The following is a 64,355-nucleotide window of genomic DNA, read 5'->3' as shown; positions in this document are numbered from 1 at the left end:
CCTTTCAGACAGCCTTGGACTCACAATCCCTCCTAACCCATTTACAGCTGTGTTTGGTGGGCTTACAGAGGGGTTTAAAGTGGGGAAAGACAAACAAATTGTGATTGCATTCACTACACTTTTGGCACGCAGACTTATTCTGATAAACTGGAAGAACCCAAACTCTCCTTTTTTAAGTCAGTGGGAAACCGATATGTTATATTATTTGAAATTGGAAAAAATCAAATACTCAAAATAAGCTCTTAAAGCACCGAGGAAGCAATTATTTCTGTATTTCTTTGTCTTCTCAATTCATCTCTATTGGTTTATCAAACTTATTAATTTAGGTATGTTTACAAGCCTTAAGTTTTACTCCATTGGCCATGCGCTCTCTCTCAGGGGTGGGGGGTCGACTTGTTCTCAATCCTACTTTTTGTAAAAATTGATTGATTTGCATGGAATGATTACAATAAAATTAATTTAAAAAATGCTTTATTTTCATTTTAGTTATAATGCATTTGTTGTGATTATATGCTTGCAAATTTAAATTTGAAATAAAAATGTACAAAAATTATTTTTGATGTCTTGTTCATTTATTCAATGCCCCCTTGTACAGCTTCAGCGCCCCGTGCCCCACAATTTGAGAAACGCTGACTTTTCTTCAGCACTGCTGACACCTGTTGTTCTGTACACTTGGGTTGCAAGGTACTGACATTCCTTCAGTTCTAGGTGCAAAAATGAGTAAAATGAATCAGCTTCCTCAATAAACATGTCAGTCAGTTTTTTGTCTTTTTTTCTTTTCTTTACTTTTTTCTTCTTTTTTTCAGAATGAAGGTTAATCCATGTAACAGACTTCCAAGAAACACAAGATGTCATTCCAAGGTGTCCATTATTATCTTGAGAGAAGAGAGCAAACTGGACCTAACCAGGATAGAAAAAGAAGAGGACGCCCCAGAAGAACAACTACATAAGACAAAACTGACATCAGTGTATGTGGTGTGAGAACACCTTACAGGTCCTCAGATGGCTTCTTCCTTAAGTCAACATCCAATCTTGCTGCCATCCACAACAGAAAAAAAAAAAGACCACTCTGGGGTGCTAGCTTTAGAGGCAGAGTTTAAAGGAAAATCCATTGCTGAAACTGACAAATAGAAAAAAGGAGAGAGAGAAAAGATGAAAATGGGCAAAAGAGCACAAGGCATTCGACAGAAGATGACTAGAAAAGCATGTTATGGTCTGCATCCAGGAGAGATTAACGTGTAAAATCTTGATCAGAAATAAAGCCATCTCATTTCAGACCTAAATGTTACAATTTTAGAAATAGTTGAGCCCCATCCTCATGGTCGGAATAATGATAATAATAATAATAATAATAATAATAATAATAATAATAATAATAATAATAATAATAATAATAATATTTTTTTTTATATAGCACCTTTCCAAGGCTCATGGCACTTAATTGATAACATGCATTTAAGGAGCAAAGTTTTTCTAGATTTTTTTTTTTTAATTGAAATACTCTGGCAGCAGTTGGTTTGAATGAATCACATGACTGTCTGTGTTTTATTTAAAATTTTCATTATTTCCATTTGGGCCTGTCTGTTTGTACACTAGTGTGGTATGGGAAATACTTATTAGCAAGCAATAGTTTGTTTTATGTACATTTCTATCTTTTGTGTATATTTCTTCTATTTTAAGATAACTGTGTTGTATCTTTTAAAGAATGTATTGCTGGGTATTTTTTATTTCAGGCATCACAATGTTGAAGGTGTTTTATTTTGATCCTGAGAAAGGGACTAAGATGGATTGATCATGTGTTGGACAGGACAATTGATCCTGCTGCAGCTATGATATTTTCTTCTTTCTTTGGGACAGATATACACATCCAGGGGCCTCATGTATAACACCTTCCTGCTCTGGTCCTGGTCTTCCTGCTTCTATAAGAGATGCCCGTTTGGTCTCAGCCTTTAAATCCCGGCTGAAGACTCACAACTTTAGTTTAGCACACCCTGACTAGAGCTGCTGATTAACTGTACATACTGCATCTCTGTTGTTAGTCATTAGCACTATAACATAAGTAACATGATAATTATATTTGAATACTAACCCTCACCTATTCTGTTTCTGTTCTCGGTACTCAAATGTGACAATTGGTGCCACGGCCCACCTGCCAAGTTGTTTGCCTGCCTGTGGTAAAGTCATCCCTGATGGAGGATCACAGGAATCATGGGAAAGAGGGGTCCTTTCATTGGATTGGCTGGCCGAGCAACGTTTCAGCCGTGGCATGGCCAAATGGGGGAGGCAGCTTGATGGCTGAGGTCTCCAGGACTCTAAAAATATCCAAATCTTATTATGTGATATCATCTACTGTTAAATTCTGCTCCGTACTTCTAAAATTTTTATTATTATGCTGTATTAAGGATTTGTTCTGTGTATTGTATTGTATTTGACCCCCTTTTGTTTTGACACTCACTGCACACTCAGCCTACCTGGAAAGGGGCCTTTCCCGAGGTTTCTTCCATTTTCTTCCCTACAAGGTTTTTCCTTGTCTTCTCAGAGAGTCAAGGCTGGGAGGCTGTCAAGATGCAGGGCCTGTTAAAGCCCATTGCGGCACTTCCTGTGTGATTTTGGGCTATACAAAAATAAACTGTATTGTATTGTATTGTATTGTACCTTGTATAGAATTCACACTAAAACGTGGCACACAGATAAAATTAAAAATGTACATATACACTGTGGCATGACGCCCAGGAGGACTGGAGGAGGGCTTGTACCTCCTCCAGACCATGAAGGGGCGACCGCCCTGGTTACATTGGGGGTCACAGCCCAGCCCTGTAGGGACCCGTGGCCACCGCCAGGCGGCGCCCCGGTACCTGAACAACCCTGGAGCCCAGCACTTCCGCCACACCAGGAATTGCTGGGGGGAAGAAGACAGGGGACACCCGAAGGGCTTCTGGGTGCGCAGCCGGCACTTCTGCCACACTGGGGCGTGTCTGCGGAGGAGTGCCGGGAAGCAGTTCGAGCCCATCCGGGTTCCTATTTAAGGGTCGCCTCCCTTCAGTCCGTAGCGGAAGTCGGGTGGAAGAGAGACGGAGCTGGAGAGGCCAGGAGAAGGAAGGCGTGTGGTGTTATGGGTCCACAGCTCGTTGAGCAAATGCCATTCATTTTAAATCGATGCGCTCGCGGCTTAGCGAGGAGTCGTTGGGCCATAGCGAGCCGTGGGGCGATCCGTAGGGTGTGGGCGTTTCTCACCGAGTGCACAGGTGAGGAACTGCCCACATTCGTGATTGTCCCATGGCTAATGCTGCAGCTGCTGTGGCCCTCGTCATTTTAAAAAGCGCGAGTCGGTTGTGGGGTGGAAAAAATGGAGAGGATGAAAAGAGGAAAGAAAGGAAAAGAGGACGGAGGTTATAGGGAGCGAGGAAGCAGGCGGTGCGTGCATGTGTTGAGCGCGCGATCGAGGGCAGCTGTAAGGAAGCTGGGTGTTAGGCCAACACCCAGACGTTTGAGTTGATGTCGCTCCCGCTGAGTGACCAGGTAGCGGGAGTGCCTAGAGGAAAGCGACGAGCCGCGGAAAGGCAGCGGAAGTGGGGAGGCTTGGTTGTTGAGTCCCCAATGTGTGCGTCCTGGTCATTGGTGGACATCAAGTCTCGGGGACTGGGATGAGAGCCAAACCGAAGCCAGGGATCGGGAGGTCTCCAGTCTCGCGAAAGTGTAAGAGGAGGGCAGCCGCAGAGAGCGTCTTGCCTGCTGCTAAGCCCAAACAGGATAAGCAGGTGAGACGCTAACAGAAACGTTACACCGGATTTGTTGTTTTAAAGAACTGCTTCCTAGAGAAGATTTTACCTCTCGTTTTAAAGGATTGTTTTTTCCAATGGTTTTAACCTCCACTTTTCATCTTAAAGTATTTATTTATTGAAGAACTGCACTTTATGAACACTGTTTTTTTGTTGACTGTTTTTAATAAAAGAACTGTTGCACTTTCAACCATCCCCTTGTTCAGATGCTCAATTATTTGCCTCCATTGACTAGCTCACTCGGTTTCATTATCGACGGTGTTGGGTTCAAGGATTCCCAAACAGCCATGGGAGCGTGGAGCCAGAACCCACATCGTCACAAGGCATTGAGAGACTGTGAGGCCTGGACCTTGTGGAATTGGTGCAAGAGGCACTGGGGTTTGTGTGCACGTGAACTTTGTATTATATTCGTATAAATAAATGATTGTGTTGGGGAAAACAATGATGTCCGTCTGTCTGTGTCCGGGCCAGCTTCCACGACACAAAAAATTTTAGATACATGAAAGTGTGCATAAGCAAAGATCCATGCACTTCCCCTTGTTAAATCCCAATCGATGTGAATTATAACACATATGCACGCACCTACAGCCCCAACCTGACTCCACCCTGAATCTCACATATTTGAATATGCAAATCCATGTAAATAGCCCCTTTTGTGCAGTGGTTTGTTAAAAGGCGATAGCAAAAGCACGTTCAAAAAAAAAAAAAAAAAGAATTTCAGCGAATGCGAAATGGAGGTCCTGCTCATTGAGGTGGATGCAAAGAATAAAATACTGTTGGGTGGCTTAAGCAGTGGTATAAGCAATAAAAGGAAATTGATGGAGTGGCACAGCGTGACGGAGGCACTCCAACGTTCAAGTTCAGAAAGTCACACAGTGCCCAAAATAAAAAAAAAAAAATGTGGTCAGATATCAAAGTCAACATGACAAGGCGAGTCACAGCCCACCGTCTGAGTGCCAACACCACTGCAGGAGGTGGCAGAATTCTGGAGCTGCTGCAATCATTCACTCATACATCTGACCTCAACATTGATGAGATCCATTGTCGGATCACAGATCATTTTCACATTAACAGAGTGGAAATGCTTCCTATTTACATCAGCAAATTCATTCACCGAAGTCGCCTTTATAGCAATGTGCATGCAGTCGACTGCTCCGATTGAATTTGGAAAAACAGATTTTGCTGCAAATTGCGGTTGGATGTTTTCCCGTTCAATTGCAACGTGAGGAAATCCTATCTATACAGCTGGGACGGCGCAACTCGGTGATGTCTGAGAAATACCTGATCAGTCAGCCAGTTTAAGTTGAAAAGCTCCTGTGGTTGAAAACCCGAGAGTGGACAGAACTTGCAAAGGAGCAGGTAGAGCGCAATTACTCACAGTCTGCCTTTGTAAAGCCGGCGCCAGTTCAGTGCCAAGAGGAGAGCTCTGTGAAATTGAAATCGACTGAGAAGCCAGTCGTCATTATCATCATCTATAATTACGCACTCTATTCTAATTCTTCCATTTATGATGTCTTCTAACAAAGCTGCAGCAGATACGTTAGTTGGAAAAGTTTGGCCATTCTGTGCACCATTATATTGTTACAGAATGAGTACAATCAAGTGAATTCAATTAAAAACACGCAGTTCATTTTAGTGCATTTAATGAAGCCCACATCGTGGATGCGAATCTGTAAATGAAAGGGAAATGATACAGAAACAGTAGCACTGCTTTAATGCCATGGTGCCGCCCGTTTGCAAAACTGAGCAGAAACATACGTACGCATGATGTGAGACTGAAATGAAAATTTGAGTGGCTCTGCACCAAGTTTAGTTTTTATACACCTCGATGTGAGTGTGGAAATGGGCCTACGCGATATCTTTGTGCGTACGCACTGTTTATACATGAAGCCCCTGGTCTTTGAAAACCAGAATTGGAAAATTTCCACCTTATGCAGGAGACCTCATGTTATTTGTCACTTAGGTATAGACATTTTTTTACATGATGGAATTTTGACACGATTGTCTTCCAAAACTACAGCAGTAGAGCTACTGGATTAATTTGGTGCTGGTGGCCCTAGTAATCTGTACACTTAAACGTCAATGGTGGCAATGACTTTATTGGGAATCTTCTCCGTGAGGCAGGAGATATATTGTCTGTAACCACCCTGTTTGGGTTTTATGTCTTGTAGTATGGCTAGTGTAAGAAAAGGCGCTATACCAGCTCTTGACCCGGCACAGACAGACACGGGAGGCACACTAATAAAAACACAAGTTTTTATTTTTATTTTTCTTTGCCAGTGGGTAACGCCTTCCCCGTTTCCCACAGGCACAACAAGCACTAAACACACACCATACTTTTTCTTCTCTCTGTCTCCTCCACTCCTCTCCGGCAAGTTTTGTCTCCCTCCTCCCGAATCTGGCTCCCGGATTAGTGTCTGCTGGTCCCTTATATGGATCACCCGGAAGCGCTCCTGGTGCTCGTCGACCCACTTCTGGCAGCACTTCTGGATGTGGTAGAAGAACCACCCACACAGGCTCAGGGACAGCTGCAGCACATCCTGCCGGCAACCCCGGATCCCAACAGGGCTGAAAAGAACTCCAATTCCCATGAAGCCCTGTTTAAGTCCGAGGTATCACTGCCATCTAGCGTTCCGATGCTCTGTCCACACTTGCTCTCCCGGTCCTTCCAAGGCACAGGTGTCCCATGACACTAGATATATTTGTTAGTGCCATTATTAAATTCTTCCATTGGGACTGGTAATATGGTGAATCATGACCCTCTTCATTTCTGTCTAGATTGACAATGCTATTCCGATTCCCACTCTTCCTCATTTATCATGTAGTTAGTAAGGAGTTATTATTAATATTAGTTTTCCTCTATTTTATTGATTTAATATTTACTGTATCATGTTGTGGAGGGCGGCACGGTGGCACAGTGGGTAGCACTGCTGCCTCGCAGTTAGGAGGCCCGATTCACTTCCCGGGTCCTCCCTGCCGAGAGTTTGCATGTTCTTCCCGTGTCTGCATGGGTTTCCTCCGGGTGCTCCGGTTTCCTCCCACAGTCCAAAGACATGAAGGTTAGGTACATTTGTGTGGGGGTGTGTGTGTGCCCGGTGGTGGGCTGGCACCCTGCCCAGGATTTGTTTCCTGCCTTGCACCCTGTGTTGGCTGGGATTGGCTCCAGCAGATCCCCGTGACCCTGTAGTTAGTTGGATAATGGATGGATGGATGGATATAACATCAGTTACCCACTGACTTAGAATAGGTGAGTAAGGATTCTTCCAGTTGAGCAAAATAAGCCTACGTGCCAATAGTGTAGTCAAGGCAATTGCAGTTTGTTTGTCCTTCTCCACCTTTAGCCCATCTGGAAGCCCACCAGACACAGCATTTAGTGGATTAGGAGGAATTGTGACACCAAGGCTCTGTGACAGGCATTTCAAGATTTTGGTCGAGAATGATGTTAATTTGGTTCAGGTCCAAAACATGTGACCATATGAGGCTGGAGCTCGATTACAACGTTTGCAGGTTGGATCTTGCCCTGGAAACATTTTGGACAATTTTAAATGAGATAGATGTGCTCGATATATATAATTTTGCGCTGAATAATTGTATGCTTTGCGCATATGCAGCTCGAAGTCACCTTTGTAGCAATGGCAATGGATTCTCTGCATTGCTGCTTTCTTCACTTTTGAATTCATGTAAACTTAAGACATAGCATTTGCTTAATGAGATACTTGTATTGTTGATATCAGGATAGAGTTGAGGGTGTAGATGAGATTGGACCTCTAGGGTCATGTCACCCGAGGCTTTGGAAAACATCTTGTATCACCCCAGTCCCAAAGGTATCACATCCTAGTGAGCTGAATGATTTCAAGCCTGTTTCTCCGACACCGCATGTGATGAAGACCATGGAGCGGCTGCTGCTTCACCACCTGAGGCCACAGGTCCGCCACGCCCTCGACCCTCTGCAGATTGCATACACCAGGAGAAGGTGGGAGTGGAGGATGCCATCATCTATATGCTACACCGATCCCTCTCCCACTTGGACAGAGGCAGTGGTGCTGTAAGAATTATGTTTCTGGACTTCTCTAGCGCCTTCAACACCATCCAACCTCTGCTCCTTAGTGACAAGCTGACTGAGATGGGAGTAGACTCACACCTGGTGGCATGGATCATAGACTATCTTACAGACAGACCTCGATATGGGCGTCTCGGGAACTGCAGGTCTGACATTGTGGTCAGCAGCACAGGAACGCCGCAGGGGACTGGACTTTCTCTGGTCCTGTTCAGCCAACATACATCAGACTTCCAATACGACTCGGAGTCCTGCCACGTGCCAAGGTTCACTGATGACACTGCTATTGTGGGCTGCATCAGTAGAGGGCAGGAGGAGGAGTACAGGAACCTAATCAAAGACTTTGTTAAATGGTGCGACTCAAACCACTTACACCTGAACACCAGCAAGACCAAGGAGCTGGTGGTGGATTTTAGGAGGCCCAGGCCCCTCGTGATCATCAGAGGTGACTGTGCAGAGGGTGCAGACCTATAAATATCTGGGAGTGCAGCTGGATGATAAATTGGACTGGACTGCCAATACTGATGCACTGTGTAAGAATGGACAGAGCTGACTATACTTCCTTAGAAGGCTGGCATCCTTCAACATCTGCAATAAGATACTGCAGATGTTCTACCAGACGGTTGTGGTGAGTGCCCTCTTCTACACAGTGGTGTGCTGGGGAGGCAGCATAAAGATGAAAGACGTCTCAGACATGGACAAACTTGTTAAGAAGGCAGGATCTATTGTAGGAGTAAAAGTTGGACAGTTTAACATCTGTGGCAGAGCGACGGGCACTAAGCAAACTCCTGTCAATCATGACTGCTGTCACCGTCCTGCTCCACTGACAGACTGAGGAGACCCCACACTATGCGACTCTTCAATTCCACCCGGGGGAGTAAACGCTAATATTATACAAAGTTATTGTCTGTTTTTACATGCATTTTTATTTCTATTTAATTTAATATATATTTTTTTTTTATATCAGAATACTGCTGCTGCATGATGTGAATTTCCCCTTGGGATTAATAAAGTATCTATCTATCTATCTATCTATCTATCTATCTATCTATCTATCTATCTATCTATCTATCTATCTATCTATCTATCTATCTATCTATCTATTATATACTGCCTTTCATATCTATCTATCTATCTATCTATCTATCTATCTATCTATCTATCTATCTATCTATCTATCTATCTATCTATCTATCTATCTATCTATCTAATACAGTTCTCAGTGATCTCGATGAGTGCAGATGCAAAGTAAAAAACTTTAAAGTTTAACTTTGGTAGGGCAAACTTGGAACAAAGTTTAATGAGGGTGGACTGGGATAAGCATTTAAGTGTGGAAACAGTTGAGGAGCAGTGGAACAGGTTTAAAAATGCTTTACATGGAATGTAGGACTCGTACTTGCCTAAATTTGGAATTATTACAAAACAATAATAATAAAAAGAAAAACTCTGCATTGGGTTAGTAAAGACTTGAAAAATAGACTGCAATGGGGAAAAAAAAAAACGGACGTGAGCTTTGCTCCCTAGGAACCAAGATACCTGATCATAAAATAGGTCAGTATGATAGCAATTGATGAGAAGAATTCATAATTCATTGCAGAATTCCGGTACTTGAGCGTACCCCTAGAGTCCATCTTTCTCTTGCACGATTTGGCTCAAAAACTAATCAGCACAGTGTTATCTTATAACAGGCTTAAGTTTCGAGTTTGGTATTTTTCTGTCCAGCCATTTTAGCTCTAGACCATCCTCAAGAAACCCATCAATGGGATATCGATGTTTTCGGTAAAATGTCGAGATCTGTCGAAAACTAGCGATTTAAATTATTGATGAATCTAAAGCTTTCACTCCTCCCCCATAGATGATAGGTTAGGGTGGGGTAGGGCGCAAAGCAAAAAAACAGATGAACAAAGCGTATAAGACTAACAACTCCAATATATATCACTGAGCATACGAGAGCAACCATTAAGAAGGTCCCTTAGTGATATGGCGGTAAGAAATCACACAAGAGAAAATAACTTAGCTTTCTTTAATGACGATTTACGCGGCATAACAGATAAGGAAGCCAACAGATGAATGGGAGATAACGTCATCCGATACTGAAAATCCTTCCAGCGCAGTGACAAAAATGGCAGACTGTATTCATGAAGCTCCCACTTCGGTAACAGTCTTGCCATGGCTTCCTTGTCTGTTATGCCGAGTAAATCGTCATTAAAGAAAGCTAAGTTATTTTCTTGTATTTGATTTCTTAGCGCCTCCTAGTGGAAAACAAATGGCTGGAATGGAAATAAATCAATTTAACAGCCTCTGTTCTGGTCTGGGCAGCACGGTGGCGTGGAGTTTGCATGTTCTCCCCGTGCTTGTGTGGGTTTCCCCCCACAGTCCAAATACATGCAGGTTAGGTGCATTGGTGATCCTAAATTGTCCCTGGTGTGTGCTTGGTGTGTGGGTGTGTGCGGTGGGCTGGCACCCAGCCGGGGTTTGTTTCCTGCCTTGAACCCTGTGTTGGCTGGGATTGGCTCCAGTAGATCGCCGTGACCCTGTAGTTAGGATATAGCGGGATGGATAATGGATGGATGGATGTTCTGGTCTGCTGAGGGCTGCCTGGAGGTCACATTACCCATCATTTCATACTGATTTATGTGTTGTGTTTTTCTTTTTCCAATTGTGGACTGTACTATGCATTACAAAAATACATTCCATTGAGAGGAATTCAACAAAACATACTGAGGCACTGTTCCTAGGCATTGTCTCCTTAGATACAACCTCTGTGTGCTCTCAGGTTTCTCTTTAAATCTCCACCTCCTACTCACTAAATAAAGAGACGTTTCCACTTTCATTTCTTCACATATCACCTCCTTGTTCGTCTGAATGATTCTCCCTGGAGCTCCTGTGACCGACGATGGCTGAAACTTAGCTGTATGTGTCTGAGGAAGACTTCACCTGCTCACTGTGTCTGCAAACCCCGAGTGACTCTGTCACAAACCCCTGCAGTCACAGTTTCTGTAGGACGTGCCTCAGTGATCCTGGACGCAAAACCAGGAGTGCAGATGTCCTCAATGCAGACGTCCATTCAACCCAAGGCCTGAACTGCACAGAAGCCCTACGGTGAATGAAGTCATCAGAAAATGAAAGAAGCCAAGACTCAGTCCTCACGCATCTCAAAACTGTGACGGCCCTGGAGACGTGGAGTGTGATGCCTGTTCTGGCAGGAAGCTCCGAGCAGGAAAGCCGTGTCCAACCCGCGTGGTCTCCCTCTGTCAGACTCTGCTCCAACCTCACCATGGAGGAGGCGCACAGAAGGACCACAAGCTGATTGATCCGGACAGAAATCTAAAGAAGAAACTCTGCGAAGAATATCAGAAAAGTCTGGAACTGTTTTGTAAAACTGACGATACGGATACTGAACATGAAAGCCATAAAATGGTCACTCTGGACTCGCAAAGAACAGAAAAACAAGTGAGTGAAGTTTAGTGTGGAATGGAAAAAAATAAGTAAACAACAAGGTTAAGGAATTTATAAATGATGTCTGATTGGGAAATCTACCCATCTATTTGAGAAGTGTAAGGCAAAATACAGAAGAGATAAGTGTCTTTTGGGGCCACCTTATGGCCAACTCTGTATAATTAAATAATTGGTTTGAAATAAGGCACGTGGTTTGGTTAATAATAATAATTCATTACATTTATATAGCGCTTTTCTCAATACTCAAATCGCTATCCACACAGGGAGGAACCAGGAAGTGAACCCACAATCTTCCACAGTCTCCTTACTGCAAAGCAGCAGCACTACCACTGTGCCACCTGTGAGGTTAACACAAAAAAGTTAGGTAGAATGGCCAAGATAGTTCTTCCATTTTTAAGGAATTCTGGGAGGAAGAAATGGGTCCACGTTGTCGGACACTAGAAGTGATGTCATGGATGGAAAGGTGGCAGTCTTCATTTCTGCAGAGGAGGGAGAAGAGAGATTAGAAGGCACCATCTCATGACTAGGTGGAGAATTACAACCACTTAAGCCCTTAAACTGTTCCCCAAGCACATCTGTGTGACAGGAGTCTGAATTTTCTTCTGTAAGATACAGAGTTGGAGCCTATCCTTGTGAGACAGAGTTCAAGGGAGGAAACTCTTGATGAAATAAAACAGACACTCCAAAAAGATTTGGGGCAGCCACCCGTATAGTCTTCCTGGCTGCCAATGGTTTTCGAATATCATAGAGATGTTCACAATACTGAGTCCAAAACAGAACTGCTTAACAGAGGAAGGGAGTGGGGTTTTATAGGGAGGTTTGCGGATGTGATGTAGTCCTCGGGGCCAGAACAGGAAGTAATGTTGTCTTAGACACAAACATAGAATTACTAGATGCCGCATGACCAGCAGCATCGTACGTCAATGTTGCCGCCATATTGCGAGTGGCACTGCTGTGGAGTGAAGTAATGGATAAAGATGCCTCACACATGTGCTGCTTGGGATTGTACAAACCGCTGTACGCTCCAAACCAGATCCCGGGGGAATACATTTCATAGGTAAGGCTGAACAATTGTTTTGGTTATATTTGGCCATTAGGAAATCCTGCTTTATAATCTTAACTGTAGCTACGCCAGGCTAAGATAGCAAAGCTATGTATTCATGTGCTCAAGTGAGCCTCCAAACAACGTTTTGGCTAAACGTATTTAGTCACTAACTATGTAGATTGTTGTTAGCTGTTAACATTTCTCAAACTCTGAAGGTTTCCCAAAGTAATCAACCTCAGGAAGTAGTGGGAGGTCAGGTAGCCATTAGAAGGGTTTTGGAGAAAGCTGTCCTGTGATGTGTGCTGCGCTAGTTTGGTAACAGATGCTGTACCGGCATCATATGATCAAAGCTACCACCTGCTCACATTAAAAAACAAAGGAGGTTTGATGATTCCTTCTGAGGGTCCAGTCAAGGTGGTCAAAGTAGCTGAGCGTGTTATCCGACAGTTGACATTAGGGCAAGCTGTCAGTGTATCTTTGACCAGTCAGTTTGTTCGGGCTGAGATTGGTTCAGATGATGCGTTTTTTTCTCAAGGAGCACATCGAGGAAACACAGTTTGAAATTGACAACCATCACTTTATGCTCATGTCTTTAGTTGTGTCTGTCTTCTACAAACTAAGGCTGCACCATATTGCCAGACTGAATCCTCTCAAATTACAGGATCTGAGTGAACGAGAGGAGTGCCAGTCTGGAGAAGATCAGTGAGGTTGTGGAGAGCTTTAAATGTCCAGAGCGGTGTTTAGTATTGTATTCAGTAGTTAACAGGGAGCCAATGAAGTTGAGAGAGAATCGGTGTGATATGTTCAGTGGATTTGAAGGGGTGAGTTCCAAAACCTGCTAAGTACATTTTTTGGCGAACTTTAGGTGAAGCATGGTTCTGACTCATCAAAGGGTCGGCTATGTGCTTGACATTGAAGTGGGCTTCAAAACCTGCTAAGTACCAAAATATAGTGCTATAAATTTTGATGTGAGTTCCAAAACCTGTTAAATACATAACCAGCTTAGTTCCAAAAGCTGCTCAGTACACCAGCCAATCATCTCAATATGCCACACTCAGAGTTTTAAGAAGAGACTGGCAGGTGCTTAACTACAAGTCTGCACCTGCAAAAGTCTACAAAAAAAAAACTCCCATTTCACTTGACAAAAGTTCAAGTGGTGGAAATAACAAGAAGTAACATAAACATAAAGACCATGTATTCGGGAGACTTTTGCAGTAACAGTATTGTGAAACGTGGCAGTAAAATAAAAAACTTGTCAGCTGACCCACTTCCACTGAATTGTTGCGTTAATCCAGGAAAAGCAAAGGATGTCGAAATGTTGCTTAGCAAAATGGGAGTCAATATGGACAATCCGCAATCAGAAAAAGTTAAACAGTTCTACCTCCCAATCATTGGAACAGCCAACAAAAACACTAAACCAATGGCAGACAGTGATACTTAAATATATGATGAAGACGATGTAGAATATTGATTGAGACTAAAAGCTCTGAATTTCTTTTGTTATATAATAAAAATATTTCAAGATTAAGAGCACTTTTGATGAAAGTTTCTACTTATAGGTTTATGGGATAGCATTGATTTAGCGTCAAAACCTGCTAAGTATGTTTTTTTCCTATTTTTTACAAAAATGTAAAATATTCAGATTTCTGAGATGTCCAGCAATTGACCTTCAGTAATGTAGCAACCAACATTCTGCAAAAAGAATTTTAAAAATATCATTTCAAATACTTCAAAATTATTTTTCTCCTGTACTTAGCTTCATTTAGAACAGCAGGCAGCAGAATTTTAAAGAAGTTGTAAGCGATGTTGGCGTTTTGTGGGATGCCAGATAGAATAGCATTACAGTAATCTATACGTGAGGTGACTCGGGCATTAACCGATACTTCAATACTGTGTTGTGTAAGAACAGGACGAAGTCTAGAAATGTTTCGGAGATGGAAGTAGGCAGTCAGAGAAATGTTACTTATATGGGAGGAATTATTAATAATAATTATTATTATTATTTAATAATTGCCATTATTAGTGTATAAATGGATATAAATAATTGCAAATCTGTTGTTTGTAAACGATACTGTTTTAAACGTTATTATTTTTTCATCAGAAAACCCGGTTTCCACGTCTACCTGTATTAGTTTAAATGGCACTTTTGCCATTTGCAATGTGGCGGATGCGCTGATGTATCGTGTTGAATGGGAAACACAGTGAATGCGGAGTCTATCTATATATGTCTATGGTCTTAAGGGCTGGGACAGGAAGTGATGTAGTCCTCGGGACTGGGACAGGAAGTGATGTAGTCCTCGGGACTGGGACAGGAAGTGATGTAGTCCTCAAGGCGGGAACAGAAAATGATGTAGTCCTCTGGAATGGGACAGGAAGTGATGTAGTCTTTGGAGCTGATGAGGAAGTGATGTCTTCGTATTCAGGTGGGATTTCCCGTGTCTGGTCTTCAGGGACAAAATAAGAGGGTTGAATGCACCCCATCACTTCCTGGCTGGGCATGGATTTCTCTTCTTTTGGTCCCTGTGGCTGGCTCCCATTCGCACATGTGTGACACCATGTAGAACGAAGTGAGCTCATTAGACCAGGCTGAGTTTCTTTACATTTATGTATACAGTAAATGTAAACATCATGGTGCTGTGCTTTTCTGAATGTAGAATAAGAGAAGAGGAAAGAAATACCAGCTAATTAAATGAGTCATCAGTGTTATCAGGTGTTAGCACGGGTTATGAAGCTGGTTGGTACAAAAACCTACAACCACAGGGGGACCCCAGGACTGAGTTTGGGAAGCACTGCACTAAAAGATAAAAAAGAAAGAAAAAAAAAAAACAATCAGGACAAACAATGTTTGTAAAATCTACTTATTGGATAACTGCTGATTTGTAAGTACCTCTGGTCATATCTCATGTTTTGTACATTGTGAAGATATTATACCTTCTTTTTAATGTTAAGTTTACTTTAAAAATGTAACAATAACAATAATAATAATAATTATAATAATAATCTTATATATTAAGTTCCCTGCATGGAGTTTGCATGTTCTTCCCGTGTCTGCGTGGGTTTCCTCCCACAGTCCAAAGACATGTAGGTTAGGTGGATTGGCGATCCTAAATTGTTCCGTGTGTGTGCTTGGTGTGTGTGTGTGTGTCCTGCCCGGGGTTTGTTTCCTGCCTTACGCCCTGTGTTGGCTCCAGCAGACCCCGTGACCCTGTGCTAGGATATAACAGATTGGGTAATGGATGGATATATAAAGCAGACTGTAACAATCTTGTGGTCTTGTACAGGTATGTATGTTATCATCCAGTTGACGCTCGGAACGTTTACTGAAGCGCCATCTGTCAGCTGATTAGGAGGTTGACATGTAACTATCTCTGTATATATATAAAATGCAACGTCTGCCTGTATGTCTGTCCGGTTTTCACCAATGAACTACTTAACGGATTTAGATCGGGTTTTTTTTTTTCTAGAATTTGCTTGAACATTCCGGTTGATTTTGCTACTTCTCTCATCACGCTAAGAATCATAGTTCAGTTGCGGTAGCGACCCGAGACAGAGGATGCGGGCCGAGGGGAGGAGGAAGCGTGATGTCAAGAGTGGGGTTGGGGGCCCTCGTCACTCACGCGCCAGCCTCCGTTCCAGTCGGTCTACCGCTCACTACATTTTGGAGCGTTCCTTGCCTCCAAATAGCTAGCACCACCTGTTTGTTTATTGATTTTTAAAGTTTGTCCTGTTTCACTACTACGGGGGCGGAGCCGCCGGGGACGGTTAGTAATAATAATAATAGGAAGTGTAACAGCTACACCATGACATTAAATTTCGACTGTTATGCTGATTTCACACAGCTTTATCTATCCAATAAATCTATTTCTGTCTTCCCTCCAAATACTCTTACAGCATGTCTCCAAGACATAGAGTCGTGGATGACTCACGGTTTTCTCCAATTAAATCACAATAAAACTGAGGTGCTCCTCATTGGTTATAAATCTACACTCGCTAATGTTAACCATTCTTCCATTTTAATTAACAATGCTATCACAAATATCTTTTCCCAGTTTAAGAGCCTGGGCGTTATTCTTGACAGTTCTCTCTCTTTTTCTTCCCATATGACTAACGTTTCTTGGACTGCCTTCTTCCATCTCTGAAACATTTCTAGACTTCGTCCTGTTCTTACATAACACAGCACTGAAGGACTGGTTAATGCCTTAGTCACTTCACTTTTACATTACGGTAATGCTCTTCTATCTGGCCTCCTGAAAAGATGGATCCATCACTTACAACTTTCACAAAATTCATCAGCAAGGATGATTACCTGCTGTTCTAACTCCACTGAACATGTCACACCAATTGTCTCCCAACTTCACTGGCTCCCTGTCTACTACCGAATACAATGCAGAATACCGCTCTTAACACTGAAAGCTCTCCACAGTCTTGCTCCTCCATACCATACGGATCGCCTAGAGACTTACAATTCCTCTCACTCCCTCAGATCCTCATCTTCTGCACCACACATCAAATTCTGTTCTATGTGAGCTCGAGCGCTCTCTCTCATAGTTCGCCATTGTGTCCTCATCACGCCTGATGTCTTCCCTTCTGAGACACAGAGGGTCAAATCTTTTTGCACGCCACACTAGGCCTCGACAAGCCTCAGGTGTGATGCCCTCACAGCCAGAATTCATTGCTTCCAGCTGGGAAATCTGATTTTGAGGCTGTCGGTCTCACACCTTCCACCTTCAAGCAGTGAAGAATTCCTCCATTGGATTGAGGAATTGTGGAACTCCATTACTACCATGAAGTGACATGTTGGCTCTCACAATCACCCTTTTATTTTTGGCAATGAGGGCCTTGTAGAGCCCATCTAAGAACTGAAGAAGCTGGCATGCTTTACAGGGCCCAGTGGCTGCAACATGGTGAATTACCTCCATGTTCAGTAATAGCAGCACACATTGTGATGTTGTCCCCACGCTGGCCTGGCACATCCACTGTGGCCCTCTCACCTATGATGTTCCTGCCACGTCTCCTTTACTTTATTCTGGTGAAATCCTGCCTCATCCATGTACACAAAATTGTGTGGGGTCTCATTGCCCTCCAACTCAAGTATTCTTTTTCACATCCAAACATAGTGTCCTCATTAGAAAAATTTCACATCGAGTAGCTTAGGAAACCTCGATATCCTTACCTGTATGTACAGGTGTCTAAGCTCTTTTACTCTCTGACTGTTCCTCTCAAGTGGAACCTTGTACAGCTGTTTTGTAGACACAGCAAGTCTAAGGTGGAGAGACTCACAGAGGCAATGCCGTGAAAAATTCCACAACACCTTTCTGGACCTCTTTAACCTAATGGCATGGCTTTCTCTCACCATGTCCACAATTACCATCTGCTGTGTGCCAAAAGTGGCCGTCTCCCACCAGAATGAGGCAGTGGTACTCTTCTGACAATACAAAGATTATCAATTTATCAATTGTTTTACAGAGGTCATGTGAAAGCGTAAAATACGCTTAAGTTTCTCACCTTGAAAGAAGGCTCTAGGAGACGAAGGATAGGCAAACAGATTAATTAGCTTTATTGCAATAAACAATAACGTGGACTCAACCCAAGTAGGCCAAACTGAGTGGAGCCCCAAACAAGCCAAAAGTTACAATTAATATAATAATTTCTTATCATCTTGACCTCACTCAACACAGCTTAGTCTGACTCCTTACTCCATCTGGCCCCTTGCAGGCCCTCTCGGAAACCACCAATATTTTTCATGTTTTGCCATTCGTTATCTTCTCTCGCTTCCCTTATTTCCTAACTGGCCCTCAACCGGCATGCGCTCTCCCTTCTTCGAACTCAGGCTGTCTCCATTCATCATTCTCCCCCTTCTCCATCCTTTTGGGTTATTAAAATATTGGTGGTTTCACTTCTGAGCTCAATTAGAAAAGAAAAATGGCATATGCCTTTATTTAACTATTTGCTTGACATACCTAATTTGTGTTAAAGCTCACACGAGGTTTAATGCTTATAAGTTTTATATCTGCTTATGCTAATACATAAATGACTTTTTATTTTCCATAGTCGCAGAGTCTACTATTTACAGTAAACTGCAGAAATGTAATGTTGCATAATGTTGCAAGTGTATGGGTGGCTGCCCCAAACCTTTATCCCATGTCAAGGCATTTCCTTTCACATTGGCGTAGTCGGCAGGATGTTGGCCTCCTTATGGAACCAAAACCAGAACCTTCAACCCTTAATGGATCAGGTGGGACAGTACCATTCCTGAGTTGCCAGGTTGGAGACAGTCGCTGTGGATAGGGGGAACCTAGGGCAGGCTTTGACCCAGGGGTTTAGTCTAGACCACTGGCCACATGGACAAAGGGCCTACAGATCAAATCAAAGCGGGACCTGTGTGAAAGCCAACATGTCTGCATCTCTACACCTGAGCCCTGTCACCACACTGTGGAGCAAACGGCAGGGACTTTCGATATGCAGTGGCAGTTTCCTCGTGGTGACAAGAGGGGGTGGTGTGCTCTGGCTAAACTGGCTTTTTCCCATAGAGGAGTGTTAATAGTGAATGGTTACAAAGTGTCAGCGTCATTTGATTCCGGCAGTAACATTTCCATTGTTACCAGCCACTGAGTGTTACCACGACAATGGCTTAAACTTAAGACCAGTCTAACCTGTATACATGGGGGCTTCCGTCAGTATAAGTCCACCTCATGCTATGTCAGCTATGAGGGGACTGTTAAGAAACTGATGGTAGCGGTTATTAAAAATCCTCCATTCCCGGTGATACTGGGTCAAGACTGGTCAGACAGTATAAGCGATTTAACACTCACCACTCCTAATCAAACATTGGGCCTTGTAATGGACACTGAAACCACATCCTCGGCTGCCTCCACACCATGTTCACAGCCAGAGGAGAGCCAGAAGTCGACTTTTAATCATTACGTGAAAACTCGGGGATGTCTCAAAGTGAAACGTCATCTCCATGCCCTTTGAAGTCACCTCTGATCCTCTTACACAGCTGCACTTTCAATGGAATTACGACTCCTTTAAATCTGCGAAAAAAGCAGTTGTTCTGGTAGATGGCCATCGCACTCAGCATCCTATACCACAAGGTCTTCACTTTGTGTTAAATAATGACCTTCTCTATCGTGTCGCTGAACACGAGGGTCAGGTACAGTCCTTGCTGTTAGTCCCACACACTTACCGGCAACAAGTCTGAGAACTGGAACTCACCCACCTCCTGGGAGCCCATGTGGGCCCCAAAAAGACTCTTGAGTGTATCAAGTGCCGATTTGTTTGGCCGGGAATCAATGAGGAGGTCCACTGCTTTTGTGTATCCTGTCCAGAATGTTAATTGTGACAGATTCCTAGGAGGGACTGAGCTCCTCTTGTTCCCCTATCCCTGATTGATATCCCATACAAATGTATTGGGGTCAACCTGGTGGGACCCATACAGCCCTTGGCCAGGGGCCATAAGTATATAATGATCCTGGTAGACTATGTATCCAGAAGCTGTTCCATTGCACACAGCGACAACCAAAAACTATTGCATGGGAACTGGTAGTGGTCTTCTCTTGAGTAGGCATCCCTAATAAAATCCTAATGGATCAAGGTATGCCCTTTACCTTGGAGACGTTCAGGGAAAACATTTAAGAACCTTGGTGTATCCTTAAATCCTTATTTGTGTCCTTAAATTGATATTTTAGTGGAGTGGTTTAATCAGACCCTCAAACAGAGGCTTTGCAAGGTGGTCAACGAGGTCAGAAGGAACTGGGATCAGCTCCTCTCCCTCGTTATTTTTGCTTATCGGGAAGCCTCACAAGCCTCTATGGGGTTCTCACCAGGGAATATTAGACATTCTAAAAGAGGGTTGGGAGGAAGAGGTCCTCCCCTCAACAAATATGTAATAGAGTATATCGCACAATTATGCAATAGATTCATTAAAATCCAACCTGTTCTAAAAACTCACTTGGAAAAGACACAAGCAGCTCAGGTCCGCTGCTACAACCGTGGCATGTCTCCCGGGAGTTCCGACCGAGAGATTGGGTCATGATACTTGTTCCTACCTCACATTCTAAATTACTGACCCATTGGCAAGGCCCGTACAAGATTAAGGAAAGGAAGGGGATCGTCGATTATTTGGTAAAACAATCAAATTTTCAGCTGAGCGAATGGGTGTCCATGTAAATCTGCTGAAACTGTGGAAGGATATGGATCCCGATCCCTCCTCCTGAGAGCCCTATTCATTCTTTGCTCATAAATTAGACATTAACTTTGGCTCTAATTTTACCACCCATCCACGACGAGAGCTGGAAACAGTCATCTCGTCTGTCCCATAGGTAGTAAGTGAAAAACTTGGACAAACCTCACTGACTGCGTGTGACATAGTGACAGAACCCAGGGTGATAGTCCGAGAATGCCCATTCAGACTTCCCGAAGCAAAAAGAGCAGAAGTGGAACTGGAGATCAAGCAGATGCTGGAAATAGGAAATAGTCCCTGGTCCAGTCCTATCGTATTGGTCGAAAAGCCTGACGGCAGTTGAAAGTTCTGCAATGACTTCAGTCAGCTTAACTAGGTCTCCTGATTTGACGCATGTCAGATGCTGTGAGTGGATGACGTCCTCAAATGGCTAGGACAAGCCAAATCCATGACCACCCTTGACATGACAAAAGAGTACTGGCAGATTCCTTTAATTGACTCTGCAAAGGAGAAGAATGTGTTTAGCACCCCTAGTGGACACTGGCAGCATTGTGTCCTTCCTTTTGGGTTACATGGGGCACCTGCAACTTTCCAGTGTCTGGTGGATAAAGTGCTCCATCCCCATAACTCACATAGCGCTGCCTACCAGGATGACGTAATCATCTACTGTATTCCAGCACACGGAAAGAACACCTTCAGCAGGTACAAGCGGTATTGTGGTCATTAGGAGAAGCCGGTCTTCAAATTAGCCCAAAGAAATGTGTCTTTGGATTAATTGAAGCTAAATATTTAGGCTACATGGTGGGACGGGGTACGGTGTGACCACAGTGTTCTTAAGTTGATGCTATACTGAAATGGCCCTGTCCGATGACCAAGAGGCAGGTCCAAGCCTTTCTCGGACTAGCAGGCTACTATTGCTGGTTTGTACCCCGTTTCTCCGAGAGAATGGCACCCTTGACAAACCTCACAAGGAAGAGGAGTCCAAATCATGAGGTATGGGATGATAAAACAGAAGCTGCATTTAGTGACTTTAGTTTTGAAGGCTACTAACTTTTTTTTTCCTGTCATCCTCCAGACAGATGCTTCGGACACAGTCTCAGAGCCATGCTGAGCCAAAGTGTTGATGGTGTTGGATTCCTCGTCATGTACCTGAGTTGGAAACTGTTGGACCAGGAAACCAGGTATGCCAGCGTTTCTCAACCTTTAAGTATTTGCGACCCAAGTTTTCATAACAGTTTTAATCACGACCCCCTAACATTTTTTTGAAAGGACCCCACTAATACCAATTTGTTCTTTTTTAATTAATGATATATCATATATGCATATTTTATTATACCTACTTAGCTTTCATCAACATTTATCTAACTCTATATTTATTTTTCTAGTATCAGAATGTAGTTTAAGTTAATTTGTTTTGCTTTCAATGGATGTATTTTTCATATTTTCGATTCTTGTTTTCTTTTTTTCACATCTTCACTCCCCCTTTTTCTTACTTCACATCCCCCTAGGGGGGCCCACCCCACAGATTGAGAACCACTGAGGTATGCGGCAGTGGAGTCGAACCCGTGAGTCACGAGGTGGTTCTTGGACCTACAGTCATACAAGTTTTCGGTCATTTACTGCCAGGGTATTTCTGCAAGAGAATGCCAATGCTAATTCTTTGTGTCACAAATTGACGGCAAGGTACGCCTGACCCAATGGGTCATGGCTTGGCATGTCACACACGTAAGTGCACATGTAGGGCAGCTGGAAGGACCAGAAGAAGGTAATTCTATGCCAGGCAAGGGGGTGGGTGTGCAGCAAACCTCTCTCTTTTGTCTCTGCAGACCAGACACGGGGAAATTCTGCCTGAAGCCAAAGATGTTGGTTCCAGCCCTGATGATGTCTCTTCTGGTTACGGTCAAAATGACATCACTTCCAGTTCCTGCCACTATGACATCACTTCTGCCAACCTGCCTTATATACCAATCAACTTCCACTTGTGAACTCAGTTCTGTTTTGGACTCAGCCTGTACACAACTGTACTACCAATTTTCATTTCTTTGCAGCCTAGTTCAAGTATATTAATGGCTGCCCCAAACATTTTGCCTGTGCCAGGGCATTTCCTTCCATAATATCTATCTATCTATCTATCTATCTATCTATCTATCTATCTATCTATCTATCTATCTATCTATCTATCTATCTATCTATCTATCTATCTATCTATCTATCTATCTATCTATCTATCTATCATGATTTAGAATGCTGTATAGAGCCCGACCCAACACAGACTCACACGGAGGCATGTGTAAAACAACACAAATGTTTATTTTCTTCAGCTGGAGAGCATGTCTTCCCAGTGAACCCTCCAGCCACACACATCCCAGAGCACTTCAAATAAAACACAGTAATCAAACCAACACATGTCCTTCTGGCACCACCACTCCTCCCTTGAAGCTTTGTCCTCTCCTCCGACTCTGGCCACTGAGTGGTGATGGCTGGCACCTTTTATAGCCCACCCGGAAGCGTTTCAGGTGCTTGACCACCTGGTTCCAATTGCATGTCTGGTTGGGGCTGAAGAGTTATCTAGCTGGGCTTTGGAATTCATGCAGCACCCCCTGGCGGCCACCCCAGCTCCCAACTGGGCTGTTGAGGACTCCATCTCCCATGGAGCCCTGCAGGAGGGTGAGACATCACCACTGGCCCGGGAGGCTGCCACTAAGTGTCCCTGGGGAGGTATTAAGTTGCCAATGGTTGCTCCCCCGGAAAATATGCAGCAGGGGCGTTCCGGCCGGGCATGGGACCCAGCTACCTGCCACACTATCATATAGTGCCTTTCACATCTATCTATCTATCTATCTATCTATCTATCTATCTATCTATCTATCTATCTATCATATAGTGCCTTTCACATCAACCTATCTATTATATAGTGAATTTACATATGATATACAAATACAGTAAATACTGTCCTCATTCCTGAATGTCCATGTTACAGAAGCCACTTTGGACCTGAGGCTGCACCTGTCGACCAGCTTCAGCCATACTTAGGCCATGGTTGATAAAATGGTCCACAATTATTGCCGTTATTTCATTATACATCCCATGGTATCAATTCCCTGACACTGTCCTCTGTGTGCTCCTCTCCCCCTTGCCATACTGTGCATCCGGACACCAGGTCCTCTCACAAAGCCTGGTTCTGGTACCTGCTCCATTGTCAGCTCTACTCACTAGGTGACTCATGAGCATCATACATCCATCCGTCATCCAACTCATTATATCCTAACTACAGGGTCTGCTGGAGCCAATCCCAGCCAACACAGGGTGTAAGACAGGAAACAAAACCCCGGGCAGGGTGCCAGCTTACTGCAGGGCACACACACCCACACACCAAGGACAGTTTAGAATTGCCAATGCACCTAACCTGCATGTCTTTGGACTGTGGGAGGAAACCCACGCAGACATGGAAAGAACATACAAACTCCAAGCAGGGAGGACCCATGAAGTGAACCCGGGTCTCCTAACTGCAAGGCAGCAGTGCTATCCACTGTGCCACCGTGCTGCCCAGCATCATACATGCTGGTGGGGAATTACTGCAGTGCCATGACATGTACTTGTGATTTGAGATTGAGAGCAGATGTTTCTATTTGCTTTCAATTGAAGGGCAATTTATTAATAAGACTGGCTGTGTGTCATTGGCTTTGCTCTTTCATACATATTTGAAAAAAGTTTAAAGTAAGTTGATTGAAAACAATAATGCAATGCTGGAAAATGTTAAAGTGTTAAGGTGAACGAGAGATCTGGAGTTCTGACTGACCAAAATATAAACTGTTTTGATGACTTGTTAGAGTCAGATGAGGAATGCATCAACACAATTTAGTAGTGAAATGTGTCTAAGAATTTAAGAATTGCATTAAGAGTAACGAGAATGATGTTCCAGATTGGAATTTGGATCTCACAGATGTTTTGACAGACCTGAACTGAGAGAAGAGAGGTGGGTGGAAACGCCCCCTTGAAGGCTAACCCCCCGTTAGTGATACCCTTTTCTCCAGCTGACTTTGTTAAGGTATAAGTTACAGGCAGCTGCCGTTTTTTCTTCATGCGACTTTAGTTCTTGTGTCCCATTCTTGAGCGGCTAGGCTTTTTTTTTTTTTGCCTGTGTTTATTTTCTTATTTAGTTATTTTTATTTAATTTGAAGTAAACAAAATTTAATGCAATCAGGTTAAACTTATACAATAAATGACTTTGTAGGCAAACTAGAAAAAAAAGAAGAAAAAATCGGGAGTGGGTCTCCCCTAGACTTTCTCGTATATTCAGATATTGGGTTGGATACTTGAGGAGTAAACTGCAAGACAATGATTACATTTTTATATTATGTATATTAAAGAACCGTCAACATCAAATCAAATTAATAATATATTGAACAATTATTATAAAAGTAAAGTTGCAGAAATCGGACTCTGAAGCTGCATGAATAACAGGTATACCACTTTCCGTTAATGGAAATAGCCCAGAAGTTGATAGAAATCTACGTTTTGTACCTAATACTTGTCTGTATGCAAAATTGGGTTGACCTAAGTGAAAGTGTAGCCAAGTTATCGTGTTTACATGCACAAACACACAGACAGAACTCCAAACAATGGTATTTTCGGACTAAAACGTCGAGATTCATCAAAATCTTGACATCGAATCTTTGGACGATTAAATACCGTACTTTCCCTATACTTTTGTTTACGTGATAGTAAAAAAGAACCATTTAGAAATAATCCTCCCTCCGTCCAGTAGATGGCAGTGTTAATCTACTTGTGGTCTCCTAAGAGTCGCTCATTGATGACTTGTTTTGTTTCTCGTTGTTTGATGTCGCTGGCTGACGGCTTGGAGTGCCATAAAGAGATTCAGGAGAGACAAGCGAGTACAAAAAAGAGAAGAAAAAGAAAAATAGAGATTGAGAGCGGTGAAGTGGAGGAGGAGTGTAGGTAAGAAACGAGAACATCGAGCTGGGGAGGGAATATCGGCTGGAAGAGGAGATGAAAGTGGCCAGGGAACGTCGAGGAGGATGAGAACTCAAGGGCGGCGAGTGGCGAAGAATGCGGAAAGAGTCGCGGCAGTCTGTCAGGTTAATCCTGTTTTGGCGTTGAGCGGCCCCGCGCCCACTTCCACTCCCCTGTTTACGTTCACGCCGGCCGAGTCTCCACTCCGTCGTGTAAGCCGCTCGCTCGTCATTCCGCCCGGAGGAATACACAGAAGTTTCACGAGTACTTTTTCTCAAACGGCATTTTCAATACAAATAGCGCACCGGAGGAGATGACATGCGGACAGGGCTGGATTAACGGACGTACTTAAACCGGGGTTGGATGTAAGAGAGCGGAGGAGCGCATGGCTGTGACGTAAAACAAAATCGGGGCACCTTCTAACGTTTGTGACGTGTTTCCGAGTGTAAATAAATAAATACGTAAAGTGGCGCCTTCATGTCAAAGAGACCAAGAGAGTCTGGCTCGGTTGGTCTCAAAAGTGTTGAAGCGGCTGGACATGTCTGTAAATGGCGGATGGAGTGACGGCAGGCAAGGGCTTCACTTTAATAACAGCTTTATTGTGCCATTTTGTACACACCGCGGTGTACAGGCCCGCGATGTCATTCCAGACATTCATTTCTTCACACTCGTTCTCGTAGCGATCCTTTTATATTGTGACGTGCAGAGATGAAATATGAATCAACAGAAAGGGGTGGAGCACCGGGAGAAGGGGGGTGTGTCTGGTAAGGGGCGGACTGACAGGAGGAGGTTTGGAGAAAGAAGGAAGGAGACGGGTTCAGCTCCGCAGCTCCGTGTTTGAGTAGCCCTACTGGACAGCCAATTAGATTACAGGTTTTTTGTCACGTGGTTTACTTGACTCGCGTCGGATTACTCCTCCCCCAATCCTAATCTTAACCATAGTGTAAGCAGGCGCGATCACTAACAAATAAATATAAAGTGACAACCTCCTGAGTGGATATTTAGAGGTCCGCAGCAAAAGGCTATTGGAAGGAAGATCATCGTCATATCTTACATTGCTACTGTCATTAGCATCCTTACGATCTTCATCGGTACATGTAGGGATTCTGGAACATTAGTGGAGAGTGTGGTCCATTGTTTGGGTGGGCTCACCATAGAGACATTCGGCACTTGTTGTGAGGCCCCATCTAAACGGGTTGTCCCATGTTTTGCCCACCTTTGACCTAGCTCGGTTAAGCTGATCCTTGATCGTCAGCTTCAAATCAAATCCCCCCTTTATGTGATCCTGCTGGGCGACATATTGATAAGATGTTCAGTCAAACCTGTAGTGCTGTGTGTGTCAAGTCTGGTGGAGTGAAAAATCTGAACTTCAGTGAGATAAATTGTCTGGTATAAGTTGGTGGGTCTACAGAGGTACTTGTATTTGTCAAATGCAGCTGTGATACGTTTATTGTCACTCGGTTGGTAAAAGAAATAATACATAATGGAGGAAGTTGCCAGTAATAATCTTCACGTTATAAAGGAGGGTGTGTGGTTGGGGGGGTTTGTGTGTGGGTTTCAGAAGAAACGACTTTGAGAACAGCTGTTATTTCAATGTTAAAAGTGGAACTTCATTAGAGCCTTCTCAGCTCACAACCTGCCTCAGTGAAATTAAAACCTGGACGGAGCAGAACTCTTTAAAATTAAATTGCAAGAAAGCTGAACTCCTGCAAATTGGGACTAAAGTGCAACTTAATAAAATGAGCTCCGTCCCCAGTCCATCTTGGAGGTGATCTCATCAGACCTGCCTCTACTGCAAAGAATCCTGGTGTCATTTTTGATTCCTCCCTCTCTTATTCCGCCCACATAAACCACATTAAGAAACTTTCTTACTTTCACCTCCGTGTTCGCTTCTTCCTCTCCTTTTCTAACACTGAGAAACTTGTCCCTGCTTTTCTCAAGTCCCGCATTGATTATTGTAACTCGCTTCTGGCAGGTGCCCCTTCTAATCTTATATCACAGCTCCAGCTTATTCAAAACTCAGCTGCAAGAGTCCTAACTCGAACCAGCAGCAGCAACGAGCACATCACACCCATACTGCTCCGCCATCACTGGCTCCCTGTGTCTTACAGAATCAAATATAAAATCCCACTAATAACCTACAAAGCCTTAAATAACATCGCGCCAAACTACATCAGTGACCTTCTCCATCACTCTGTGTGCCTGTCCGCCCACTAAGGTCCTCTTATTCTGGCAATCTTGTTGTGCCCCACACTAATCTTCACTCCATGGGTGACAGCAGGGCCTTCAGCTGTATAGCGAGTGCCCAGACTCTGGAATGACCTACCGAAATGAATCAGATCAGCTGACTCCATGAGTTCTTTTAAAAAACAACTTAAAACTCATCTGTTCAGGAAGGCTTTTAGCTCTACTTGACTTTATTATCCTTCTCTCAGTTTATGTCAAGATGCTCATGTAACCTGTGTGTGAATTTCTCTGAATTTACCATCTTAATCTTCTCTATTTATTTATCTGGTTTGTACAATGCTATATACTGTGTAACTTACCGTTCTTTCTTAAATTCTGTAAGTGCCTTGAGCATGGGAAAGGCGCTATATAAATAAAATGTATTATTATTATTATTATTAAGTTAGTTATAAAGTGACTTCTTGATGTTTATTTGTCCTCTACTACACCCTGCCCTGTCCTGTTCCTTTGAATGTCTTCAAATTGTGTGATCATATGGAGCTTACAAAGTGAAGTAGGTTCTGCTTATCTTAGGTTTGGACTTGACACTTACATTTAATTATTATTTGCTTAGCAGGTGCTTTTATTCAAAGCGGCTTACAAAGAAAGTCAACGTGATCAAGTCTGTTGGGACTGTTTGGGAACAAGTGTTACGGGACAAGGATACAAAATTGATCATCAAAAGTGAAGAACTTGGAAACACAAAACATGTGAGTTACAATTCCCAGATTACAAAATCTTAACAGCTTATCTCAGACAGAAATTCACAGAATAGGCTTGAAACAAATCTTAAAACACAATACAAGACCGAATGAAGGTGGGCAGCTCATTCTACCAATTGGGAGCAACACATGTAAAGAGTCTGGACTGAAAATTGATACCACACAGAGCTGGCATCACCAGACCTGAGTGGGCAAAAAGGAACATAAGACCTTAGTCGGAAGGAAGGAAGTTAGGCAGGAAGTTGGGCAGGGTGGGGGTGCATCTCAATAAATTAGAATATCATCAAAAAGTAAATTTTCAAGTTCAAATTATTGAGGATTACCTGCAATCAGTGGGTCATATATATATATACTAGCAAAATACCCACGCTTCGCAGCGGAGAAGTAGTGTGTTAAAGAAGCAATGAAAAAGAAAAGGAAACATTTTGAAAATAACGTAACATGATTGTCAATGTAATTGTTTTGTCACTGTTGTGAGTGATGAGTGATGAGTGTTGTTGTCATATATATATATATATATATATTTACACACACACACACATAAACATATATATATATATATATATATATACATATCTATACATATACACATATATACATACATATATATATATCTACATATATATACACATACATATACATACACACACAAATACATATATATATATATACACACACCCACACATATATAAACATATATATACATATACATACATATCTACATATATACACACACAGCTATTTCGTATCAGTGCAATACGCTGCTTGTTAAAACGCATAACTCCCGCTCTTATGTGCAAGTCTGCGTGGATATTATGAACTATCGTATTTGTTCAAGTTCTATTTAAATTTTAAATAGAAGGAATTTTTATTTAGTCGACAGAAATATCTTTGGTAGGAATGGTAAAAACAGACAGGAATATTATTCGTGAATAAATCAACTCAAACCTTAAACAACTTATAATATTTTGCTCTCCATAAAAATATATCCTGTCTAAATTATACAAGTTAGAAATAAAGTAAACGTTAAAAGAACAAACATTCAAATTTCTTTACTCTTATGTAATTTTATATAAAAAATAAACTTAGATTTTAAATATCCCAAAAGATTTTGCTCTCCATAAAAATATATCCTGTCAAAATTATAATATGAATTCAAATATTCAATATATTCAAATATGAACATGCTGCATAACAAAACCTGGAAATATCAATAAAATGTGTTCCTTTCAGCAATAACAAATCAAATCATTCAGTTGTCTTTGCTCATATGTCATTTTAGAGCTGGACGCCTGGCATCTTTTTTTGGCCACAGGTTCGTTTCTGTTTGGTGTGAGGTTCTGTGTTGTGGAGATTCTCAGGATGGATTGCAGGTGCTCATCAGTGAGGCGACTCCTGTGTGCTGTTTTGTTAGTCTTTATCACTGAGAAGAGCTTCTCACACAGATATGTGCTACCAAACATGCACAAGGTTCGAGCCGCATGTAGACGGAACTGGAGCATTTCTGCGGGAATGGAGTGAATAAACTGTGCGGGCCCTGCAGTATCGTACTTTGCCTTCAGTGTGCCATTACACTGCAGCTCAATCACCTCCATCTGAATCTGCACAGGCGCAGTTTCCACATCGACAGCAAATGGGTTGCGAAAACAACTCAAAATTCTTTTTTTGTTCTTCAAAGTCACCAAAGCGCCGTGCAAACTCAGTGCGCTCAGTTTATCAGCAAAGTGCGTATTTGGGAACACCATAGTGACGACTTGGTTTAACATTACTTGGCAACAGGAAAAGTGGGGCAAGGTGCACTGGTGCATTTGTGTCTCCCATAAAAGCAGCTTCACTTGAAATCACTTTGTGATTGTGCACGGTTAAAACGTCCGCTGAAGTGTCAGATTCTTATTTAATTCTTCTGCTTTCTGTATCTTCTGCATTGCATTCAGGTCTTTCAGGTTACCCTGATGTTTTGTCTCATAGTGCCGTCTTAGATTAAATTCTGTAATTACAGCCACATTAGCTCCACAAATGAGACACATGGGTTCAGTAAACATATACTCAGCCTCCCATCGGTTTTTAAAGGCTCTATTTTCAGAATCAACTTTTCTCTTCAGCATCGTGTGAGCTAGCTTCGCAATAACTTGCAGCATCATAAGGTAGACTTGATTAACGCGTAAGTGTTCGCAAGGCAGCTGAAGCACTGCATTATGGGATCTGTAGTTTATTGTGTTACCAGCGCTTCATATACTCGGGCCATTAATAACAATAATACAGTATATAAAATGATCTCGCGGGCGGATATAATTACGCCGGGCGGATGTGGCCCGCTGCCCTTGAGTTTGACACATATGGACTAAATAGAACTTGAAAAGATATATTTCTTCAAATGTGATCGCAATTCAGATAGAGTTGACGCAAGACTACAGCCTGCATGCCTCAATAAGTCATCCTCCCTCGCTCTTACTTTTTACCGCTCATCTAATGAATACACTGAGTATGGCTTTACCAAAACAATCATTGATGGCGAATAAAGTATCCATTATTCGAGTATGTAGATCGGGATATATATATATACATATATATATATACCCGCATATCGCAGCGGAGAAGTAGTGTGTTAAAAAAGCTAGAAAAAGAAAAGGGAACATTTTAAAAATAACGTAACATGACTGTCAATATACAGTATTTGTTTTGTGAGTGTTACTGAGTGTTGCTGTCATCAAGGATTTGATTATCATTATTTCTTTCAATCAGGTTCGTATTTGTAGGATGTGTTGTGTTCAAGTTACATTCCGTGTTTGTCAATCGTTGTAAAGATGACAGGTTTCATTCATCGATTCGTTTCTTACTGCATCAATAAACAGCTCGTCTTCTTCTTTATCTGAGACCTGACACACTGCATGCACGGGTTTTTTACACTGTCTTCCTTTAGCGGGACATTGACTTTTTCCACGTGTGCTTTGTTTCCACAGTAGCTGCACTTATGAATATGATTCTATGTATCAGACGCTTCATATTTTTTGCTGCCTTTTCAATTGTGTAATTCGGTTTTGTTCAGCTCTTTGGAACTGTTGCTTTTATCTGTGCACTGCGTCAGTTCACGTGAGCCGCTCGGTGTACATGCATTGAAGGTTCCCAGCTGTGCTGGTGCCATCTCGTGCTATGTCCATGGCTGTATTTAATGTTACCTTAGTCCTGGCACTTAAAACTTTCTCTCGCAGTTTCGCTGAGTTTGTGTCAAACACCACCCTGACCATCTCATCTTCCTCTCCATAAGCACAGTCCTTCACCCGTGAATATTTAGTGGCAGTTTGCTATTGGATTGCCGCTGACGGACGGCCTTATATGGGCAGGCACTAAATTACAAACACCAGCGGCAGCCTATCTATGAACTTAATTTAAAGTGTAGGTTTACATCGTGCTTTGTTTCGCAAGTAGCAGAACTCATGAATATGGTTGTATATGTCACTCGCTTCGCTTCTTATTGTTTAGCTGCCTTCTCAATTATATAATGCATGTTTTCTTCAGCGCTTTTGGAGGTCTTCCTGGTTTTCTATGTACTGCGTGATTACGTGGGATGCGTGATGATGTCACACGAAACTCCTCCCCCACGGCGTTCAAGCTCATCTCCATTACAGTAAATGGAGAAAAACAGCTTCCAGTTATGACCATTACGCGTAGAATTTCGATATAAAACCTGCCCAACTTTTGTAAGGAAGCTGTAAGGAATGAACCTGCCAAATTTCAGCCTTCCACCCACACGGGAAGTTGGAGAATTAGTGATGAGTCAGTGAGTGATTGAGTTAGTGAGTGCGTTGCCTTTTATTAGTATAGATTATATATATATATATATATACATATATATATATATATATATATATATATGAGAGCTGATTCTGCTTAATTGGGACACAGTAGGACTAGGACATTTTGGCCCAGTTAAGCGACTGCCCCAATTAAGCAAATTCCAGATTAAATTAAACAATAAATAATTTTTTTTCAAAATTTTAATAAATTACTGAACAGAAATATAAATTACAAGAAAAATAATATAAACTGTGAAGAAAAAATAGTAATACGGTAATAGAGGCCGGTTTCATCAGCGTTGCAAATGTCATCTACACAGAAGTTCTCTAAAAAAGTAGGAATTTTCATATTTTTCTATTTTTCAGCACTTGCATTATCTGCGATGCCCTTTTCACCGTGCACTTTTTAAAATTTGATATTGTGTCTTGCTCTCCATCGAGACAACCAACCATCAGTTGCTTTAAAATCGTTGCGCCCCACTTTTTTAGTGATCTCCTCTGACTTCGCCTTCAATACTGGGCTGCTGATATTCACGCCTCACCCACTAACTATAGAAAGCCATTGATCTAGTGCTTCTTCAACTTCTGGATCTTTTCCATCATGTTTTCTTTTGGATGTTCCTGTTCATCCTTTCCGTAATGCCCATTCCTCACACAGTTGATTTTGTTGTTATGATCTACTATGGTAGATTTTGGTACATCAGTTATCTCAGCGAGCCTACGATGGCTTGCATTAAATGGCTGGCTTTTAATTTTATCCAGCAAAGCAATTTTACTTGAAAATGTAAAATCATTTCTTGGCATCTTGGCAAGGGTTATAAATTTTTAAATAAAACCAATAAAAACAAGTTTACTCATACGTTATAAATACACGTGAGGTGTTGTAGGGGTAACTGAATACGGTACAGTAGTGGTGATGGTAGACTATTAAGCAGATATGTGCTACTCCACTCTAATTTTGTACTAGCTGAACCTACTCGTGGTTCTTCGATGGGCGACGATAGATGACTGAGTGGCAGCACGCATCTGCTACTGTCCCAATTAAGCGGAATGTTATCCCAATTAAGTGTTTAAATTATGTATTAGTTTGGTTTTCATTCCTTGAGATTTGGCCCAAATAAGTGGCTGCCCCAATTAACCAGTGGCCCAATTAAGTGGAATCGACTATCCATCCATCCATTATCCAACCCGCTATATCCTAACTACAGGGTCACGGGGGTCTGCTGGAGCCAATCCTAGCCAACACAGGGCGCAAGGCAGGGAGCCAGCCCACCGCAGGGCACGTGCACACACACACACACACACACACACACCAGGGACAATTTAAGATTGTCAATGCACCTAACCTGCATGTCTTTGGACTATGGGAGGAAACCCACAAAGACACGGGGAGAACATGCAAACTCCACACAAGGTGGACCCGGGAAGCAAACCCAGGTCACCTTATATATATATATATATATATATATATATACACATATACATACATACATACATACATATACACGTGTGTGTGTGTGTATATATATATATATATATATATATATATATATATATATACAGTGGTGTGAAAAACTATTTGCCCCCTTCCTGATTTCTTATTCTTTTGCATGTTTGTCACACAAAATGTTTCTGATCATCAAACACATTTAACCATTAGTCAAATATAACACAAGTAAACACAAAATGCAGTTTTTAAATGATGGTTTTTATTATTTAGGGAGAAAAAAAATCCAAACCTACATGGCCCTGTGTGAAAAAGAAATTGCCCCCTTGTTCAAAAATCACCTAACTGTGGTGTATCACACGAGTTCAATTTCCGTAGCCACCCCAGGCCTGATTACTGCCACTCCTGTTTCAATCAAGAAATCACTTAAATAGGAGCTGCCTGACACAGAGAAGTAGACCAAAAGCACCTCAAAAGCTAGACATCATGCCAAGATCCAAAGAAATTCAGGAACAAATGAGAACAGAAGTCATTGAGATCTATCAGTCTGGTAAAGGTTATAAAGCCATTTCTAAAGCTTTGGGACTCCAGCGAACCACAGTGAGAGCCATTATCCACAAATGGCAAAAACATGGAACAGTGGTGAACCTTCCCAGGAGTGGCGGCCGACCAAAATTACCCCAAGAGCGCAGAGACGACTCATCCGAGAGGTCACAAAAGACCCCAGGACAACGTCTAAAGAACTGCAGGCCTCCTTTGCCTCAATTAAGGTCAGTGTTCACGACTCCACCATAAGAAAGAGACTGGGCAAAAACAGCCTGCATGGCAGATTTCCAAGACGCAAACCACTGTTAAGCAAAAAGAACATTAGGGCTCGTCTCGATGCTAAGAAACATCTCAATGATTGCCAAGACTTTTGGGAAAATACCTTGTGGACTGATGATACAAATGTTGAACTTTTTGGAAGGCAAATGTCCCGTTACATCTGGCGTAAAAGAAACACAGCATTTCAGAAAAAGAACATCATACTAACAGTAAAATATGGTGGTGGTAGTGTGATGGTCTGGGGTTGTTTTGCTGCTTCAGGACCTGGAAGGCTTGCTGTGATAGATGGAACCATGAATTCTACTGTCTACCAAAAAATCCTGAAGGAGAATGTCTGGCCATCTGTTCGTCAACTCAAGCTGAAGCGATCTTGGGTGCTGCAACAGGACAATGACCCAAAACACACCAGCAAATCCACCTCTAAATGGCTGAAGAAAAACAAAATGAAGACTTTGGAGTGGCCTAGTCAAAGTCCTGACCTGAATCCAATTGAGATGCTATGGCATGACCTTAAAAAGGCGGTTCATGCTAGAAAACCCTCAAATAAAGCTGAATTACAACAATTCTGCAAAGATGAGTGGGCCAAAATTCCTCCAGAGCGCTGTAAAAGACTCATTGCAAGTTATCACAAATGCTTGATTGCAGTTATTGCTGCTAAGGGTGGCCCAACCAGTTATTAGGTTCAGGGGGCAATTACTTTTTCACACAGGGCCATGTAGGTTTGGATTTTTTTTTCTCCCTAAATAATAAAAACCATCATTTAAAAACTAAATTTTGTGTTTACTTGTGTTATATTTGACTAATGGTTAAATGTGTTTGATGATCAGAAATATTTTGTGTGACAAACATGCAAAAGAATAAGAAATCAGGAAGGGGCAAATAGTTTTTCACACCACTGTATATATATATATATATATATATATATATATATATATATATATATATATATATATATATATATATATATATAATATATGGGGCGCCGCAGGGGACTGTACTTTCTCTGGTCCTGTTCAGCCAACATACATCAGACTTCCAATACGACTTGGAGTCCTGCCACATGCAAAAGTTCACTGATGACACTGCTGTTGTGGGCTGCATCAGGGGTGGGCAGGAGGAGGAGTACAGGAACCTAATCAAAGACTTTGTTAAATGGTGCGACTCAAACCACTTACACCTGAACACCAGCAAGACCAAGGAGCTGGTGGTGGATTTTAGGAGGCCCAGACCTCTCATGGACCCTGTGATCATCAGAGGTGACTGTGTGCAGAGGGTACAGACCAATATCTGGGAGTGCAGCTGGATGACAAATTGGACTGGACTGCCAATGCTGATGCTCTGTGCAAGAGAGGACAGAGCCGACTATACTTCCTTAGAAGACTGGCGTCCTTCAACATCTGTAATAAGATACTGCTGATGTTCTACCAGACGGTTGTGGCGAGCGCCCTCTTCTACGCAGTGGTGTGCTGGGGAGGCAGCATAAAGATGAAAGACGTCTCACGTCTGGACAAACTTGTTAGGAAGGCAGGCTCTATTGTAGGAGTAAAGTTGGACAGTTTAACATCTGTGGCAGAGCGACGGGCGCTGAGCAAACTCCTGTCAATCATGAAGAATCCACTGCATCCACTGAACAGGATCATCTCCAGACAGAGGAGTAGCTTCAGAGACAAACTGCTGTCACCGTCCTGCTCCACTGACAGACTGAGGAGACCCCACACTATGCGACTCTTCAATTCCATCCGGGGGAGTAAATGCTAACATTAATTTAAAGTTATTGTCTGCCTTTACATGCATTTTAATTACTATTTAATTTAATATTGTTTTTTTGTATCAGTATACTGCTGCTGGATTATGTGAATTTCCCCTTGGGATTAATGAAGTATCAATGTGTGTGTATATATATATATATATATATATATATATATATATATATATATATATATATATATATATATATATATATATATATATATATATAATAAATAAAATAAACATTTTGTTTATTTAGCATCTTTCCCATGCTCATACATACACAGGTGCATCTCAATAAATCAGAAAATCATTGAAATCAATGATTATTTCTTTTCATTTTGCTGATTGTGGCCTACAGGTAATAAAAACCCTAAATTCAGTATCTCCGAAAATTAGAATATTACATAAAAAAAAAAGAAAAGATTTCTAATCCAGAAATACTGGCCTACTGAAAAGTCTGTCCATGTAGTCCCTCAATACTCGGTCAGGGCTCCTTGTGCATCAGTGCAGTGTGGCATGGAGGCGATCAGCCTGTGGCACTGCTTAGGTGTTCTAGAGCCCAGGAGGATACTTTGATCACAGCCTTCAGCTCGTCTGCATTGTTAGCTCTGCTGTCTCTCATCTTCCTCTTGATAGATTCTCTATGGGGTTTAGGTCAGGCGAGTATATATTTATCTATCCATATATATATATAAAATCTGGCTCACTGATTACTCTGCAGGTAATTCTCAATAATTTGAACTTGATATGTGCTGCTACAGGGAACCAATGAAAAGACGAGTGTGACGTATCAACCTCCGCGGAATCAGGAGGGCCCACATGGATAAACTGGACTACTCAATTAATGATTCAGTTAACTTCAATTCAATTTACTTGTTACCCTAGTGTCCTTTAAGGCTAAAATCATAAATGGCCGTGCCAGCAAGCGGCAGTGTGCAACTTCACTGATAAGGGCTAAGCTGTTGACAGCCTTGAGTGGACAAGCCTGGTGCTGCCTAACTACTTGGATGAAAAGAAAAATACAAGCCTTTAATAATTCTTACATTGCTTAAAGCTAACTAGTTTAATACACTTCTGGTTAGCAGAAATAGCCCAGACATTGATAGAAATGTACTTAATACCCGTATGCAAAATTTGGGTGACCTCAGTAAAAACAAACTCAAATTATCGTTTTCTCACACACATACATACATAGACATAATGATGAGATTCATCAAAATCTCAAAATGGAATTTTTTGATGGATTCCAGTACTTTCCCTATGCTTTGTATACCAGAAAGTTGGAGAGGTCTAAAACATTGCGATTAATCAAAATCTCGACATTGAATCTTTGGATGATTGCAATACTTTCCCTATACTTTGTATACAAGAATGTAAAAACTATACAAAATAATATAGAAATGAAATAGTACAATTTGAGCAAGTATGAAGTATTTACCAAGAGTCAAGCAGCACAGTTACCAGTGATACTGATATGTTGCACAAACAGTTAGGAATAACCCTACGCAAGTTTATGTAGGATCTGAATAATTTGAGGAAAGAAGCTGCGGAGATGGCGTGTAGTTTGGGTCACGATAGACCTGCATCATCCTCTGTGATGGCGAATGAGCAGATGGCTGCTGGGGTGGGCAGAGTCTGCTGCTTTGTGGGTGGAGTCAGTTGCCATCTTTCCTGCTCTCTTTATCGGTGCGCAGATGAACAGATCTTTTAATGTTGGGAGACAACAACCAATGATTTTCCCAGCTGGACAAATCACCTGCTGCCACCGAGTCTTAGAAAGAGAGGAGGCAGAAGGAAACCTAAGGGTAATGGAGGAGGTCATAATACTCTCAACGAGTGCGGAGTACAAATTGAACAATATCTGCCTTGATATGCCAAGCTTCTTAAGCCGGCAAAGGAAGAACAGTCTCTGCCTGGCTTTCCTGATGATGAAGGGGATGTGTTTGTCTCATTTTAATCTATTAGTGGTCCCCCAGAATTTAAATGACTGAACCACAGATGCCATCAGACCATTAATTTGCGAAGGTGGGAGTGTTAGTGACTTGTCGGAGGAAGTCAATCCTCAATTCCAATGTCTTAATAGCATTGAGCTCCAAGTTGTTACAAGAACACCATTCTACAAGACGGCCCACCTCTTGTTATTATTTTAAATGAGACTCGATATGTTGTGATAAGATAAGAACACAAAGAAACAGATTAAGAGTTAGGGAGCTTCCTCCGTATACTGGCTGAAGGTTCCAGTTGTCCAAATAAAGGTCAAAATGAAGCAAAACAAACATCTGACAACAACAAAATGGGTTCTCGGAGCTTTTATGGAAGTGTATCAGGAAGTGCAATTAGCAGGGAGGAAATGAAATCAAAAGCGAATGTGAGGTTGATTGAAGAAGATGGAGATGACATCAGAAGTGGAGGGACGGAACTGAAGTCATCAGGATGAGACCAGAAGTGAGGCGATTAAGAGGAGTTTTCTGTACTTAGCGCTATGGAGGTGGATACAGGAGTGTTGCACCCAGTAGGAGTGTTTTATTCTTCCGTTTTTCTGTCGATGAAAGGGAATTAGTGCTCCATTCCAATCCCCTATCTTCCGCTCTTTCCTGCCCTGTCGAGCCCTTTGGCTGTCCCCTATTTGTGCGTGTGTGACAACGTGTTTACCTGAATGTGCATTTCTGTTGATCTCACTGAATTGGAGGAGCGGCATATCAAAGCATCACATGTCGAGTCTCTTTGAAATGGTGGTCTTAGTTTAGGTCAAATCCAGACCGAATCTGTCTGTGTTACATTTTGACCAGACTTGAGTAGACCTGCGCTACCAGTAGGAAATGATTCAGAATGGAAGAGCCTGAATTTTTAAACTCTCTTCCTTTTCCTCATTCTTTGTTTTACTTCCGTAAGTTGGACTTTGTCTTCCTATCATATAGGTTTTCACTCCAAATCTTCTGAGACTTTTCTTAGGCTGACATGAAGGGTTCAAAGCATTTCATATCTCAAATAAAAACTGAGTAGGTTTCTGTGTTTGTATAAAAACGAAAGTTAACTCTGAAATGTTCTGAAGTCATTATGTGAACTCGTTCTGTCTCTTTTATTTTGGCAGATAGAGAGGAGCCTCCTTCCCAGTTCACGCGGCCATGCAAAGGGGTGTCTAATGGCCAACAGGCCAGGGCTGTCCACTTGAGAGTCGAATCTTAGCAGAGAAGAGAATACGCTTTGGCGGGTGGAGAAGAGATTTACACGAAGGATGGCCTCGGCCAACAGTGAGAAACTGCCAGCGGTTAAACAGGAGGACTGTGAATGGGGCACATCAGAGAACACGTGTGTGAAGCTGGAGGACTGTGAAGAGCAAATTTCTGTTTTCAAAGAGGAGGAAGAGTGCAAGGAGGAGTTGCTTGCTGTTAAAGTGGAAGATCTGGAAGATTTCTCTGTTCGTCCTGAACCGCAAAATCTTGAAACTGGGAATGTTTTCAAGCAAGAGATTTCCGAAGACTCTCATTCCAGTTTACAGCATCGGGTGACTGGCACGGGACAGCTGGGTACCCAGCAGGGTTCTCTGGAAGTAAAATCGGAGTTTTTGGAGTCGGAGGAGAAAATCAAAGACGGAAACGGAAGAGAAGCAGAAGAGCAGCCGTCATCTAAGAGTACCGGAATAAGTAAGTAATAGGATCAAAGAAAGTAAAACCGAGAGCATTTACAGGTTCTATCAGTGTTGGACTTGATGGTTTTAGTAGGTGGAAATGGGAGTGAGATACAAGAATAGAGACCGACTGCTCGAGTACATAACGACTAACCATAGATGACCTAACAAGAAGTTAACCATGAAAGTTTAGGCAAAGGCAAAAAACTGAAAGTGCAGTGAAGAACTAAGCTGGTTCAGGATTAAAATTACAACCACTACACACTTCGGGCCAGAGATGGGTGAAGATGTCCAAAATCTATTGATTAATATCTTCCAAAGCTACATAAATGTGAAGGCATGCTCTAAAATAACTAATAAACATAAATTAGGTATGACAGTTTCTTTCTTTTAAAAGTGTCACTGTTAACAATAGTTATTAACAGCGTCCACTAGATGGCGCACTACACTCAAGATAACATCAAATCGGGGAAATTGCAAGAACGTAAAACTTCAGAGTATTTACTTAACTTAAATAAGTAAATTATTCTCAATGTATACATATATTATACATGAGGAAACTAATCCTGTAATTCCATTACGAACAATATGTGTGAAACTCCAAATAGAGTCTGTTCAACTATGCTTTAGTTACCTCAAAATGTCTATATTTTAGAAACTGTACTGAAATAATATATACCTAAATTACGAACTTAAACACATAAACAACATACTTTAAGGGTAAACAATTAAATATATACATACATACATAATTATGCAAACATTCATGTTTGACACATGAAGCTCCTACTCTACTGTTAAGATGCCAACACACTAATCTATAAGGTTCAAAGTGAAGCCCCCTGATTGGGCAAGTTCTAACTCCGTACAGGCCACTCACAATGACTAATGAATTTGAAGGTGGACATCAACTTAATTAAAGGGAAACGACATATAAAATACTGTATTGCCTTTTCAACAGAAAGTTTCCACTATGTGACTTTTCCATATAAAACTGTAACTTTAGCAGTAAAACATCAGCAGCATTACATTTAATCTGTACTAATAAAAGGCAAAGCCCTCACTGACTGACTCATGACTCATCACTAATTCTCCAACTTCCCGTGTAGGTAGAAGGCTGAAATTTGGCAGGCTCATTCCTTACAGCTTACTTACAAAAGTTGGGCAGGTTTCATTTCAAATTCTACATTAACGGTCATAACGGTCGACAACGCCGCCATGTTGAACTTTCTTATTTATGGCCCCATCTTCACGAAATTTGGTAGGCGGCTTCCCTGCGCTAACCAAAACCGATGTACGTACTTATTTCGGTGGTATGACGCAGTTGTCGGCCGCCATATTGAATTTTCCACACGTCACTAATTCTCCAACTTCCCGTGTAGGTAGAAGGCTGACATTTGGCAGGCTCATTCCTTACAGCTTACTTACAAAAGTTAAGCAGGTTTCATTTAGAAATTCTACACATAACGGTCGACAACGTCCGCCATGTTGAACTTTCTTATTTATGGCCCCATCTTCACGAAATTTGGTAGGCGGCTTCCCTGCGCTAACCAAAACCGATGTACATACTTATTTCGGTGGTATGACGCCAGTGTCGGCCGCCATATTGAATTTTCCACACGTCACTAATTCTCCAACTTCCCGTGTAGGTAGAAGGCTGACATTTGGCGGGCTCATTCCTTACAGCTTACTTACAAAAGTTAGGCAGGTTTCATTTGGAAATTCTACGTGTAATGGTCATAACTGGAACCTACTTACGTATATATTTTACTGTACGGCCATAGCCTGCAGCTCGGTCGCCTTGTGATGTGAAATTGCGTCCCTCATCGTCACGCCTCCCACGTAATTGAGTGCCTGCCCATATAAGGCCGTCCGTCAGCAGCAATCCAATAGACACGCTGCCGCTAAATATTCGCAGGTGAAGGACTGTGCTTATGCAAACAAAGATGAGATGGTCAGGGATAGACTAGTGTTTGGCACAAACTCAGCGAAAGTGCGAGAGAAACTTTTAAGTGCTGGGTCAGAGCTAACATTAAATAAAGCCGTGGACATCGCGTGAGATAGCACAAGCACAGCTGAGAACCTTCGATGCATGTACTCCGAGCGGCTCACATGAACTGACTGACTGGCAGGAGTGGGAAAGGTAAAGCCGTGCATGCAGTGTGTGATGTCTCAGATAAAGAGGAAGACGAGCTGCTTATTGATGCAGTAAGAAAGGAACAACCCTCTGACGCTGAACAAGCCTCTGTAGACATATCAATAGGAAAGCAAGGTGTAAAGCTTAACTTTAAATTGAGTTCATAGACACGCTGCTGCTAAATATTCGCAGGCAAATCCACAACTCAATACCAGGAATGCCTGTTAAACATCTTAGATTCACGAGTAGTAGTAGTATTTGGGTAGTGAACACTTCGATGAATGAAACCTGTTATCTTTACAACGATTGACAAACACGGAATGTAACTTGAACACAACTCATCCTCCAAATACGAACCTGACTGAAAGAAATAATGAGAATCAAATCCTTGATGACAGCAACACTCATAACAGTCACAAAACAATTACATTGACAATCATGCTACGTTATTTTTAAAATGTTTCCTTTTCCTTTTAATTACTTCTTTAACACACTACTTCTCCGGTGTGAAGCGCGGGTATTTTGCTAGTGAAGTATAATAAACACATCTTAAAAAAATATATCTATATGCTATATATCATATATGGGGAATTAATGTGCACACATGCTTACACACATTTAATTAATTTAAAATAAAATGCCTCATAAAAGCATTACCTCTGTGCAGTTAAATCTGCAGGAGTGGTTTTGCACCAGCGTCACTTGTCCTTTTCAAACGCTTTGTTCCCCCCCGAGTTATTCAGATGGATTGCTTTGTGTGTGCCGGTCGTGTCCACAGACTCCCATCACATCACACAGACAGACAGACAGACAGACGTTTTACTCTGAAAGTGGATTCCTCAAACTTGGAAATCCATCCGTATTTTGCTCAGGTCACAGGACTTTCCTTATGCCGAGTGTTATATAATGTACTGTACACCAACTGAGTAGGTGGGGGGGAAAGTTCAAGGAGTCACTTTCCACCTAAAAATCTGTTCTATACGTTCCATCCCATAATATTCTCAAGCACTGTCATTTCAATTCAGGGTCACAAATAGGAGGAGGAGCAGCGACATCAGATGGCAAAGCTTAACACGCTGGGCCTGTAGGGGGTACCAGTCCTGTCTGGCCTATCTTGGGCCCTTTCACTCCCCCACTCCCCACCCACATTGGACCACCTTAGAGCCCCCAAGTCCACTTGACCCGTATGGCTTTTAAGAATGTTAAAGGAAAACGGGAGTCTGCTGGGGACGACTTGTGCAGATGGAGCACATTTGAAGTCTGGTTTACGGAAAAGTCGCCCCTCACGTTTCGCCCCCAATAATTCGCCTCCCACATTTCGCCTTTGACAATTTTCCCCCTGTAGATAATGAGTGAGTTACAGAAATGTAAATAATGCACCTATTTTTTTTTATATCTTGTAATTTATTTTGGCTTAATAAATGCACATGTTAACATTGCCAAAAAATGAAGCACGCCCTTTGCAGGTGAAACGTTTTTCACAGACCCGGATTCCGTGTTGTTCACCTACCATTCTCTTTAAAAACACGTAAATGTGCTTGTCATCATCTACCAGTTTTCTTTTCCCTCTTATTGACAGAACTCTCTTTTTGCTATTGTAAATATATATAATATTATACAGGGCGGTGTGTGGCACGGTGGCGTATATATTGATATTGCATGGCCTGCGAACGTGCTGCTTGTTCTTCAGCACCAGGCGACGAAAACAGCAAACGCACACTGCGTTAACAGCCGTAGTGTGTTCAGACGCACTAAAGTGCTGACGGAAAAACTCCAGTAACTCTAGTTCTATGGAACGTTATTTTGATTTAAAATAAAATCAAATTTAAAAATAAAATACAGGTAATAATATTTAAAAAAAAAAAAAGTTTAAATGATCCAGGTAGGTGATAGGAAAAATATCTGGGGCGAAATGTGGGGGGCAACTTCTCCAGATCCCATGAAGTCCTTGTGGACAACTTCTGGCTGCCATATTTGATCCCAGAACATTGGAGCCGTGATGCAGCAGACAAAAACTCCTGTCCACTTGCTGTTGGTCAGCATCCCTCCCCATCGGCCCCTCTGTGGTTATTTCACAGCACTAAGCTGGAGCCATAAGCAGCTGTGCCTTATTAATATAAGAGAAGGTATAGATGGACGTATTTGTATGTAGTTTACAAATATGTGTTATTATGTGTACTTAGTAAAGGGTTAGGGTTAGGTTTAATTTGCATTTTAACCCGTGAACTGTCATAGCACTCTGCACCTGCATCTAGAGCTAGAGACAGAAATAAATGAAGGTTTTAAACCATCTCCTTTTTATCAAATTAATCAGAAGAAGAGAAAATAAAATCCAAATTCACATGGAAGGCTGCCATTGCTGTAGGCCATCTGCCCACCCAGTCCCTTATATACTGTATCACCAGAACGTGACAGAACTCTGGGGCTGGGTCTATCCCTGAAGATGACATGTCCACTGAAGGGTCTTTTTAAAAGATGTGAGGAGCAACAAGAAAACAAGGCTTAGCATGAGCAATGAAAATAACAATGAGTAAGGGGGGACAATAGTGACTACTGGACATCGAGGGACTGAACTTGTGTTTGGCTCAATCCATGTGAAAGATGCACTTTGTCAGCTCCACTTGACGGGTCCCATCCATCCATTATTTAACCTGGAGTCTCGGGTAGCCTTTGGAGGAACTCGGCTATCAACCTGAGAATTGATGCCAGTCCACTGCTAGGCAGACCCTCAGTCACACCAGACTGTGATTAACACAGCAGACACATCTATGGGATATGAGAGGGAAATAGAGAAACTGAACATAAACCAGGAGAACATGAAAGGCTATACATGTGGTGGACAGTGCAGGAATGAGGGGTGAGGCAGCAACACCAACCAGTGTGACAGATACGTCTTTTATAGTGATTTATTGAAAAAAATAAAATGACCAAAATATTTGTATTATTGCAGATTTCCAGAAGAATGGCAGCTTCTCCCCATCTTCATTTGCTCGGCCCTCTCTCCAGTGCAGACTTCAACAAAAACAGGACAAGAAGAAGATGAAGAAATCAACAAGAGGATCGGAGGATTTGACCTCAGCCTCTCTATTTTGCAGTTCTCTTCCTGCTGACAAGCCAACACAGAGTGAAGCCAACAACACTGAAGAGCAACAAGTGCGTGATGCTTTATCTACCAGTCCGGAGTGTGGAAAAACCTTTAAAAAGAAATCTGACTGTAAAGATAAGTCGATTCCCCCAACTCAGACATCATATGCCTGTTTAGAATGTGGCAAACAATTTCAACATAGAAACAGTCTATACAGACACAAAAGAGTGCACAATGATGGAAAACCCACCTGCTGTTTAGAGTGTGGCAAACAATTCCCCAATAACAGTGCACTTCTGCGGCACACACGACTTCATACTGGAGAGAAACCATACATCTGTGCCCAGTGTGGTAAAGGATTCTCATTTTTAAGTAAGCTTCATATCCACATGAGAGTTCACAGTGGAGAAAAGCCCTACCGTTGCAGCGAATGTGGTAAAGGATTCACACAGAAAAGCGGCCTACGGAGTCACATCAGAAGCCACACTGGAGAGAAACCTCACTGTTGTTTGGAATGTGGCAAACGTTTCTGTGATGGTAGCGCACTTCAGAGGCACAAACGAATTCACACTGGAGAAAAGCCGTATGTGTGTTCTGAATGTGGGAAACGATTCACTGACAGTAGCAATCTTCAGAAGCATACAAGCATTCACACCACAGTAAAACCGTATTGCTGCTCTGAATGTGGCAAAAAATTCATTGATAGTAGCGATCTTCAGAACCACGCAAGAGTTCACAACAAAGAAAAAAAAACATATCGCTGTTTAAATTGTGGCAAACAATGTGCTAATCCTAGCAGTCTCCAGAGACACATGCGAGTTCATACTGGAGAAAGGCCATATTTATGTTCTAAATGTGGGAAAGCATTCAGGGATATCAGTGCTCGTCGGCAGCACACACAAATTCATACAGGAGAGAAACCATATTGCTGTTCTGAATGTGGCAAACGATTCTCAGCCAGCAGTTCTCTTCGACAGCATGCACGAAGCCATACTGGAGAGAAGCCGTTTTGCTGTCCTGAATGTGGTAAACGATTTTCACACAGAAGAAGCCTCAATTACCACTTGGACATTCACACGAGAGAGAAAAGAATCAAATCTAAGCTAGCCATGAAAAAACAAAAGCTGATACTGTGCCGGGGCACTGAGGTTAACAAGCCTGATGAAAAGCAACTTCCAGGATTTCTGGTCTCCCTGCCAATTACCATCACTCTGTGCAAGCTACAAGAAGACGCATCATTGGGAACAATTCAGGTATTACAACAAGGCTTCGCTGCCAATGTGCAGAAATAGCACTTATGGCGGTGCAACGGAAATGTTACTGCCTGAAGTGTGACTGTTAGCCCACACAACCCATTTGGAGAAATTCACCCCGAGAGATTCCTCATTGGTGTTCAAAATGTGGAGAAGCGATTCTTACAAAAAGGTATGCATCAGCGTTCGTACTAGCTGTAACCTGGCTTCAGAAAAGCTCTTGTGGGTTTTCTCTATAGTTCACCAACTACTTGATGGACAGATGTTGTTAGGCTCCATTTATGTTTTGAACTGTCTTGTTTTCCTGTCAGGTTAAACAAATATTATGTGTACTTATTATGTAATTAGTAAAGTTTTAATTTCCATTTTACCTGTGAACTTGTCACTGCACCCTGCAATGGCACCCAGGGAAGAGTTGAGACAAAAATTAAGTGAACTGCCCTGAAAACCTTTTTGTCATCCCTAATGAAGTAACGAGAACCGTGGCCATCATAGCCATAAAAAGAATTCACAGTGGCGAGAGACCTGTCCGCTGTTCGGAAGGCAAACGACACACACGCTGGACAGATAACATAAAGGAACAGCAGAAGGTGCAAGCATAGACTTTCCAAATGTGGAATTAAACCCTCAAAATTCAACCAGTGGTGCTGAAATCAAGAGGAATTCTCAAGTGAAACTTTCTAACCCATCTCGAGAGGCTGGGGCTCACCGTCCAAAAAAACATCTGGGTTGGGGCGGGTGACGCCTCAGCACCACACTGGAACAGTGGGAGTTGTTTTTACTATGGCTGGAGTGCCAGTCCTGCCACCAACCCCCACAAGTTGGACCAGCTTGCAGGGCTGGATGCAGGTTAACATCACGTCCAGGACAAAACACTTGGGGTCTTGCTCGAGGGCCCAACAGGGGAGTAGAGTCACTTCTGCCATTTTACGGGATTCGAATCGGCAACTTTCTGATTGCCAGCACAGATCCCTAACCTCAGAGCCACCACTCCTCCCACAAGCACATCTCGATGTCCTGCAAGTTACCGTCACCTCCTATGAATTACAAAAGGAGATGTACAGGGAATAAAGGAGGTCCTGGACCACATCCTCGGGGCGAGTGTAAGAGAACAGCAATACCTGACATGTAATCCTAATTCTTGTCTGGACTGCAAGACTTTGTATGGAAATCCACCCTCAAGGGAATCTCCATGGCATGGCAAAAAATGAGAAGCCAATAGAGACACACGAGAATCCATACTGGAGAAAAAAACTCATTGCTGTTCTCCATCCATTATCCAACCCGCTATATCCTAATTACAGAGACACGGGGGTCTGCTGGAGCCAATCCCAGCCATCACAGGGCTGAGGCAGGAAACAAACCCCAGGCAGGTCGCCAGCCCACCACATTCATTGCTGTTCTGAATGGGACAAATGATTTTCTGTCAGCAGTGGTTTCTTAAAACAAGAGTTCACACTGGAGAAACGCTGCATTGCTGTTCTAAATGTGGTAAGAGTTTTTCACAGGTCAGCAAAGTTCCAGAAGAATTCAAAATACCAAACAGACCAGCTGTAATTTTATAATAATTTACCCTCAACCAAAAATAACCTCATTGCAGCTGTCAAACATCTCACGTCTTGCATAAAGGATCTGGAGGAGCTGAGACCCTTGAAGGATTCTGGAGTTCAGCTGTCTATCCGAGGACTGAATACCCAGAATGAAGTCGGGCCACCCAGTTATGAGCAGGATGATGAAGCACAGATGGTTTATCTGTCAAGATGATAATCCAAAGCACATAAGTCTCCACAAACAGAGGTGAAGAAAACAAAGTTAGAATTTTTGGATAAACCAACCTGTGCCACATTGAGATGTTGGGACAGAACCTGAATGGAGTATTTCATGCTTTAAAAAAAAACCAAAACTGAGTTTAAACAGCTCTATAAGGACGAGTAGCCACTGCGTGGTGAGACACTTGAGTGATATGGACAAGGAGCACTGGGGTGGGGGTGTCCAGGGGTAGTTAGTTTTCTCATATTAAATACTGTACATGTATCTTTAATAAATATTGGAGTAAGATTCAGTGCCTTGCATTATTTATTGACCCTGTGTTCTTGTCGTTGAGTATTAGGGTTTGGTTGAAGATCTGAAAACATTCACTGGGAAAATAAATGGAATGATTTGAAAAGTCATAAAGGGGCAAATACTTTTTCACAACACTTATTATATACAGTCGTGGCCAAAAGTTCTGAGAATGACCCAAGTGTTGGTTTTCACCAAGTTGGCTGCTTCAGTGTTTTGAGATCTTTGTGTCAGATGTTTCTCTGGTAGACTGAAGTAGAATGACAAGCAGTTCAGAAGTTTCAACGGCTTTTATTGACAAGTCCATGAAGTTTATGCGCAGAGTCCATATTTGCAGTGTTGGCCCTTATTTCTTTGTCAAGACCTCTGCAGTTCACCCTGGCAGGCTGGCAATCAACTTCTGGGCCAAATCCTGACTGATGGCAGCTGCCCATTCTTACATAATCAGAATTGGTGGGATTGTGTTTGTCCACCCACCTCTTGAGGATTGACCAATGAGGAGTTTTGGGCCGTGGACCCCAAATTTTGATGTTTTGTTCCCCGAGCCACTTACAGTGGGTACGGAAAGTATTCAGACCCCCTTCAATTTTTCACTCTTTGTTATATTGCAGCCATTTGCTAAAATCATTTAAATTAATTTTTTCCCTCATTAATGTACACACAGCACCCCATATTGACGGACAAAAAAAAAGAATTTTTGAAATTGTTGCAGATTTATTAAAAAAGACAAACTGAACTATCACCTGGTCCTAAGTATTCAGACCCTTTGCTCAGTATTTAGTAGAAGCACCCTTTTGAGCTCATACAGCCAGGAGTCTTCTTGGGAAAGATGCAACAAGTTTTTCACACCTGGATTTGGGGATCCTCTGCCATTCCTCCTTGCAGATCCTCTCCAGTTCTGTCAGGTTGGATGGTAAACGTTGGTGGACAGCCATTTTTAGGTCTCTCCAGAGATGCTCAATTGGGTTTAAGTCAGGGCTCTGGCTGAGCCATTCAAGAACAGTCACAGAGTTGTTGTGAAGCCACTCCTTCGTTATTTTAGCTGTGTGCTTAGGGTCATTGTCTTGTTGGAAGGTAAACCTTCAGCCCAGTCTGAGGTCCTTAGCACTCTGGAGAAGGTTTTTGTCCACGATATCCCTGTACTTGGCCACATTCATCTTTCCCTTGATTGCAACCAGTCGCCCTGTCCCTGCAGCTGAAAAACACCCCCACAGCATGATGCTGCCACCGCCATGCTTCACTGTGGGGACTGTATTGGACAAGTGATGAGCAGTGCCTTATATATATGTACCATATATCTTCTAGTAGTGGCCGGCTTCTTATTGACGTCCGTTTCCAATAAACGTCGGGTTTGAAGAGATGTTGCGACAAATAGACGCCAGTCTCTAATAGTAGCCTGTCTCCTTTAAGCGCCGGTCTGCAGTAAACGCCGATCTCCAATGACCCACCGCCTTTTTCGCAAGCTAATCCTCTTTTCGTACCACCTGGGCTACCACCCTCCTGCAGTGAATGATACTGTAAGTACCTTTTTGTGTCAAAAATGTTTTGTCGTCAGATGCTATCGAGGAAGCGAGAAAGTCAAAAAGAAATTTCTTTGTGTACATTTTGCCTTTTCGTCTCCACGTCAATCATAACCCCACAGGGAGGGCAGAGGTGGCGGGAAGAACATGAAAATGTCATCTTCGATACGTTAATCCTGATCAAACTGATTACTGCGCGACAACAAGCAATGGGAGTACCTGTATTGCCATCACAAGAAGAGGAAGATGAAGAAGAACTCACAAATAACAAAGCAATCATTACCTATTCAGACGACGAGTAGATGGTAAGTACTGTACTTTATTGTTTCTCATCCAGTCTCATGTCGTAATGTATACGTATATGCGTGAGTTTGGAGCTTATTGCATTTCCCTTATGTAATGCAGGGGACTTGTCAGGCTGATGAGCGCTTTCGTGCAAAATTCGGACTGGTGCAGGCCAGTGCTGGTGGCATCATTGGCAAGAAAGTTGACGTCTACCATACCTGTTTTTCATGCTTACGGTAGTACCGTACTGTATACTGCTTTAATAAGACCGTACAGCTGTACTGATAATTTCATTAAATCCTGAAATGTTCATCCGGTGTTGTTGCCTACATTTTGTGACCGTAAATACAGTACCATACCGTATTTTACTGCCAAATGAACCCCGTTTACCAATCACCATTCCGTCTGCGAGGCGAATAATAGCCGGTCTCCAACAACTGCCGGTGTCTTTTAAACGCCGGGCCGTCCAAATAATTTTTTGAATAAACGCCGGGGCTACTATTGGAAGATATACGATATATATATATATATATATATATATATATATATATATATATATATATATACTCACCTAAAGGGTTATTAGGAACACCTGTTCAATTTCTCATTAATGCCATTATCTAATCAACCAATCACATGGCAGTTGCTTCAATGCATTTAGGGGTGTGGTCCTGGTCAAGACAATCTCCTGAACTCCAAACTGAATGTCAGAATGGCAAAGAAAGGTGATTTAAGCAATTCTGAGCGTGGCATGGTTGTTGGTGCCAGACGGGCGGTCTGAGTATTTCACAATCTGCTCAGTTACTGGGATTTTCACGCACAACCATTTCTAGGGTTTACAAAGAATGGTGCGAAAAGGGAAAAACATCCAGTATGCGGCAGTCCTGTGGGCGAAAATGCCTTGTTGATGCTAGAGGTCAGAGGAGAATGGGCCGACTGATTCAAGCTGATAGAAGAGCAACTTTGACTGAAATAACCACTCGTTACAACCGAGGTATGCAGCAAAGCATTTGTGAAGCCACAACACGCACAACCTTGAGGCGGATGGGCTACAACAGCAGAAGACCCCACCGGGTACCACTCATCTCCACTACAAATAGGAAAAAGAGGCTACAATTTGCACGAGCTCACCAAAATTGGACAGTTGAAGACTGGAGAAATGTTGCCTGGTCTGATGAGTCTCGATTTCTGTTGAGACATTCAAATGGTAGTCAGAATTTGGCGTAACCAGAATGAGAACATGGATCCATCATGCCTTGTTACCACTATGCAGGCTGGTGGTGGTGGTGTAATGGTGTGGGGGATGTTTTCTTGGCACACTTTAGGCCCCTTAGTGCCAATTGGGCATCGTTTAAATGCCACGGGCTACCTGAGCATTGTTTCTGACCATGTCCATCCCTTCATGACCACCATGTACCCATCCTCTGATGGCTACTTCCAGCAGGATAATGCACCATGTCACAAAGCTCGAATCATTTCAAATTGGTTTCTTGAACATGACAATGAGTTCACTGTACTAAAATGGCCCCCACCGTCACCAGATCTCAACCCAATAGAGCATCTTTGGGATGTGGTGGAACGGGAGCTTCGTGCCCTGGATGTGCATCCACAAATCTCCATCAACTGCAAGATGCTATCCTATCAATATGGGCCAACATTTCTAAAGAATGCTTTGAGCACCTTGTTGAATCAATGCCACGTAGAATTAAGGCAGTTGTGAAGGCGAAAGGGGTCAAACACCGTATTAGTGTGGTGCTCCTAATAATCCTTTAGGTGAGTGTATATATAGATATATATATGTGTGTGTATATGTATGTAGATATGTATATTGTATATATATGTGGATGTGTGTTTGTGTGTGTGTGTATATATATATATATATATATATATATATATATATATATATATATAAAAGAAACACTCATAACAGTGACAAAACAATTACATTGTCCATCACGTTACGTTCTTTTCAAAATGTTTCCTTTTCTTTTTCATTACTTCTTTAACACACTGCTTCTCCACTGCAAAGCGCGGGTATTTTGCTAGTATATATATGCACACATATATTTATAGGCGCCTGACCCGACACATAAAGGCACGTATAAAAGTACAAAGACTTTTATTTTCTTCAGCTGTGTGCCACGTCTTCCCCGTGCCACACAGCCCAAACACAGTCCCAAAGCACAAAGCACAAAACATAATTCTTCACCTCGCTCCACCACTTCTCCCAGACAAGCTTCGTCTCCTTCCTCCCAACTCTGGCTCGTTGAGTGGTGGTGGCTGGGCCCTTTTATAGCCCACCCGGAAGTGTTAAAGGTGATTAACCACCTGGTCCTAATTGCACTTCCCCCCTAGCGGGGGGCCCCAACCTAGCTGTGGAGGACTCCATCTCCCATGGAGTCCTGCGGGCAGTTGGGGAATCACCGTCTGCCAGGGTGGCTGCCACCAAGTGTTCCGGGGGAGGTATTCGACTGCCCATGGTGGCTTCCCCAGAACTTAAGCAGCAAGGGCGTCCCTGCCGGGCATGGGACCCGGCTGTCCTTCACACTTCCCCTTCCTCAGATGAAGCTTGTGGGGCTCATCGGCCTACCCCGCGAGGGCTGGTCCTCTCCAGGACAGGGATTTGGCATCCTTGGCTCCACGGCTGTGCCCTGTAAAAACATAATGAACAGGTCTGGGGGTGCTACCCCGACGTCCCTTCCACTCGAATGTCCTCTTTGGACAACCCCTCCAGACATGACCAGCGTGACCACAGGTAAAACACAACTGACTCCCTCCAGCTCGACCCTTGTGGGAACGGAAGCAGGCAGGAAACTCCTGCCCCTTCGCCCACTCCGGGTAGGGCTTGTGACGTGTTCGCCCCTCCACAGCGTAGCCCTCCTGCACCGTCACACCGACGGGCATACGCTGCACCTTGTTAGGAGTCCTTGTTTTTCCGGGTCCTCCTCTTTCTCTGGGGTGCACCGACGGTCTGGGTCCCCTTATGGGAAGAAGGAAGACCCTGTGCTGTCTGGACCCCTCTAGACAACCGCGAGACCGGCACCGGCAGACAGGACGGAGTTGTTTGGCAGCCGACATCCACCAGCTGCCACTCCGCACAGTCCTCTGCCACAGCATCAGTCCACACGGTGGCGTCTTGTGTAGTGGGCGGGGCAGCCTGGCAAGCAGCACTGATCATAACCTCAGCCGTTGCGCTCCGCCCCCTTTCGTCTACGGCACAGGTTTCACTCACTTGCACTGCTCTGTCCTGCCGGTAGGAGGCTGGCGTTCCGCTGGCACGAAGCAATTCAGCCAGGGCTCCACAATGGCTGCCGAGCTTCTTCTCAAGCGCCTCGTTCGACTCCTGCAGGACCTGAAACACTTTCAGCAAGGACTGTAGGGCCAGGACAACAGATTGTACCTCCCCTACAGCCCAGGAAATGTTAATAGTTTCGGTTGGCGGTGGACTTGGGCTTTCCTTGTCCCCTCCCACCAACCGCGAGACATCAAGACCCTGCGGAACCTCCGCAGGCCCGTTTGGGAGTTAGAGAGGCTCGGGGAGAAGGTCCGTCACCCCCGCCTGTGAACTGTCCTCAGCAGGCAGCTGACACACTCTCCCCCTTACCTGTTTCTAGCTGAGTCACCACGTCGGGAAACTCCTCCGGGCTCTCCTCCTCCAGCTGAGTAATCGGGCCGAAGGAAAGACACAGCCCAGCCTCGCTCTCTCCCTCGCTCTCTCCGTCGTCATGCCATGAACAGTCTCCATCCGCCCACCAACAGGTGGTTCGCCCCTCGGCGTCTAGAAGGTAGGCTGACGCGAACGCAGAAAACCCTTCCCGCGGCCCGTCACCTACCTCCAGCTGCGACCTGTGGAGCGGGTTGGCATGGCGGCAGCTGACTTCTGTGTCCGCCTGGCTTTCTTTTTCCCCATGGCGCGGTGTCTCTAGGAGTCCTTTGGCAGCCTCAGTTGTGCTGTGCTGCGCAGGCTTGCTTGCAGCTGCGTTTGCGCTCTCCCAGCGCTGTGCTGCGCGTGTCCGTTGGCAACTCCTGCAGGCACGTACCTCGCGCTGCGGCCTCGGTGGTGCGCTTTCGCCGGGAGCGTGCCCTGCTGCAGTCCAAAGGGCGCTCTCAGCGCTGTACTCAAATAGATCACACTCTCTGCCTTGGGAGTGCGCTCGGTGCTGTGGTGCTATGTGCGCTCTCCGCGCTGAGCTAAACGTGCCTCTGGGTGTTGTGCCGGGCCGTTACATGAATTTTTATGCAGGTCCCGGTCCAAATGAACGGGCCGGAATCCTGCCGACTACGCCAGTGTAACAAAGGTGCTATATAGGCGCCTGACCCGACACAGAAAGACACGAAGGCGCTTATAAAAAGTACAAAGACTTTTATTTTCTTCAGCTGTGGGACACGTCTTCCCCGTGCCACACAGCCCAAACACAGTCCCAAAGCACAAAGTACAAAACACAATTCTTCACCTTGCTCCACCACTCCTTCCAGACAAGCTTCGTCTCCTTCCTCCCAACTCTGGCTCATCGAGTGGTGGTGGCTGGGCCCTTTTATAGCCCACCCGGAAGTGTTCCAGGTGATTAACCACCTGGTCCTAATTGCACATCCAGGTGGGGCTGAAGACTCCTTCCAGCCGGGCTGTGGGAAGCAGACAGTCCCCCTAACGGCCACCCAATGCCCCAACCCAGCTGTGGAGGACTCCATCTCCCATGGAGCCCTGCGGGCGGTTGGGGAATCACCGTTGGCCAGGGAGGCTGCCACCAAGTGTCCCGGGAGAGGTATTGGACTGTCCATGTCAGCTCCCCCGGAACATAAGTAGCAGGGGCGTCCCTGCCAGGCATGGGACCCGGCTGTCCTTCACTATATATATATATATATATATATATATATATATATATATATATATATATATATATATATATATATATATATATATATATATATATATATATATATATATACACACACACACATATATATATATATATATATATATATATATATATATATATATACATACACACACTAATAAAAGGCGAAGCCCTCACTCACTCACTCACTCACTCGTCACTAATTCTCCAAGTTCCCGTGTAGGTAGAAGGCTGAAATTTGGCAGGCTCATTCCTTACAGCTTACTTACAAAAGTTAGGCAGGTTTCATTTTGAAATTTTACTTGTAATGGTCATAACTGGAACCTACTTTCGACCATATATACGGCCATAGCCTGCAGCTCGGTTGCCGTGTGAGGCGGAGTTGCGTCCCGCATCATCACGCTTCCCACATAATTGAGTGCCTGCCCATATAAGGTAAATATTCGCGGGTGAAGGACTGTGCTTATGCAAACGAAGATAAGATGGTCTAGTGTTTGGCAAAAACTCATCGAAAGTGCGAGAGAAACTTTTAAGTGCCAGGTCTTAGCTAACATTAAATAAAGCCGTGGGCATTGCAGGATCACACAAGAGAGCGGCTCACGTCCACTGACTGTGAACGCAGTACGCAGAGAACAAGGAAGAGCTCCAAAGAGCGCTGAACAAAAAACGCATTACACAATTGAGAAGGCAGCAAAAGAATATGAAGCGAGTGACACATACAAGCATATTCATAAGTGCAGCTTCTGCGGAAAAAAAGCACGGTGTAAACCGTAAGTTTAAATTAAGTTTATAGACAGGCTGCCACTGGCGTTTGTCATGCCTACTTATGCAAACGAAAATGAGATGGTCAGGGATAGAATACTGTTTGGCAACAAACTCAGCAAAAGTGCGACAGAAACTTTTAAGTGCTGGGTCTGAGCTAACATTAAATGATTGTTGGTGAAGGACTGTGCTTATGCAAACAAATAGAAAGCAAATGTTACGTTATTTTTAAAATGTTTCCTTTTCTTTTTCGAACTTCTTTAACACACTTCTTCTCCGCTGCGGAGCGCGTGTATTTTGCTAGTATTCTTATAAAGTCAATGGGTGGGCCTCTCTGGCAGTGTCTTAAATTGGTCTGAATCCTACCTGGCAGGGAAAAAATTCTTTGTTAGTTGTGGGAATTACAACTCAAAGACACAGGATATCCAATATGGTGTTCCACAAGGCTCTATCCTGGGTCTGCTGCTCTTTTCGATTTACATGCTTCTGTTAGGTCAGATTATCTCGGGGCATCACGTGAATTACCATATGTTGTGATGTGAGATTTTGCAAATAACTTGATAAATGTTTTGAATGTCTTAATTTATAATTTAGGCAAACCAATGTAATTTAGTGTTACTTTGGTGAGAGGTATTCATGTTTGACAAACCCCCCTTTTATGACTGTCTATTTGTAATTTTATGACAGGATTTGGGGGATGTGTCTTAAACCAGTTTGATGAGTATTTCTCTGCTAAAGTCTTTCAAACCCCCTGCAAGGAAGCCAGGATGTTTAACATATGGTTTTGGGGCAGGAGATAAGATGATCTATTTCACCCATTGGTCTGAGATATGGCTGTCTGGATTGGCCGGAGGGGTTGGACAGAAAACCTATAAATTTGCTTGCTCAACCACATTCTCTCTCCCTAACCAACATATGATGAAGAAGCATCGCTCTTGCTAACCTGTGATGATGAAGACAACACAATGAAGAGCACAGCTCAGCAGCCATATTGAACAGACATGTGGCTGAAAGCTGAGCACCAATGATGCCTTAACTAGAGACATTTTAAGTAACTGCAAGTCTGTGTGCCACCTGAATTACACATCACCATTTTATCAGGTTGTATGGTTGCCAATATTCAAATGTACTTTGCATTTTGTTATTATTTATGAATATTATCAATAATACACTATTTTATGTGTAACTTAACTCCTGCTTGTCTTTTTACTACATCTAATTGCCTGAGGTTATAGATATAGAAGGGAAGGTGGGGAGAAGTTAGAAACAGTGGTAAATCTGTGAGATTAGCAATCCAAGGCTACATAATAATACAATAGGGGAAATTAGAGCTATATATATATATATATATATATATATATATATATATATATATATATATATATATATATATATATATATATATTACTCTACCAAGATAAAACAGAACCACCAGAGGCTCCCATTTGACATTGATAATTCTGATGGTGAAGTTGCTCCTCTCTGGCCAATCTCGACGATGGTAGTGTTTTTTGGTGTCTCTGCTGTTCCAAAGACAAAGGTAGCATGGAAACTTGGTGAAACCACCCTGAAGACCCATTAAGAAAGCTACCATTTTAAAATCACCAATGACCTCCCAACCATACTGTTCATCGTTCAAAGCCTGCAGCAGCAGTTTGATGCTCTTGAATTCCTCCTTAACACTAGAATTACCAGAGCCTACGAAAAAACTCGTAATTCCGTCCCACCTTAAACTGCTTCTTAAATCCCTTCACACCTCTCCGCCAGCGCCCTTTGTCTTCTAAATGTGCTGATAAAGAGCAGCCGGCTATTCCATCCCCCCACCAATTTAGAACGTGCCAAACTTCTCTCAGCTCATGCCTTGATTGAGTATCTGGGAGTGAAGTGGAGTTTTAGAGCGGAAATAATAGATCGTTGTTTGGAACACACGCATTTCATGTCTGTTCCGTTTCTACAGTAATCTGTGTCAACACATTGTTAAAACAGAAACTTTTTATATTCTAGTAGTAGATGACAAAATGTAGGCATAAACTATATAATGTATGAAGCCTGAAGCCCAAATAGCAAAGAAACATTTTCACAAGAATAACACAATTGCACTTTTATTCAAACATATAACTGCAGAAACAAAAAGCCGCCTTAACATGCGACATTGACACCAGTTTACTGTAACTGACTCCGTGGTTCAATAGACTCAGCCCCGCTTGGGAATCAAGGGTCGGGTTCGATCCTCGCCTCCCTTTTGAGAAGTAAACTGCTCTTGTCTTACTGTTTTACAATAAAAGCATACATTTGATTTCAGTCTGTAACAGCCAGTGCAGTTTATGATCCTTGTAAAGGTTAGCTTTTTTTTATTCACTTTTCACTCTCTCAGTCGCGTTCAGAATCAATCCATACAACCCCATCTGACACGGCTGTTTTCACTAAACCCCCGGTTCTGACACACAAACGCTGGCGAAGCTGCCTTCTTCGTATCTCACCGTCACTTGCTTTTCATCTTATTGAGTGTTCCTGCCAGTCCCCAAATGTTGCTGTATGCTTTTTCTTTTGTACTACAGGACATGCAGAGGAAAGAATGGTAAAGACCAGTAACTTCGGCGCTATATGCAATCATCAGACACTCCCCATCTGCCCGTGTCGTTCAAACACAGGAACATATATTAGTGTAAAAGTATAACAAAAGTGCACTTTTATTCAAGTGCACTTTTTCCATCGCCTTTTCCTGTAAGAAGCAGTGTACACACTTCTCTCTATGCTGTGGTTTCTATTACACACCTGAAAGAAAGAGACAATATATGTGAAAATATAATCGCACTAATGCAATATTATTTGAAAACGAACAGCGCCAGATCGGGTGTGAATTTATGCAAGAACTGGAAATTCTCTGATGCGGGACCTTCCCCCAGGGAAGAAAGTACAGTGTCAGGTGCTCATTCAGTGTAATAGAAACCATAGCACAGAGAGGTGTGTACACTGCAACAAGTACACGTGTCGTAAATGTAGGAAGGACGGTCCTTGGGTGTGTGGGAACTGTTAATATTTGAATGTGATGATTTCATATAGCACGGAATGAAAATCTGCACTTCTTAGCATTGCACCATGCAAGCTGTCGTATCAATCGCCTACTGTAACTTGCTTTCTTTTTTCTTCGGTTATACAGGTAGTTTTGAATAAAAGTGCACTTGTTTTGTTTGCGAAATGAAGTGTCTGCGTGCACTTTTTGTGGCATTACAGTGTATTTTTTGAGCATGCCCGTTTGAGCAGTATAAAAAGTATTGAAAAGTATAACAAAACAACGGGCAGATGGGGAGTGTCTGATGATTGCATATAGCCGAACTTACTGCTCTTTACTATTCTCTCCTCTGCGTGCCCTGGTGTACAAAAGAAACAGAATACAGACGCGCTATACTGTAGCTCTGTGCTGTACCACGATGCATACTAACGCCCCCCCACCCGGTTCTGACACACAGAGGCTGGCGAAGCTGCCTTCTTCGTATCTCACCGTCACTTGATTTTCTTTTTATTCAGTTTTATTGAGTGTTCCTGCCAGTCCCCGCATGTTGCTGTATGCTGGATAGAGAGAAGTGTGTACACTGCTTCTTACAGGAAAAGGCGATGGAAAAGTGCACTTGAATAAAAGTGCACTTTTGTTATACTTTTACACTAATATATGTTCCTGTGCTTGAACGACACGGGCAGATGGGGAGTGTCTGATGATTGCATATAGCGCCGAAGTTACTGGTCTTTACCATTCTTTCCTCTGCATGTCCTGGGTGCAAAAGAAAAAGCATACAGCAACATTTGGGGACTGGCAGGAACACTCAATAAGATGAAAAGCAAGTGACGGTGAGATATAAGAAGGCAGCTTCGCCAGCGCTTGTGTGTCAGAACCCGGGGCGTTAGTATGCATCGTGGTACACTGCAGAGCTATAGCGCGTCTTTAGTGAAAACAGCCGTGTCAGATGGGGTTGTATGGATTGATTCTGAACGCGACTGAGAGAGTGAAAAGTGAACAAAAAAAAAAGCTAACCTTTACAAAGATCATAAACTGTACCGGCTGTTACAGACTGAAATCAAATGTATGCTTTTATTGTAAAACAGTAAGACAAGAGCAGTTTACTTCTCAAAACGGAGGGGCGCAGGATCAAACCCACGACCCTTGATTCCCAAGCGGGGGCTGAGTCTATTGAGCCACAGAGTCAGTTACAGTAAACTGGTGTTAATGTCGCATGTTAAGGCAGCTTTTTGTTTCTGCAGTTATATGTTTGAATAAAAGTGCAATTGTGTTATTCTTGTGAAAATGTTTCTTTGCTATTTGGACTTCAGGCTTCATACATTATATAGTTTATGCCTACATTTTGTCATCTACTACTAGAATATAAAAAAAGTTTCTGTTTTAACAATGTGTTGACACAGATTACTGTAGAAACGGAACAGACATGAAATGCGTGTGTTCCAAACAACGATCTATTATTTCCACTCTAAAACTCCACTTCACTCCCAGATACTCAATCAAGGCAAGAGCTGAGAGAAGTTTGGCACGTTCTAAATTGGTGGGGGGATGGAATAGCCGGCTGCTCTTTATCAGCACATTTAGAAGACAAAGGGCGCTGGCGGAGAGGTGTGAAGGGATTTAAGAAGCAGTTTAAGGTGGGACGGAATTACGAGTTTTTTCGTAGGCTCTGGTAATTCTAGTGTTAATCTGTGCTGAGTGAGCCACCAGGATAGATGGTAGCTGATCCCCATTGTGGAGAAGAACTGCTTTTAGATAGATAGATAGATAGATAGATAAAGGCACTATATAATAGATAGATTGATAGAATGAAAGGTACTATATAATAGATAGATAGATAGATAAGGCACTATATAATAGATAGATAGATAAGGCACTATATAATTAATAGATAGATAGATAGATAGATAGAAAGGCACTATATGATAGAATGAAAGGCACTATATAATAGATAGATAGATAGATAGATAGATAGATAGATAAGGCACTATATAATAGATAGATAAGGCACTGTATGATAGATAGATAGATAGATAGATAGATAGATAGATAGATAGATAGATACTTTATTAATCCCAAGGGGAAATTCACAATTAGGTTCCTGGAAGAACTGTCGATAAAGAGACGCCAAACATGTGTGTTACATGATATCCCAATTGCATCAAGTAGACCGGTCACATCATGGCAGGAATCAATGCGCCGCAGCAGCAGTCCCCGTAAGGTGTTACATGCTTTGGGTTTGGTAAACAGCAAATTGCTCCTGTTTTACAGATGCTGCCATCTGGCAGCCATGTCAGCGACATCTAGCGATATATCCGACTGATGTTACAGCAATTACATTGGTGTATGTTTAGACTTTATATATACAACAGATTGGCATCATAATTTAATGCCATTGAACGACAGAATTTTAGCAGTGACTCAAACAAGGTTTTGCTGCAGTGATGCTACACTTATGGCCAAGACTGTATACAAAATGCTGGACAGAAGTGACAAAACCAATGTTTTGACTCAATGGATGATTGTTACTAGTTGTTTTGACCCAAGCAACACAAAAATAACATTGCCTTGCCAGGAACAAAACAAAACATTTTTTTTTTTTTGTTGCCTTGTGTATCATTATTATTCATGGTGGCTCTAAACTCCGTACTGACCCCTACTCTCTCTTCTGTTTCTTTTTCCGGTTTTCTGGGGTGGCAACCTGCGCCACCACCACAACCTAATCAAAGCACCGTGATGTTCCTACTTTGATGGATTAAAGGCCAGAAGTCCACATGACCAGCATCATCAAGTCCTTCCATAAGAACCCTAAATACAAAGAGGGCTGCTTCATTGATGTTAGGTAGAATGCCTAGAGGGGGCTGGATGGTCTCGTGGCCTCTGAACCCCTGCAGATTTTATTTTTTCTCCAGCCCTCTGGAGTTTTGTTTTTTTCTGTCCTCCCTGGCCATCGGACCTTACTTTTATCCTATGTTAATGAGTTTTGTCTTATTTTAATTCTTATTTATTTTCTTTTTTCTCTTTCTTCATCATGTAAAGCACTTTGAGCTCCATTATTTGTATGAAAATGTGCTATAGAAATAAATGTCGTTGTTGTTGTTGTCTCATGTAGAGTGAAAAGGCGGCTCTGCCTTTAACCAGCCGGGATGTCTTTCACTCGTGTGTGTGCCTTCTGCGCCCTCATAACGCTAGAAGAGTGAGAGAAAGTGTGAAACACCTTAGTATCAGCTTAGAAATGGGATTCCGTATCGACAGTTGTCTGGGCAGTAGCTCTGGGAAGGGAAGAAAAAAGAGTTTTCTAAATTGTCCCTAGCGTGTATGTGTGTGTGTGCCCTGCTGTGGGCAGGCGCCCTGCCAGGGGTTTGTTTCCTGCCTTGTGCCATGTGCTGGCTGGGACTGGCTCCAGCAGACCTCCGTGACCCTGTAATTAGGATATACCGGGTTGGATAATGGATAGATGGATGGATGGATGTATTTTTTTCTGTATCTTTAAATCCTTACCAACAATTAATGATGAGTAAACGCACGACTAGTTGTAGCAGCGCTACTTAAATTAACTACAAATCCCAGCAGCCCTGGTAGTATTACACCATTGGGCAGCTTAAGAATGGCTGGGGTTGCTGGGAAGGAAGCTAATTAGGTGTTCTTTTTAAAAAAGAGCCAAAAAGAGGCCAAGCGGCCCGTGATCATCTGTGTTTATTTGTTTCTGCACTTCTCATCCCACTTTTGGATTACAGTTTCATTCTGGATTTATATGCGTGTCCTGTGTAAATTCGTCTTGGTTGGTAAATTTGTCTTTTTCCAGGGAACGCTCCCAACTCCTATGGAACATCACACAACAACTGGAACACAGCAGGACAAAACTTTGTGAAAAGGGCTTACTTGGCATCCCAATCCATTCTCACCATAGACTGGACTGTGATGTAAGCTTTGCCCATTAATCGCCTAGTGCTTAGTGTTTCATTCTGGTGTCATTTTATGCAGTGTTTGAAAACGATTGTCAGTGTCGGAAAAACTGGAGAGGGCATTTGTGCATGCATTGTTTCTTTACCTTTATTTGGCTGACGCTTTCATCCAAAGTGACATTTGAGATACAATTAGTTACATTACTTTTTTGGTTTTCCAGTCGGAGCGCCGGCAGGTCAAGTGACTTCCTCAGGGTCACGCAGTGTCGGGATGTGAACACGCAACCTTAGGGCTCATTTATACTTCACGCTCAGAACGCGTACGCGTCCGCATCATGGCTGCCACGTGTTCCCAGCGTTCATTTCACGCGTCCTTTGAGCAGGTCCTCAGAAATTAACGCGACGCGTGCGCGAGTTGCAGTACCAGCAAAAAGTCGGGGGGCGCAGTGTGCTAAAAGTCGGAACGTGACGTCAGAGTCTCTGTTTACTATCTACATGTGACAGCAAGCCTCTATGGAGATCCTTCGGGGATCGATGTGCGCGCTTTGCTGTTTGATAAATGGTTTAAAGTGTTGAAGCAAAATGCCGACATACAGATGCATTCGTGGTGCTTTTATATTCAAGCGTCGCATATTCCCGATCGTAATGACACGATACATTTTAAAAGTCTCATATACTATCTTTTGTGCCGTCTGTTTTTTATTTTTTTACTTTACCTGCTGTCAGGTACAAGAAGCTCGTAGCGATGAAAAACTGGGATGACGTTTACGATGGTCTGCTTTAATAATAAAGTAAACTACGAGGTTAAAGTGGACATTTCGAGATTAAAGCCGAAATTTCCACTTTAATCATAAAATACACGTTTTCACCGAGTCTTTTATTTTTTTCTCAGTGGCTCAAATACAGCGCTATACATTATGTTGGCGATGTGAAGTTGGAAAAAATAGACGGCACTGAGACTTTTAAAATGTATCGTCACATGTAGATAGTTCCCGAATGTAATGACACGATACAGTTTAAAAGTCTCACATACCAGTGTCTTCTTTTTTAATTTTTTTTATTACCGAATTACATTCGGGAACTATCTACATGTGACCATACATTTTAAAAGTCTCAGTGCCGTCTATTTTTTTTTTTTTTTTTTGCAACTTCACATCGCCAACATAATGTATAGCGCTGTATTTGAGCCACTGAGAAAAAAATAAAAGACACGGTGAAAACGTGTATTTTGTGATTAAAGTGGAAATTTCGGCTTTAATCTCGAATTGTCCACTTTAACCTCGTAGTTTACTTTATCATTAAAGCAGACCGTCGTAAACGTCATCCCAGTTTTTAATCGCTACGAGCTTGGACCTGACAGCTGCGGCAAGCAGCAAAAGATCACCACACAGAACAAATTAAATGTCTGATATTCCAACTCTCTGCACATTTAGAATCTTTAGATTCATACTTGATATCACTTTCATGATGAAATGCATTAAAGTGTGTATGTTACATTTTACATATAATTTCATTTAAATAATGAGTACTGTTAATAATTACACACATGGGGGTGACACGGTGGCGGAGCAATGGCACTGCTGTCTCG

At 42.7% G+C, this 64,355-nt stretch overlaps 1 protein-coding gene across 3 annotated transcripts; it reads left to right on the top strand.

Moving 5' to 3' along the window:
- Positions 1–25,351: 25,351 nt before the first annotated feature.
- On the top strand, positions 25,352–48,423 carry LOC120528128 (gastrula zinc finger protein XlCGF26.1-like). 3 transcript variants are annotated; one of them, XM_039752175.1, is made up of 4 exons: positions 25,352–25,481; positions 28,300–28,432; positions 39,354–39,906; positions 44,978–48,423. In XM_039752175.1, the coding sequence occupies exons 3-4, from the start codon at positions 39,498–39,500 to the stop codon at positions 46,402–46,404; spliced, it is 1,836 nt and encodes a 611-aa protein (XP_039608109.1). In that variant the 5' UTR covers positions 25,352–25,481; positions 28,300–28,432; positions 39,354–39,497; the 3' UTR covers positions 46,405–48,423. The 3 variants fall into 3 exon arrangements, with proteins under 3 accessions (XP_039608109.1, XP_039608111.1, XP_039608108.1); XM_039752177.1 differs by having other exon boundaries at positions 28,297–28,432; positions 39,358–39,906; XM_039752174.1 differs by having other exon boundaries at positions 28,297–28,432.
- Positions 48,424–64,355: the final 15,932 nt, after the last annotated feature.

Source organism: Polypterus senegalus, chromosome 4 (genome assembly GCF_016835505.1).
Source record: "Polypterus senegalus isolate Bchr_013 chromosome 4, ASM1683550v1, whole genome shotgun sequence".
NCBI lineage: Eukaryota > Metazoa > Chordata > Cladistia > Polypteriformes > Polypteridae > Polypterus > Polypterus senegalus.
Note: the sequence above shows the minus strand (reverse complement) of the source record. Positions and strands in the feature narration are given on the sequence as shown.

Coding starts and splice junctions, on each gene's coding strand:
- LOC120528128 (XM_039752175.1), top strand. CDS start 39,498: ATGGCCTCGGCCAACAGTGAGAAACTGCCAGCGGTTAAACAGGAGGAC. Junction 39,907..44,977: donor ATCTAAGAGTACCGGAATAA/GTAAGTAATAGG, acceptor GTATTATTGCAG/ATTTCCAGAAGAATGGCAGC.